This window comes from Lolium perenne, chromosome 7, assembly GCF_019359855.2.
Source record: "Lolium perenne isolate Kyuss_39 chromosome 7, Kyuss_2.0, whole genome shotgun sequence".
Taxonomy (NCBI): Eukaryota; Viridiplantae; Streptophyta; class Magnoliopsida; order Poales; family Poaceae; genus Lolium; species Lolium perenne.
The window spans coordinates 179,380,159-179,451,418 of NC_067250.2; the positions used below are offsets into that span (position 1 = coordinate 179,380,159).

The following is a 71,260-nucleotide window of genomic DNA, read 5'->3' on the forward strand; positions in this document are numbered from 1 at the left end:
CCCGATTTCCAAAAGCTGTTGCAGGTGCATCTGCGAGTATCTCAAACTCCAAGGACAAGGTCCTGTCTAACAACAAGGCGTCAAGCAGTAATCCAAATGCTCCCCGGAATCCAGTGAAAAGGCCGAGTGATAGTAATCAAACAGGTTCAGCTCTTAAGAAGGCCAAGCCTTCAGATGCTTCTGCCTCAGCAACTGTCAAAAAGGAATCCAACGCTGGCACACCCCCCGTTAGAAAACTCACAAAGGGCGAGTCTTCAAATAGCAAGCCATCTGCAGTTGTGAAGAAGAGTCCTTCATCTTTCAAGAACAACAAGAAATTGAAGATGAAAACAAAGAAGAACTCCCAGTTCTCAAAGTCGTCGAGGGTTCCTCCAGGATCTGGTGATGGAAAGAAATGGTCTACTTTGGAGCACAATGGTGTTATTTTCCCACCTCCATACAGTCCTCATGGTGTCAAAATGCTTTACAATGGGCAACCTGTTGAGCTGACTCCAGCAGAAGAGGAGGTGAAGTATATGCCTTTAGCTGTTTATTACTTCGGTTTCATAGCAGTGAGATGTAGTGGTCAAATCATGCTTCTATGTATTTATTGTTCCTTTCTCAATTCTCTCTATTGCAGGTTGCAACCATGTTTGCTGTGATGAAAGACACAGAGTATGCGGGGAAGAAGACATTTATTGATAACTTCTTCGGCGACTGGAGAAAAGTTCTTGGTAAAAACCATATCATCAAGAAATTTGAGCTTTGTGATTTCACCCCGATTTATGAGTGGCACCTTGTGGAGAAGGAGAAAAAGAAACAGATGACTTCAGAGGTAGATTTTAATGACTTGTTATAACTAATCTGTGCATGTCTGAATTTATTCTGCAGACTGAAATTGTTGTTCATACTGTTGTGGTCTCTGAAAGTTGGCTACTTGTTCATTTATGGCTCACTCTTGTGTTCAATCTTAGTAGGTTGGAGTATGCAGATTTATTCTTTCTTCTCCATGTTAAGTGGTTAATCCTGTTGTTTGCTTACAGGAGAAGAAAGCAATAAGGGAAGAGAAATTGAAGCTTGAGGAGAAGTTCATGTGGGCTGTTGTAGACGGTGTTAAAGAGAAGGTCCTATTCCTCTGCTGTGTTTTTTGTTATTAACTTACTGCCTGCTTGAATAATTGACAGTTCTTTCCTTTTTCATTTTTGATCATACATTTGTCTTACATAGGCACTTTCTTATTACTAGCCTGCAATTGATAGGCTGACCATGCTAGTTAATCAACGACATTCTTGCGCCATATGCAATGAAGCTAACTATTTGTATTGAGAATTATGGTTTCCTTGCTGTTCATATTCCTGACTTGTACATGCGTAGCAGTTGTCTTCCGGGCTGAACTGTTTCTTCAATTCAGGTTGGCAATTTCAGAGTAGAACCACCAGGCTTGTTCAGGGGGCGAGGAGAACATCCTAAGGTGCATATGGGAAAATGTCTAATCACATACATTTTACTGTTTTAAGTGGAGGCCCTCATTTCAAGGATTTTTTTATTTCAATGTATCAGATGGGAAAACTGAAGCGACGTATCCGACCAAGTGATATTACAATAAACATTGGAGAAGGAGCTCCAATCCCAAAGTGCCCTATAGAGGGAGAAAGGTAGCAAACAGTTCTCTAGTTATGTTAAACTATATATGTTACAGGGCGGCTAGCATGTATAACACTCATGACTGTCATGTGCTTTGCAGCTGGAAAGAAGTCAAACATGACAATACTGTTACATGGTTGGCCTTTTGGAATGATCCAATCAGCCAAAAAGATTTCAAGTATGTTTTCCTGGCAGCAAGCAGCTCACTAAAGGGACAAAGTGACAAGCAAAAATATGAGAAGTCTCGAAAATTAAAGGTGAGGATGTTCAGTTTGTGTGCCATAGAGATTTTGAGTTGACATGTACAAATAATTGTGTTTCTTCTTCTTGGCTATGACAGGACCACATACAAAAAATTCGTCAAAATTACACAAAGGATTTCAGGAGCAAAGATGTCCCGAAAAAGCAAATTGCAGTGGCGACATATCTTATAGATAAACTAGCCCTTAGGGCTGGCAACGAAAAGGTATTGTCCTACTGGACCTACTGTTTGCAGTGATTCAACATGATGGGCCAATCTTATACCCAATATTCCTTTCAACATACATTCTTAGGCAATTTGTCCTTCTCCATCTGTATTTTGCTTTGACCTTTGTTGACATTTATTACGTGCTACTTCAATCCTTGTCAGGATGACGATGAGGCTGATACTGTTGGTTGTTGTACGCTGAAGGTTGATAATGTTACTTGTGTGCCTCCGAATAAGCTTCAGGTCTTCATCCTTATTGTTCATTCTCAATGGTTACTTGCTATGGTAAAATAATTTTGATGTTATCTGATGTTTGATCACCCTTACAGTTTGACTTTCTTGGTAAAGATTCTATTAGATACTTCAACACTGTAGAGGTTGAATTACCTGTATACAGTGCGATCGAGGAATTCCGTGCTGGTATCTCCCATGATTTCCCCCAACCCATCCATTTATTCTTGAGCTGGAGAAGTCATTCACATGTTTTTTTTCTTATCTGGTTCCTTAGGCAAAAAGCCAGGAGATCCTGTCTTTAACGAGCTTGATACAACTAGGCTAAATACTCATCTGAAAGACTTGATGCCTGGCCTTACTGCAAAAGTGTTCCGTACATATAATGCTTCCATTACCTTGGATGCTATTGTAAGTTAAAGCAAAACTCACTGTTTCTCACCTTGTCTTCATTCTCTGCTATATTTTGCTGAACACAGACTTGGGTTTGATGAAGTGACAATAAGATGATAGAAGCATTTTTTTGTACTGTTTTGTTTGGGCACTTTAATAGTACATGTACCTGGAGCCCAAGGATATTATTATACTATCTTCATTCTTCAATTACAGCAGTTCTATGTTTTTTCATATTTCCATAAGAGTGATTAGTACTTTCATGTTTTATGAGCCGACATGTTATCTTGTACTCCCTACAGCCCTAAATACCTGTCGCAGGTTTTATGAGCCTAGACATATTTTAGCCTACATTTTGCCTGAATCTGCCACAAGTATTTAGGGCCGGAGGTAGTAATATATTTTTTGGCCCAAATAGTTATGTATGTGTACTGGTATTACAGTTGCATAAAGAAACAGAAGATGGTACCCTTCTTGAAAAGATAGCCGTCTATCAACGAGCAAACAAAGAGGTAAAATCTGTTGCTCGTAATGACAAAAATGTTATCATCATTTTTCCTGACTCTCAACACTGCTTCTTGTACTCAGGTTGCTATAATCTGTAACCATCAGCGCGCTGTCTCAAAATCACATGATTCCCAGATGACCAAGTTGAATGAAAAGATTGATGAATTAAAGGTTGGTTGTTGGCTGCAAATGATTAGCTCGAACTGTACTACAGTATTACTATTTCATTGTTCTGAAAACTTTGTCATCATTTGCTTCTTTTCCCCAGGCCCAGATGGATGAGTTGAAAACAGACTTGGTCAAAGCGAAAAAAGGAAAGCCTCTAGGCAATGATAAAGATGGGAAGCCAAAGAGAAACATGCCCTCTGAAGCGTAACATCTCAATCAGATATATCATATTTTTTTAACTTGAACAAAGAGTGGACTAGACAATCTCACAAAATCTACTTGCAGGATTGAGAAGAAAATCACTACGATAGAAAGCAAGATAGAGAAAATGGAGATGGATAAGCAGACAAAAGAGGATTTGAAGACAGTTGCACTTGGGACCTCAAAGATCAATTACCTTGATCCTAGAATTACTGTGGCATGGTGCAAAACCCATGAAGTCCCAATTGAGAAGGTATCGCAGTTGAAGGACTTGTTTCTTCTCTTAGTTATAGAGTTAATTGCCGCTTGATTATATTATATTAATTGTCTGCAACACACACTAGTAGGTGCTTAACAGAACCTGCTTTGCTTGGCTACTTTTGCTGACAGATTTTCAGCAAGACGATTCTAGCAAAATTTGGATGGGCGATGGATGTTGAACCGGAGTTCAGATTCTAAGAGTATTGGCTTCCGGGTTAGCCAGCAGCCCCTAGTATAATGAATCCAGCTTCCAGGCCTTCTCCCGGACACTAACTGCAGCTATTAGGAAAGGAAGAGCTCGGGGTTTGTATTTTTGAAGTCTCCTGGAAAGAAGGAAGCACCTGGATTCTCTTTGTAGGAACCCTTTTTTTTTCATCTTCTTCTCTCTATGTAACTTGCCATCGTCCGATTGCCTTAAGTTGAGTTTGCATTTGGACCGAGGAGTTTTAGCTCGTTGAGAACAGATGGACATTCATTTTATACCGGATTAATCTCAAATATAGATGACTTGTTGAGTGATGGTCACTTTGCGTGTTGCACCATAAGGTTTTGTTTCGCTGTGGAAGCAAAATTGTGTTGTTTGTACTTGAGAACTGGCAGCAGTAAATGAATGGTTATGTTACAAGTGCTTTCTGAGGTGTAAGTTTTGATCGAAAGATGAACTTGTGGTGTGCGCTAGGCAAAGCCCCTTTGTGGTGTGCGCTCTCGTGGAGCTGAGCCAAACGGTTTGTGACATGGACAATTATCAATTTGCTTGCTATATCTCGGATCTAAAACTACAACATGTTTTTTTTTCTGCGAATTTACAAGTACATCAGTTTCTCGTAATATATATATAATCTTTCTGTGTGCTGTAAGTTGACAACAGAGAAGTGATGGTCTGGGATGTACGAATTTCCCTCTTGTGTATTGATTGCACTGTTGCTTTTATACTCCCTTCTCAGCCGTACAATTTTACTTCTTAGATTTTTTTGCAAATGGATTTTTTTACTTAGACACTACCAAAAATTACAAAAACACTTCACAACACTAATAGTACATGAATTTATTATGACAATACATTTCCAGCCCAAACTCAGTTTGTAACTTGAGAGAATAAAGAGAAATCTAGTGTTGATATAGTATCAATTGGGTCGATGAACCCCCGAGTTTTATTTTAAACAGTCTCATAAACGATGTAGCTATTGTTTGAAATCATTAAAGTTCCACAGCAGAGTCCTGCTGCTTCCCTCAAAAAAAGAATGGCCCAAATTCATGGTCTGATTTGAATGCCCTAATGTTTTCAGACATATTGGTAACTTTTGTTCAGAATTTTGTATTCCGAATTTCTATTTTATGTGAAATGATTAATTTATATATATATAATCATAAGGTTTGCTGAATTTCATATTGGTACATAGATTTTTTTTGGAAGAATATATATTTATATTTTTTGAGGGGAAAATGTTATTATGAGTGAAAAGAAGAAGGCTAGAATCGAGTTGGGCCGACACGGCCCAGTTAACCCTCCAGGCTGGAGTGCTCGACTAGGGTTCTCGTCGTCTGCCTCCCAGAAACAATACTCCCACTCAAACTCTCCCCTTCGCCCACATACGGCGGCGGAGCACCCACCGCCGTCCTCCGCCGGAACCTGCGGCTGCCCGACCTCCAACCTGCCGCCAGCACACCCACTGGCACCCGGGCGGGCCTATATCTGCGATCCATCCAGACTTTAGCCGGTTTCTCCCTCCGTTGGTATGGAACCCTAGCTTGCCTGGATGGGGCTGCTGAGCGGATTAGTTTCATTGGTTAATCTGATACTGTTTTGTCTGCGCGTCTTTCAGGATCAAGTGGATTGACAGCGAGGGTTCCCAAAAAAGCCAACATGGTGAGTGATTGTGGCTTCGCAGGGAGGCTCTGCAAGCCAATGTGGGGTAATCTAATGGGTTTTAATTTGTTCTTGTGTGGGCAGCTGTTCTTCTCCTACTTCAAGGAGCTCGTCGGGAAGGAAGTGACAGTGGAGCTCAAGAACGACCTGGCCATCCGTGGCACGCTCCACTCGGTCGATCAGTACCTCAACATCAAGCTCGAGAACACTCGGGTCGTCGACCAGGAGAAGTACCCCCACATGGTACGATCATGTTTATCCTGCTATGCCTGTGCGAAACCAATGCCTGCAAGCTACCTGCTTGCGTCAGTCGATACCTGCTATGTTACATGGTACGGGGATAGGGATACAACGATACAGGAAAACGGCATTTTCTAAACATGGCCTTATGGGGATACGGCGAGTATATGTATAAATGCATAAAAATTCAGCACCAATGCCCGCAAGCTACCTGCTTGCCTCAGTCGATACCTGCTATTTTACATGGGGCGGGGATACAGATACATCGATACAGGAAATCTGCATTTTCTTAACATAGCCTTACGGTAGTATATGTATAAATGCATAAAATTTCAGCACAAATAATCAATACTATAGAAGATGAGAAAATTGACGCCAATGATGTTAAGTAGCACTGTGTTTTCAAGTCCCAGCTCCATGTATGCAGTCCTGGGATTCCTTGCAATTCCCAGGTGACGCCGAGTTTATTAGGTTTGAACCATCGATTAGGCCTTCCAATGGGACGTCAGTCGAGTGGTAACATGCCCATACATATGCCTTGAGTGTCCCAGCCATTATCTGATATGTTTTCTTCTTTTTAATTCAAAAAAGAGATACTTGGTGATACTTTTATCCCATGGGAATCCTTGAGTATCCCTGTTCTGGTGCAGTATCCTGCACAGATTCGGCACAGAAAGTGCTGTATCCCTGCATCATAGGATACCTGTATGGTTCATTTGATTCCATAGATGGAGACCACCCTAATGCCTAGCTACTTCCGTGATTGTTTTTGTGGCATACTTGTTCTAGCATAGGAGATGGGTTGATTGATTTGGGAAAGACAGTGGCAGTGTTTGGTTCCTTTTGTAGACCGTAGACTACCGTAGCTACTTTCTGCTTTCCAGATTCTTTCTGGAGTGGCTGTTTGGAAGGCAGGATAGGGAAAATGTAGGAACAAGAAAAAATAGAGGAATGAGAAAGGAAGCCACGTGGAAACCAGAGAAATTAGAAACATAGGATTTTTTCATAAGTTTGGAACACAGGGAGACAACCTACAGGAAACCAGATGAACGATGTTTGATTAAGGAAACTAGATTAGTTAGAAGAACCATTAATAGGTGTGCCTATGGTACTACTGATATCTTTATTTGTTTATTCCACGTGTTTGCATTTCTTAGTGATAGAGTTGCCTCGGGCTTAGCGGAGGAATGAAAGAAAATGGGGGCGGATTAGATGTTTGGAATCATGTGAAATTCCTGCAAAAGCGAGGAATTGAGTTACTATCATATGAAATTCCTGCCCTTATTCCCGCGTTCCAAACGCTGCAAAGGAAAAGTTTCCTGTTTGAACAGTATTCCTCCACTTTTCCTATGATTTTCCCGTGTTCCAGATAGGCCAAAGGTTAAGTAAAGCCAAAGAGTATGTTCTAGTAAGCAATATAATTATGACTTATACCCATGATGGTTCCTCTGTGTGGCTGTGTGCTTTTAACTTCTTACCAATCTAATATCAACAGTCTGAACTCTAAATGGATGGTATCCATGTCATTTTGAAGGTCCAAAGCTGTAACGACATGGAAGAAATAGTGAGCAACGCATCATGTTGTGCTACCTGATTATGTTGACTCGGCTTAGTCTTAAACGAGTGCCTAGAACATGGACCACCATATTATGTTTTGGATACTTCATATTTTGTTGCATGCAAGTCTTAAACACACGCCTCTAGTGTAAACCTGACGTGTTTAGCTTGTGCTGAGGGCGCCTAAGAAGCTCGTCTCATTTTAGATCATCATGGAGTAATAATTGTGCAAGTTATTTTCACAAGGTTAAAATCCTCTAGTTTTATACATTAAACAAATGTAGTAGATAGGTCTAAGAAGAGTGGCTCACCTGGTTTAGAACATGTCATAACAGGACCTCTTGCCTTAACATGAGATGTTGGTCCGTTAGTCCCAGTGCATGGTACACATGGAAGTGGAACCTTATACTGGAGAATGTAAATACTGCCTGAATGAGTTGTTGTGTAAAGCTTGTGATTGCAAAGCTAATAATGTTGTGCTGACTTGCCCTTTTTCCCATAGAAGCAATGTATATGTGGCATGCCATTTTGGGTTAGTTGTACGGCAAGTAATAATGCACTGGTCTTGTATTGCTGTAGATATGTAGTTTTCCTTTGGGGTAGATAATGTGAACTTATGATATTTTGTGGGGGTATTTCAGAGTGGATACTCTTTAAGTGTTTACATTGGTGCTGCAAGAGTACATAATCATTCCTAAAGTTTGCTTATTATAAGTGGGGTATTCTCAAAGAGAAGCAACACTACTATCATATGCAGTGTTTTGTAGGCCCTGATAGATTGATAATAGGTATGTATCATTAGTAGATATTGCTTGTTAAGTACATGGTATGTTTCCAAAGTAAAGCAAAGCTAATATGGTGCACAGTGTTTTGTTGGCCATGATAGCTGCCTATTGTATGAGAGATATCTGTCCATGTTTGGTTGACAAACCTTGTATGCTACTTCACCCTTCAGTCCTTGGCCAGTCAATTGGTGTCTGGAAAATACTTTTCTGGACAGTACTTGTCAAGTAGAATCATTTATTATGTCCAGGAACTCATTTGAACATGCTCTGACAATTCATCAAATTCCTCTTGGCAGCTATCGGTGCGGAACTGCTTCATCAGAGGATCTGTGGTGCGGTACGTGCTCCTTCCACAGGACGGGGTTGACATCGACATCCTCCATGATGCCACCAGGAGGGAGGCACGGGGCGGCTGATCAAGATTTTATATTTCTGTCGAGAGAGAATTCTAATCTGATGTGTGGAACTGGAACATGTATACATTAACATGGCTTAACTTCCCTCCTGGTACACTTGCAGTGCAGACTATCGAAAAGGTTTCTTGTCATGTTATTATTAGCAAGAAGCAACAATCCAGCAGTGCCATGCCTCCTGTTTTTTTTTTTATGTCATTAGATCAAGCATGGTCCATTTGGTTGTTTGAGATGTTTGGTGTCCACTGGAATGTCAAATTCCCTGCTGTTCTCAATTTAAAATTGTGCCCTGTGATATTTCCCAGCATTTCTTGAGATGTCAAATTTGCTGTCGGTTTCAATGATTGTTCTTGCTATGCTGTTGGGGTGAAAGGCTGCACGTTGGCATGTAACATGTTGCGGACCGGTCAACGATGGACGACTTGCATTATTTGGTTTGGAATCAGGTTGAGTGCGACTTGTACTTAAAGCGACAACACTTGCTAGAATCTGAAACCTAAAGATGGGCAATTTCAAATGGCGCACCTGAAAGAAGCAACAAGGAGTTCACTTTTTAAACTTTTGCAGTTGGTGATCACGACACAACCCTTGTTGCTTGTCTAAGATGATAGTACTACTACTGCTTAGTAATGAATTAGGCTACCGCTAGTGGTCTAAACTAACATTAACGGTGACTTGTACTCTACTTCTGCGGTTGTTGCTCCCAAGCAAAGCACCTAGAGATGCTAACGCCTCGAGAGAAAAGATGAGCCTGATACTGCGTGCCCCGCGATGTTTTAGTGTGGATCCAGAGAATAATACAACACGTTAATCTACTGTCGGGAGATGCGTGTCTTCTCATTAGAAGAAACGCCCCCGCTCGTTTCTCTTAGTCTGTTCGTGCTCGAGCATAGTTTATATCGCGTAGTTTTCAGGTCTCGCGGCAATTTTCAGGTTGGTTATTCTCTTTTGAGGAATATACGGCGGGGAAAAAGCCAATCATGATGAAGAAACCTATGTTAGCAGAACAGACAAAGCCCTGGCCTGAAACCGAACTAAATAATATCCCTGTACAAATGCAAATATGTATGCTCACAGCTCACTGCAAAAGTGTGTGTCAATGCTCTGCCTGAGTTTTCCATGTATAGTCAATCTCTCAGATATGTGACAACCCTACATACAGTAGTGCCTAGGGAGGTGACGGGTCCGGAGGGAACATCTTCTTTTCTAAAACAACGGAGGGAACATCTTCGTGCACGCGGCGATCATATCCTTCCGACGCATGCATTGCTAATGAAATCTGAGATAAGTTGGGGCATATGGTATGCATGACCTTGGTAGTTGCTCCCGTACGTCAACAAGGGACTCTGAGCCTCTGATGGAGTAGCAAGTCCAGTACTGGCCTTGTTTGCTTCTCCCAAAGTCATTAGAGTTCCGTTCAGTAGAGCATCACCATGATTTAGCATGCGCATGCTCAGTGGTGCACATGCGGTTCAGTGTCAGTTGTGTAGGCCAGTGTTCATTTGTGCTTGTTCTTTCTAGTCGCTCAGAGGAAAAAGGAAGAAGAATGGCGCAGGAAGAGAGGAGAAAATGTGTTAAGCGCAACAGGTTATGGGCTTATAGCAACCATAAGCTAAGGGGAAACTAGAAAAATATCCCGAGCGCTTGCAGCGAAAATCTTTTCTAAAAACTTTACCGTGTAAATGAAAGGGTATAAGTTATATGGAATATTTTTTGAAACCAGAGGTATAAACTTTGCCGCAATCTATTAATTAAGAAGGATAGGATTTTCGAGTTGATTTACGAAAAAAACAGGCGAAAAAACAATACAAAAGGACCACTCACAAAGCAAGAAAACCCCAACCCACCTAGACAACCCGGCGAACTCTTCCAAACACACAACAACTGCAACAACGTAAACGGAGCCGTCGATGAGAATACATTAATAAATGTGCATACAAAAATATGCCAAATTCAATTGGTCACATTAGTCGAGAGGCTAAATTTAACTAATGTGAAATTGTTGTGTATTTGATGACTTAAAGTTGGTGACATTGACAATTATATGGTCAATGAGAAATACATGACGTTGATAGGTTGTATGTAAAGATATACTATCATTAATAAATACTTGTGGGTATGCGATGAAGAATTGGTTGGCTAAAATAATGGATGATGTGGATAGTTACATGTCAAATAGTCTGTATAGATAAATGTTAGTATATCGATACGGAGCTGGACGATTGAAATGCAAGTGTCTCTCTCAAACAAGCGCCCAGTGTGCAGTGTGCTCACTATGCTGCTCGACACAGGTGGGCCCGAGCCTACTCAATTTCTTCTCCACCGGATCGATAGTAATATTCGTACCGTCCTTTAATTAATAAATCATACTATTAAGCAATGTGGTACCGTATGACCAGGTCCAATCCAAGTAATAATAAAAGTAACCCCGACCAGCTGACTGTCCTCTCACATTTGAGCATTTTGGCAATTATGTGTATTTTTCTGAAAGATAATTTTGTGTATTAGCTACAAAGTCCACTAGACTATTTCGAGTGTAGACACCGCCTGTCCCTTCACTTGCTACGGATAAAATACTCACACTGACATGTGGGCTCTGCACTCTTTGTTCCATACTGTTGCAATGGAAAACACTGATAATTGTTTGCACCCACGTAAGCCTTGTCCGTCGATCACGGGGGCCTGGGTAGACACGCACACGTGACATGCCACCCCTTGACCAAATATACTCCTGTTTGGAAAGTGATTGGTACCTTTCGTTGCTTCCCAAGGTTTTTTTCTTTCTCGGATGACAAAACAATATAATTTTATAAGTGTTCTGATGTTCGTGTTGTTTTCGCCAAAGTCTGTGCAATGTATGTTTAATTTCATAGAAACTACATAATACAAAAAAAAAAAACAATGTTATACGAGGAATTTATGGGCGTTATCCGCACGCACAAGCACAAATTATTTTTGAACATAAAAAATTAGAAAATAACAATGTTGAAGTAGGTGTCGAATATGTGTGCGAGTCGTGTACAATTAAACTTATAATTAATGAAAGGTTACGTGTTAAAGTTAAACTCTGTAACCTGGCGTAATATATAAAAGCACCAAGAGTAGTTAAAATAGATGAGATGCGACACAGATTAGACACGAGGTCTAGTTCTTGAGGACGGCCGACGCCCGTGGCAGGAGGCGCTGGACCAGCGTGACGTTGTAGATCAAAAGTGTGTTTCACCGTCGTGGCTTGTCGTCGATGGTACTATGGTAGCATTTGGGGAGGAGCGCATGTAAAGCATGCCCTGCAGATATAGGCGTTGATCACCGAATTGCATTACCAAATCTTGGTGTCGTGTTGTGATTGCTTGTGTCCTCGATGGATCGATTTGGCATCTCCGAGGTCAATAGACACATTAAACTATGCAATGTTTTTATGCTTGTAGATTTTAATGCAAAATATGTGTTACATTTGAGCAAATTGCATATAAAACATAGAATCAAAATAACTTTTGCACCTGACCCTACCTTTTGGGGTAATATGTTGCAGCAAGCTCAAAATGACATTTAGGGCCCTTAACTTAACTGCGTATCTAACTTATGGGTCCAGATTTTTATATTGTATACTTAAATTATACAACATTTTTAAATGATATGCCATAATTATACGCAAAAATATTGTGGTATACCATTTTAAAAATGGGCAGCATAATGGTAGAAACATTATGCACAAGTGTACCATTTTTCTACCCCTATGTTGCCTATTATATATAAATATGGTATACTATATTTAAAAATTGTTGTATAACACAGTACAAAAATCTGGGCTCACATGTCAAATACAGGTCTTAAGCATAGTTTTAAAAACCGGAAAAAACCGGAACCAGGGCCTCGGCCGGTCTGTTAGGCACACAGGACCGCTCGCGCAATCGACCCGGTGAAAACCAGTCGAACCGCGGCTTAACCGGCGGTTTCTGGTGAAAAACCGGCCTGTAGATCGCCGGTCCGACCGTGAAAGTAGTACTTCGCGAGAAAAATAAGATGCGGGAGGCAGGAATCGAACTGGCGACCTCCAGCGTACTACCAACAGACCAGTTGACCTGTAGTTGCTTGACGTACAAAGGTGACAAGTTTAATTTATACACTAAGAAGATGATAGGCATTTGTTGTTTGTAGTGTTCCGCTCAAAGACATACATGCATGTTAGCTACTTTCCCGGATTGCTGTTTCACAGCTTTTGCTTAATGCAAAAATGAAATACATGCGTGTGTTAAGTACTTCTGTTTTGGACATGGCAAGAGTTGGCGACTACTTTGTGAATTGATAAGCTAAATTGTAAGTTTAAAATATTTTTCCATACATAATTATTTATTTATTGCAGCATTTATAAATAAAAATATACTACTATATATCTTAAAAAACCAGACAGTGAACCGGTAAACCAGTGGTTCGACAGGTAAAAACACAAACCGACACCTTCACCGGTTCGGTCACCGGTCCGGTTTTTAAAACTATGGTCTTAAGAGCCTTCAAACATCTATTTGGGCTCACTGCAATATAATGCACCTAAACTTGGGATTCGCTGCAAAAAGTATTTTTATTATGTGTTATGTATAACTACGTTACCAAACATTGGTGTTTTGTGCAATTTTCTTGTTAGATTTGAATCGTCTTTTTCACAATTTTAGTGTTCATTGAGAAAAGCCGTGAGCTCAGAAGCACTTAGTTTTCTCGGGGCTTGAGTTGAATGGTACACCAAGACCCATTATTTAAAATAACGAGTGCTAGTACATTTTAACTATGCATCGAGGCCCACTAAATCTAGTCATAGCACGTGAACCACTCCTGATCCCTATGACATCCTGTGCATGCTCCCCCTGCATCTCGTGCAATTAGCAGGATTTATGTCCTTGTTGTCACCCACACTACCACCTCTGCTCTCTTTTACTATTTTCTCTTTTATATGTGTCTCGTGATACCTTCCTCAAAATACATATTGATTGTACCGACATCTTCAATAGAGTTCTGATCTAAAGTGCACTCTCTTTTTTTTTTTTTTTTTTTTTGGACAGCAAAAGATTTTATTCATTTAAGAGCATTTTACAGACAACAGCGTGTACGGTAGCACGCAAGATACATCAACAAGGATGGTTTTGCCTGGGCATTGTCCTGCTCCTGAACTTAAGCAACGAATCACTAGAGATGTGGACTGAATTTTCATAGCTAGTCTTGCTTGGTGGTGAGCTTTCACATTTCTGCTTCTATGGATGTGAGCAACCCTGTTACGTTGGAAGGCAGGGCATGATTGGATCTGTGCCATCAAAGGCCTGACCTCCCAATGGCTTGGAGCAGCAAAAATGTCTGTACTTGCTACCGCTGAAGCAAGTACTGAACAATCTGTGTAGAAGTGGGTATCCTGGATGTGCAGTAGGCCTGCTAGTTTGGCTGCGAGATGCATAGCATGTGCCTCCGCCTGAAGTGGAGAAAAAGCTTGGGGAGCCAGGGCTGAGACCTGCACTTGCTGACAATGTTGATTAGCCTGCATGTAGATAATGACACCAATTCCAGCCTTTTCAGTTGCCGAGCTCCAAGAAGCATCACAGAAAATGGCATTCCCTGCAAAAAGATCAGAGTCCTTCTCCAAAGGATAAGGAGAGGGAGTCTGTAGGTGCTTGTCCGGTTGTGCTAGTTGATGATCCCCCTTGGAAGTTGTTTTTTTCCAAATTGGTTCCCTGAATGATGGCATTGGCTGCTGGATACACTTGAGTAGGCCTGCTTAACTCCCTGTCAAATAACATATTGTTTCTGGCTTTCCAGAGACACCAAAGGTAAGTATATAAACTGGATAGATTAATATGAGGATGCCCAGAGGTAAGCATTTTTTGAATAATGTCAGGAATAGACATGCAATCTGCAACTAGAGGTTCAGTTTTAATGTACCAAGGATGAGAGAACCAAGCAGCCTTTGAGAAGGGACAAAGAAAGAACAAATGCATTTCATCTTCAGCAGCCCCACACCTTGAGCAATTTTCTTGAATATGCTTTGAGAATTTGCTAGCTCGCTTACCTGTAGGTAGTGCTTTTCTGAGAAGCCTCCATGCAAAGGTTTGTACCCTCGGTGCCTGCCAAACCTGATTTAGGAGTTGAATAATCTGTTGGGGTACATCTTTTGGGCGCTGCCTCGATGGAAGTTTGAGATTGTTGAAGCAATGTTTGTATGCACTTTTTGGCGAGTGATTTCCTGCAGGGGTTAGTTTCCAAACCAAAGTATCTTGGCCATCAATACTAATAATTGGTGTTTGTATGATAGCATTGGCAGTGTCAGGAGTGAAAATAGAGTTAATCAGATCTATATTCCAAGCTTTGCGATTTGGCATCCAAAAATCTTTAACTACAGCAGGGTAAGTGAATGGGTGTTGTTGGATGATAAGATGATCATAAATGGTTTCCCACCCCGAAAACCAAGGAGAACTCCATATTGAGCTGCTACCATCAACAATTTGGCAAGTAGAAGCAGAGATTAAGAGAGGTTTTACCTTCAGAATGGCAGCCCAAAAAGCTGACTTTGGTTTATTTTGCTTTGCCCTCCAAATGGATGTGTCGTGGTGATATTTCGCCTTGAGTATCTGTGCTAGTTGGGTGTGAGGTTCTTTTGCCAATCGCCACGCCGATGATAGGATTAGTCCTTGATTGATAGCCTGCAAGTTTCTAATACCAAGACCACCAATTTTCTTATCAATGCATACATCAGCCCATGCCCTAAGGCACAAACTCTTAGTGGTTTGATCATCTTTAACACCTGTCCACCAGAAATGCCTTATGATTGCAGTGAGTTTTGTAAGGAATTTCTTTGAAAAGAGAATGTTGGACATATAGTAAACAGGTATGGATGAGAAAACTGATTTAATAAGAGTTAGTCTAGCCGCATGAGACAGTCTGTTGGCTTTGCAAGTACTAAGTTTAGATCTGAATTTATCATAAACAAAAGCATAAGCTGCAGATCTATCTTTTGAAGGTAGAATGAGAGGATGGCCAAGGTGGACAAAGCTACTATCAATATCAGGAACTGGAAATATTTGCTTAGTGTGATTTTTCACCTGAATGTCAACGTTTTTACTAAATAAAATGCCAGACTTGTTCCAATTTGGGATCTGTCCCGAGTGATGGCAAAACTGATCCAAGATATTAAAAATAGTAGTAGCTTCATGTATATTAGCTTTGCCACAAAGTAGCAAGTCATCAGCAAATATCAAAGAGTGAATAGGCGGGCAGTTTGGTCCAAGAGAAATACCTGTCAGATGGTTGGTCTGTAGAGCATCCTGAAGTGCCAGTGAGAGCTCGTTAATTGCAAGGACAAAAAGGTACGGGGACAGGGGACAGCCTTGCCTTATCCCTCTGCTGCTCTTAAAACTTGCATAAGATTGCCCATTTATGATAACAGAAAAAGTAGGTGTAGAAATGCAAGCATGGATAAGTTTAATGAAATGGCCATTAAGCCCTTTACGTTCTAGGGCATCGACAATGAAGTGCCACTCTAATCTATCAAAAGCTTTGGCTAGATCAATCTTTATCATGAAAGCATGGCCATCCCAAGAGGTAAGTGAGAAGGAGTGGGCAATTTCTTGAGCAGCAATAATATTATAACTAATGCGCCTGCCTTCAATGAAAGCTTGTTGAGAGGGATGAACATAGTTAGGTAAGTGTTGCTTCAATCTATTGGCTAAGGATTTTGCAATGATTTTGTAAATAACATTACACAAGCTTATAGGTCTAAAATCGGAAGGCATATTACAAATAAGCTTATCGATCTAAAGTGCACTCTCATGTTAGTTTTTATATATCAAACACTTGTATTTCACGAAGACAACTTCTCATTACTAGTTCCGTAAAATCAATAAGAGGAAGAATATTGTGTAAAGTGCATACACCACATTCCACTGACCCACACCCAACAATGTCAAAGTATTTTTCTTTTTAAAACTCGGACATGTATTTCTAAGTGTTTAGACCTTAGAAGAACAATTGAGGTTTTACCTGGTAAGAAACCTATGCGCTAAAAATATATTTCCTGCCACATATTTATTAAATAACAAGCGTATTTTAGCTTCCTAACCAGGTATAAACGTATAACCTTTTGCTATATTATGCAACATTGTAGCATAGATACACATACGAACACACTCACTTGATGTTTATTACAAACTAGAATTGAGAAAGCCACCATGGATGCCTCACTACCCACCGCCTCAAGCTGAAAAGTCAGTACTCCCTCCGTCCACAAATAAGTGTACTTCTAGCTTTTGTACTAAGTCAAACATTTTAAATTTTGACCAACCGTGAAAAAAAAGGTAGAAACATATATAATAAGATTTTGGTATAATTTGAAACTACATTTTAAAACGAATCTCGGGATAATAAATTAGTGTCATAAATGCTACTATTTTTCCTTATATATTTGGTCAAAGTTTAAAGAGTTTGACTAAACACAAAACCTAGATGTACACTTATTTGTGGACGGAGGGAGTATGCTTTAACGTGACACACATGGTGTCAAACCTGGGTATGATCCCTAATGATATTGCAGTACAACCACCGTCCTAACTATCCAACCACAAATTGGCCATCTTGAATCCATTTCTAACTTGATTTATCGTGTCATGTGTCTTTGATGGGATCTCTAGTTGCCTGCTATACCAGTTGTTTGTGTGCCAAAATTAATCTATTCTATAAGAAACAACTTAAGTAAAAGAATTGTGAAAAAGAGACACACCATCTAAGCTAGGAGGAATAACCATGTTATTGTAACATGTCAAAAGCTATCTCTGGCTTACAAATTCGCTAAAGTCAAAATACAAAATACATTGTTCAAAAAGGGAAAAACACTCATAGGTGCATAGTTTTGTAATTATTTGATATAAAACTTAATAAAGGGCAGCGAGGGTTTCCCCTGCAGTAGAAAAGCTTCAAAAAAAAGTATGGTGAATCATTGACATTTGTGTGCCATGTGAACTGAAGTCAAACTTAAAGCACATTGCAATACTTTTTAACCCATTGTTCCTACTTCTTATATGTAGAGAACTTGAAGATGTATAGTTCATTACTTTTATCCTTGATTTTAATTGAAAGATCACGGGAACTTGAAAGTATAGAATTAATGTTTCTTACAAATTATTAAGACTTATTTGAGGATTTTCCGAGTAAAAACATTTTCTAACCTAGGCACCATGTTTCTTATGTTTGTCAACTAGTTTATCATGCATATTTGGTCTGCAAGATCAGTAGTTGCTTCATAAGTGCAAGCAAAAGCAGGCTTGCCCGATGATTTCATCGAGGTCACACATGTCTTGGCTCTATGTAGAAACCATCCAACTTTGCGATATTTGCAGCCGTTACAAATTTTAGAGTTACTACTCTTATGTAAGCAAGCTTTCTTTTGCATGCATTTAATGTTGTTTTAATATGTGTAGATGGCTTTTTGTTGCACGAAGAAACATTTCTTTCGCTCTGTGTCAGGAAAAATCTTACGTGGCGAGGCACAGATAGGAAGGTCTTCATATTTTTTTCCTTCTGTTTTGCAGATTAATATAGGTTAGAACCTAGAGGAAGCTAATAGTTGGATTTTTTTTCAGTATTTTTCTAGAGAGACAACTTCTTTTATCAACTACAGTAGTCTTGCTACTGCGAATTTTAATTGATTTTTGATTTTGGGGTAGAGAGGCAATTATAAGAAAGAAGAAATAAAATGTCAAAGTAAGTGACCTGGCATATGGTTTTTTCTACCCATCTGAGATTAAGACATGTTAGGATCTGGAGGATGCGAGATTTGGATTGTTGTTGTTGTTGTTGCATTTTGTAGAGAGAGAAGAAGGGAAATGAAGAAAGTAAAGTAAAATGCGAAACAAAGTAATTAAGGAAGTGTAAGAGGAAGATGAGAGCACCCATGGAGAGGAGTGACCCACACATAAATAGCATCCAACCGCTCCTAAATAAAGCGCCGCGGTCGCGTCGCGCCCCCCTTCTCTCCCCTCGCCGTCGTCGAGCCGTCGACGACGATGACGCAGAGCAGCCACCACATCCACCACCACGCGCTCTGCTGCCTCTCCGCCGCGCCGCCGCAGCCGGACGCGCCGCCCACGCCGGCGCCGGAGCCCGCCGCGGCCACCGCTACGGCGGCGCCGGGGTCGGGGTCGGTGGCGGTGGCGGGGGTGCTGCACAAGTGGACCAACTACGGCCGCGGGTGGCGGGAGCGCTGGTTCTCGCTCCGCGACGGCGTCCTCTCCTACTCCAAGATTCGGAGCGACGCGGGGGCCGCCGGCGGCGCGGCGGAGGGAGGGATCGCGGAAGACGGGGAGGTCAGGCTGATCGGCGGCGCGTCCGCGAGGATCGCCGGGGACCGCCGCCCGGAGAAGCCCGCCGGCGTCGTCTGCCTCAAGGTCGGTGTCTTCTCTTCTCTCGCCCGCCGTCGCCTTCTGGTGCCCGCGTGCACCCACCTCGTGGTGGGGCGGGTGGCAGATTCCGTTTCTTTCCATGCCGAGATTTCTCCCCACACATTTCTGATCGATCGTTTCAGTCCCCTTCTCTTACTCGATGTGATTTTCCCTGAAATTTGTCCGCGCTGATCCCCCTCGATCTAGTGCTTCGTTCGAGAGATTGCATTGCGTCGACGGATCAAAATTTCAGATTCCGCGAGGTTTATATTTATTAATCCGCATCGGTGAACGCGCGTTCTTCTTGTTTATGATGAAATGGCTGGTTGGTGGGAGAGCGCGTCCGTCGCATTGCTGGATCGAAGTGACGTGATATTCCTTGTCATCTTGCCGGCGGTGCATCGTCGTACCAAAACTATTCATTCCGATGCCCTTTTTCTTTGGAAGTGCCATTTGTTTCATTTCTTCCAATGTTTTTCTCGTCGGTGCTTAAAAAAGTGGTCTGGGATATCAAAAATGCTTCAGTTCATTGTGTTTCTATAGGCAAGTCCGTGAACTGATTTGTGGGTTCTTCATGATTTTTGATTGACATTTCTAGTTTCAAATAAATGTTTATTAGGAACAGGTTTAATTAAATTAATCAAGCACCTTTTTTCTGTGGTCCAGTGCCACACGCAAACCCCTGTCCAAAATTAGCTCTATCTAGCTTGACCAGAAATGAACAAAAAGGCTTTGCTATTTTATTCTCCCTGACATCTAATCTCCCCCACAAAAGAAGAGACCACACCTTTCTCTATCATCATCCAGTCAAACACATCTTGGTACATTCCATAGATTTGGTCAAATTTCCAAGGTCTCTTGCAATTTCGGACAAAGATCGATGAGGTTTATCCGCTAGTCTCTGTCTCGTTACCGTGCACGTTTTTCATGGCATTGTTGGTCCAGCAGTGTCATGATTATTTGTTAACAAGGTGTTGAGGTTGAACAATCTGAGGGATTTCTTTTCTTGACGTGGTTACAGAATATGCTTAGGGAACTTCGTTTTGAATTTTGCATTATTGATTCCTACTGCTCCTGAGGTTGCTTTTCCACGAGCGTTTAACTAGCTGCTGCACCCGCAAGTACTAGCACCACCGGGTCTTTTCAGTACAATTGGGAACGGGTCCCAGGAATTAAAGGATGTACAGTTGAATCGAGTGGTCACATATACTAGAGAGGAAGACGGGGGACCTGTGTGCTACTTGGATTGAATCAGGTCACGCAGGGGGGCCTCGTGGATCTTCAACAACTGCATAGGTCGCCCGCTTGGTTGAAGCTAGGTTCTTCCATTTTCTTGATTCCCCTTCTTCCCCCTCGCCCCATCTCCGGTTGGCCTGTGAGGTGCTCTTTTTTGCTTGCCTTTACCCTTTATTTAATTGAAGCTGGACGTATCTGGGATATTTTCTTGTCTCTGTTTTTTGTCTATTCCTTTGTTTGCCTATTGTTTGTTAACTGAATAAACATGGAAGCGCTCATCTATGGGTCCGATAGATTCTAGTCTTGGCATATGTTCTGTTTTCTTGCCTAGAGTTGCACATCAGGAGGTTATCTTCATATCCATCTGCAAGGTTCCCCTGTAAAGCATAATGGCGCTAATCTGTTCTTAAATTTCTAGGTATCAGCATTTCGGGAGAGCAAATCCGACGACAGGAGATTCTACATATTTTCTCCCACAAAGACACTTCACCTGAAGACAGATTCGAAAGATGACCGTGTCGCTTGGATCGAGGCCCTGATCCTGGCGAGGAGTGTGTATTCACTCAGATCATTCAGTGGAAGAATAAGTTTTGTGCAGAGTGATGTTTCGGTTTCAACCGCAAGGCTTCGGAATCGGATGCGCCAGGAAGGTTTAAACGAGAGCCTTATACGGGACTGCGAACAGATTATGCTTTCGGAGTTTTCAAGCTACCGAAAGCAACTGAAACTACGCTATGAGGATCATCTAAGCTTGTTTGGATCCAGTAGACACCATTTTGAGGTAACGACAAGCACGTATATTCATTAGTGCTGCACATTTTATTTGGGTTGTTGAAAAATTCCAGGCGAAATGCTTATACAATATTTAGATAGATAGTAGAACTACATCATATGCTTATTGCTCATAAGTTTCTGCTTATCAGTAGAGCTTATATAGGACCTATTATTTAAGTTTGCAAAGGTTACTCTCCTTGAAAGGTTACTCTGCTCTTTTTTCCTGCAGGAATTTTACATAGTGTATTACACGCGTATTTGTGCAGGAAGGTAAAGATGGAAATATAATACAGGGGGCGTTGTCAAGAAATGAATTTCCTAGTTCTCGACGTGGGAATTTTAGTGGTATGATTTCATACACATACTAAGTAAATCACTGCCCTATGTTTGCTGCATGCATCTACTTTACTCTAGCTCCATGCTTTTACTTAACTGGTGTTGGCGTCCTTCTTTTCACTGATGCTTTATAATCTCTCTCATTAAGTTGTCTGGGTAATTTAGTAGCACCGTCTTATATTTCCTAAAGAAAGGAAAAAAAAAACGCTTGCCCGTTTACTAGCCGAGGGTCTATAATTTGCATTCCTGAGTTGTCTCTTGCTGTTGTATTAGCTTTTTTAATGTTATTACAATGGTCTTTCTCTTGGCCAGAATATAGCACAACAGAATCTGATGACTTTGAGAAGCAAGATGGTGGTGACTTGACTTGTGAAGAAGAGTCTACATTCTTTGATGCTGCAGACTACTTCACTGAATCAAACAGCAGATCTTCAGCAATGTCAAGTTCTACAGATTGTGGTGTACACAGTGGTACTAACATAGATAACTCAGGTTGCCTGGAAATTGAGAATGTCCAAATGCAAGATTCTGACAACATGCTACCTCAAATCAAACGACGGAGTAAATTACCAGAACCTACTGAGAAAGAGAAAGGAATCAGCCTTTGGTCCATTATTAAAGATAGTGTCGGCAAGGATTTGACAAGAGTGTGCCTTCCAGTTTACTTTAATGAACCACTGTCATCCCTCCAGAAATGCTTTGAAGATTTAGAATATTCCTACCTTTTGGATCAGGCATATGAACATGGAAAAGTGGTACAGATCACTTCTCTGTTTTTTTTTCATCTCTAGGATGTTCGCTGCTTATTGATTAGATTCTTCAGATCAGTAAATACTAAATAGTCATCAGTTACTTCTGCTGTTTGTGACCACATCAGAGTTTAATCTCATTGTCTTAATGTGTTCGTGAAGAAGACTAAAACAATAGGTGTTGACTGTTGAGGTTGATTGAACTCTTTCACAAAAAATGAACTCCAAGATACAGTGTGAGTCTTGCCTAAGTGGTATAGTCTGCTAACAAATGGAACAGTTTATCTGCTAAAAAAGAATTGTGTATATTTGTCTGTGCACAATACTATATTGTTTTGCCTGCTAGTTTTCTTCTTATATGAAAATATCCCCTGTTGAATTTGTTTAGTGTTAAAACAAGTTTTACTCACATGTCTGTTGAATGAAATTTAGGGAAACAGCCTCATGAGAATTCTGAAAGTAGCTGCTTTTGCGGTCTCTGGCTATGCTTCTTCTGTCGCGAGACCTTGCAAACCGTTCAATCCGTTGTTAGGAGAGACCTATGAAGCTGATTTTCCTGATAGAAGGATCCGCTTTTTTGCTGAGAAGGTCAGTTGCTATTACTTCTTCTGCTTCCTTATGCGAAAAAACAGTGTGTGAGTATTAGGAGAAAAGCATAGGCAAGAGTTCTTTATGAAGAAAAGGAAGCTGTTTCTTTTTACTTCATGTCTATTTTGGAAAGCTATTGAATTATTTTATGTCCAAAACGATGCAATTTCTGCTATATAATATATTATGCACCTTTGGTTAACTTGGAACTGAACATTGATATCTTCATAGTGTGGAACTGTACTTGTGAGGCTTTTAATTGCAACATGTTGATGTTCATCATTTACATGGATAGGTTAGTCATCATCCCATGCTGATTGCCTGCCACTCTGAAGGCAAGGGTTGGAAGTTCTGGGGCGACAGCAATGTAAAATCCAAGTTCTGGGGGCAGTCAATTCAAGTTGATCCAGTTGGCGTTTTGACACTGGAATTTGATGATGGTGAAATTTTCCAATGGAGTAAGGTGTGTGGCATCATAAGATGGGACACATTCCCAAATTAGAACTATTTGTTCTTCAGACTGAATTCTGTCTGCCTTTCCAGGTGACAACAACTATCAATAACCTCATTCTTGGGAAGCTGTACTGCAATCATCATGGAACCATGCACATAAAAGGGAATCGACAGTATTCATGTAAACTCAAGTTCAAAGAGCCATCGCTGCTTGACCGCAATCCTCGCCTGGTATGTTTTGCTTAGCATCCTTTTCTTCTTTCTAGTTTATCTCTATACATAAAAAAAAAAGCCTGAGACGTGGGTAGAAACATGTTTTCCCCCTGGTTAACCTTCTGAGTGTCTGTCCAATCTTTGTTACTCGTTACTTGGTCTAGTAGCATATTATACTTGGACTACTAAGCATACTCATGGATAGTTAATGCATAATTTTCATGGATTATATGAGAAAAGTACGTTCTGTATCTAATGCAAACTGCTATTTCAATGCAAGGTTGCAAACCCCTGCCCTAAACTGCCGTACCAATGTGGATATAATTATTATAACTGGTGAAACGTGTGTGTAGATTTGATGAAACTTGTTCATTATTGTGCTGATTGAGTGGCTTGTAACAGGGTGCTTGCATATGAAAGTAGTGATATTCATGACCTTAAGTTTCATCAAGTTGTTTTCTCATCTTGTTTGTACTACGATTAACATGCCTTTTAACCTCAGTGCTATCATGAGCAGTTTACCCCATGTGAATTTGTGAATGCAAACAATGTTTCTGCTGGATCTCTATTCATTCCATGCATACACCTTCATTTCCACAGGTACAAGGCTTCGTAGAGGACAATGATGGAAAGAAGGCTTCCTTTTTAATAGGAAAATGGGACGAAAATATGTACTATAGTAATTTAGATACTTCCAAGATCAGGAGTGCTGATCAATTGCAAGGTGCCTCCCTACTTTGGGAAAAGAGCAAACCTTCTCCCAACCCAACTCGGTACAATCTATCTTCTTTTGCGATCACATTGAATGAGTTGACCCCAGAGCTTCAGGTATTGGTGTGGTTGTTAATCTCTCCGTATAAATGCTCCATATTCTGTAACTTTCTATCAAGACCTAAATGATCATACTTGTTTGACCATGGTAAAGGAGAAACTTCCTCCTACTGATTCACGGCTGAGGCCAGACCAGCGGCATTTGGAGAATGGTGAATATGAAAAGGCAAACACAGAAAAGTTGAGGTTGGAACGGCGGCAAAGAATGGTATGATCTCTTGCTCTCTCTTGCTTGCTGTCTGTCTGAAAAAGTTGGTACTGTTTATAAATCACCTGCCTTGCAGTTTCATTATATCTATTTCATCGCAGTCGACTAAACTTCAAGACAATGGCTGGAAGCCTCGATGGTTCGAGCAGGACGCTGAAGATGGGACATACCATTACAAAGGTGGGTACTGGGAAGCAAGGGACCAAGGACGCTGGGATGGATGCCTCAACATATTCGGGGAGTTCTCAGAAACATGAACGGCCAGCTCTTGCAGCAACAATCGGTTCGGTTCAGATGCAAACGGCTCCGCCAGCATTGCGCCCCCAAAGCATCTTACAGGAGAGGAATGCAATGCAAGAGTATAGAGGCATTGAAGAAGAAGGCCTTGCCGTCTTGAATGGTAGATATCGATGGATGGCTACGGCTGCCGGCACATTAGTTCCTGAATAATAATGTACTCCCTCTAGCCTAAATAGTTGCGCAGATTTAGGCAAAATGTAGGCTAAAATGTGTCTAGGTTCATTAAACCTGTGACAAGCATTTAGGGCCGGAGGGAGTAGCTATTCTTTCGTTCGTTTGTGTTGGATGCTTGCTCTTGAGTAGCTTTCCTTTTCGTATCTGGATGTTTCATAGTGTAGCCGAGCAAGCATCATTTGTAGAAAGAAAATAGAGGTCAAATTTACAAAAAATTACCAAGTTATCAAATATAATGGCATAAAGTCAACAAATAAAATCCCTTTTGTTGCTTTGGCGAAATGTTTGTTACATACTTTGTTCATAAGCAATACTAGTTAATTGATAATATGAAAATACTACATCCTCTGTCCATAAAAGGATGTTGAAGATTTATCTAAATTTTGATGTATCTATATAATAAAGAGTGTCTAGATATATCTAAATTTAGATAATCTTGTGACAACCTTTTATGAGCAGAGGTAGTATTATATACTTGAAAAAAATAGTGCTACTTAAATAAAAGAGAAAAGGAATCATCATTTCCCTATACAATATTTATATTTTATACTGTACAACATATTAGCACATACACCAATAATCATTATTCTTTTTTTTTTCTCTTGAACACACGCCTAAGCGGGTAGAGAACAATGTGTAGCAAGGCTACAAGGTAAAAACATGAGAGAAAAAGGGAAAAAATATTCTTTTGTAAACATCGAGTGTAAGTGTAACTTAGATAGAGTATAATGTAGACGCGAGCACACAGTGCTTACGGTAAAAGTTGCTTACCGCGGGAGCTATGTTTTGGCGCCCTGACAGGAGCCTGTAATAAAATCGCTCATAAAAAAAATATTTTTCAGATAATAATTGAAATAACTTCACTTGCAATTATTTTTATATTCTGCGTTTTTCGTGGCAGGTGTGGAAATTCTTGAGAGCTTTTTTAAAAAACCATGCAGGATAACTGCATATAATATAGTAACACGAAAGCCGTTTATTTCTTATTTGTATGGGCCACATGTAGGAGGCTGCATTCAGCTTTACCGTAATAATTTCGTTTGCCCAATCATTTTCTTTTAGCTATTTTACTGTTTGACTAGCTGAACTTTTTTTACAACAGAATATCCATAAATTTTGGCAGAATTTCCCAACAATGCAAAACAACGGGAGTAGCCTAAATTTTACTCCCTCCCCGTTCACAAATAATGATGAATTGGACACTGGCTTGGCCTTCAAACCCTATGACTTTGAGAGATAATTTGTATTGTTGTAGATGTACAGTAGCCAACAAAAATATAATGTTTTGTAAATAATTTTCACAAAGAAGACGTGCACATGGGGTTTTTTTAGTTCTCGCTCTAAATCTTTTGAATGAAGGTATGTCCAAAACATCACTTGTTTGTGAACTGGTGGGAATTTTAAGTAGTATTTGTGCAATTAGAAATCCCATTTAGGACATGATCGTTTCAGAGGAATCACTCAAAATCGGTTGCATGTTTTGCTTTATACTAGACTTATGCTTATGAAGGATGTGTTGGTGAATGTTGATGGACCAACCCATTCTACTCCCATACCAACAGGGTAGCTAAGATTGCAATAGTTAATTATCGAGCTGAGACAACCAACAAACAAAGATTGCAATAGTCAATTCAGCTTCCGGGTCCTCGAAACAAACACCTTTTGTTCACATTCTTGATTAATTATGGCTTTGAGGTGAGATTTCTGAAATATTTATGAAGCACAAATCCATTCTCATGTTAATATAATCAAAACACACACACAGCTTACCGTGTGAGAATCATCAAGACAACCGCATGAATCCCTATTTCTTGACATGCCAAAAGTAATAATAGGCAGCTTCACTGCTCCTGCTCATATTTTAACCACTTCCCAATCAAGTTAAGTAATTGCTGTTATATATTCACATATCATGGCAGCGCATCTTTCAAGCTCCTGGCATACACTTCCAGCCTCTTTAGCCCTTCTTCTGGAGTAGCCGCTTCACCCAGCTGCTTCACCATTGCACTGCCAATTATCACTCCATCTGCACCCCACTCTGAAATCTGTGCTCATTTATAATTGATACACAAAAACTTCGTTAATTATCTTGACAACTCTTGGTATACGAAACACTAATATATGGCTAATCTTCCTATCTATCAGTAACAGCTAGGTTGTTTACCTGCTTAACATGGTCAGGGGTTGATATTCCAAAGCCAACAGCCACTGCCTTGTCAGTGACCTGCAAGCAATATCAGAACCATATTAGGTATAGGCCATCAGCTGTAATCACCATTTAGTTGAGAAAATCTGCAAACCTCCTTAATCTCCTTAAGAAGACTCTCGACACGTGGGTTCACGTTTGCGCGGGGGCCTGTAACTCCATCGACACTTACCTGCATAATGCGGTTAATTATGATATTAGAATATAATTTTCATGTCCGGGTAACAAAATATCATGTATGGTTTACTGTAAAAAAAGAAACTATTATGTAAGGTTCTTATGTGTGTGTGCATCCATTTAATTAGAGGTCACTGTACAAGGTAAACAAAGCCTCCTGAAGCTTTAGTGATCTCCTTCATCCTCTCTGCCGGTGTAGACGGTGTTGTAAGCAGCACCTGCAATGATTAATCCAATCTTCAATATAATAGTTGGCGCTACTAAGCTTGACTTTTTTCAGTAAAATACTGTAATTATTGGTTGAAATAAGGGTACCAGCTCTAGGTCGTTCTTAATGGCTTCATCTCTGAAAGCACATGTCTCGGTGTAAGGAAGATCAGGCACTATAAGACCTGGATGCATGGAACATTAGTTTAGCATTTAGAGTAGTCCTAGCAGCAGCAGCTAGCACTAGCAGCACTACTAGGAAATAGGCTTCCACTGGCGCACCGGTGGGAACAGGCCGGTGGTATCGCCTTACCACCGGCGCACCTCCTGGTACACACCGGCAGTAACTCGACTTATCGCCGGCGCATGTCCTGGTTCGCCGGCACTAAGGCGATTAGTGCACCGGTGGTATGTTTTTCAAAAAAAAAGACGAAACTATATCTAGATCTCGTCGTGATGTGTTCTTCACGTTCTTCACGTGGCCAGAGAGGGTTGAGGAGGTGGGTCACCGGATGGGAGGTCGCCGGTGAGCTTGAGGAGGTGGTCGCCGGAAGGAGGTCTTGACGAGGTTGGTGGTCACTGGAGGGAGTTTCCCGGTGAGGTTGAGGAGGTGATCACCGGAGGAAGCTTGCCGGCTTGAGGTGGTCACCGGGTTGAGGAAGTGCGGGTTGAGGAGGAGGAGGAGGAGGAGGAGGAGGAGGAGGAGGAGGGGGAGGGGGAGGAGGAGGAGAAGGGAAAGAAGAGGAGGAGGAGGAGGAGGAGGAGGAGGAGGAGGAGGAGGAGGAGGATGAGGGAAAGAGGAGGAGGAGGGAAAGAGAAGGAGGAGGAGGAGAGAAAGTGAGAAAGAAGAAGAGGCCGATGGGATGGTTTTCATATATAGCACCGGTTACCGCCGGCGCACCAATATGGTGGTACGTCGGGAGTATTTTTTGTTTTTTCATCAAAATCTAAAAGCTGAAAAAACTCATGTTTCTATTTTGAATTTGACGAATCCAAAGTCTAAACGACCATAGGTGGTTGAAATCGGATAGAAAATTTCGTGTAGATATATTTTGATATGAAAAAGTTTTTCATCGGGGTCGTATGCAACCAGAAATCTCATTTTACCGAAACATGACATCATTTGCATAACATATCTAAATTCATGTTTTTAAACTTTCGCTAAAACTAGATGACATAACACATGAACATCTCGAAAGATTTTATTTTTTAAATTTTTTTATCATTTCCTTCTATTTTTTCGAAAAATTGAAAAGACGATCAGGGAGGAGGGGTGTGTGTGGAGGGAAAAATCTATGCCCGCCTCACCACCGACGCACCGCCAATGCTAATGCGCTGATGATACTTGTACTACCAACGGCACACCAACATGGTTGTGCACCGACGGTAAGGCGGCCTCTGATTTTTGGGCTGGCCCAGACTTGGCCGACCCTTATCTCCAGCGGACATATTGCTCGTTGGGCCGGTAGTATTTGAGTACCACCGACGCCCCATAAAGTAAATGCGTCGGTGGCAAATACCACGGGCGTGCCATATATGTTGCAAATACCACTGCCTATAGCCTATTTCCTATTTCCTAGTAGTGCATGGTGTAGTACTAGTACTAGTACATATCATGCTCAGTGAGACTGTGACAGCATTTTTTTTGAATTGCTGTAATTTAAATAGGTGAGTAACTCTAGCTGCTGAAACGTGTGTGGGTTCGATTAGCAAGTTTAGCAGTGATATGTAATCAGCAATTTAATTACCTTTTACGCCGGCTTCCTTGACCGCAGCGGCGAAGCTCGCCGTCCCTCGCTCCGCAATGGGTCTGAAGTAGGAGAAGATCACCACGGGACAGGACAGCTCCGGCGTCACCTCCTTCAGCATGGTCATGATGGCGTCTGCGGTGGCGCCGGCGGCCAGCGCGCGCGCCGCGGAGGCCTGGATGACGGGCCCGTCAGCGGAGGGGTCCGAGAACGGCATGCCGAGCTCGACGACGTCGGCGCCCACGGCGTCGAGGAGCCTCAGCGCAGCCGCCGTCGTCGCGAGATCGGGGTCGCCGGCGGTGATGTACGGGATGAACGCCGTCTGCATGCACGTACGCGCGTGGGCCAACGGTAGAAACCTCGGCATGATCCCTCCATCGATATATTATCGCCGCGTATGTACTGTACTGTACGTGCGTACGTAACGTACCTTGCCCTTCGCCATGACATTAGACATGGCCTGCGACACGGACAGGCCGCGCTCGGCGGCGGCGGCCGGCACGGGCGCGGGCGCTGGTGCATCAGCGAGCGACGCGGCTGGGGTCGCGGTTGCTGGATTTCCAGACATTGGATCAGTTTCGTGGAGAGAAATGATGCAGGGCTTATCCTCTTCTCTCAACCGGTGGCCTGCAGTAAGTGAAGGCCACCGCGATGTAAATTTCAGTTGATATGTTGGGCCGGCTAGCGCCAGCTTGAAAGTATCACAGAGCCTGGCCCGTTAGGATTCGGCAGATACACTCGCTGGCTCTAAAGAGGAGAATCTCTTTAACTTCATTTACCTCATCTCTCTTAATTAAGATACAAGGTTCAAAAAGTCTGACTTTAAATTAACAAAGCCCTCAACCGGTTAGGAGTACAGATTACAACCACGAACACCATTGCTGGGTACCAGCTTAAGATTACAGCTCAAAAGAAAGAAACAAACATGGCACACGGAAGCAAAGCTAAGTACAAGACTAAAGCATGCCGCTTGAACCACGGAATCGTTGAGCATCGTCTTCTGCTGACTAGGAGGAAGCACCGAGACTTCAAACAAAGGTTGTCGGACACAGCCAGATCCCAACGCAACACACCTTGTACCAACTCCAACACCCAAGCATCTGACTGGCCGAGGAAAAACAAGAACTTCGTAGGAAAATCAGAATGCGGGAGGGACATTTAAGACGACGCCTCCAAGGAGGAAGAACGGCATCCGCAGATGTCATCGCCGCCACAAGTCCAGGTCCTTGCATAGCTTTCCCTTGCGTCCACTCCACCAACATGTAGACACCACATGAGCAAGGCAGGCACCAACTGAAGACGAACTTGACAGGGGAGAAAACACTGTTGGAGCCCAAGGCCAAGCAACAACCCCGACAACCCACCATGGGCTCGAGGTTGGCCACACAAACAGGGCAATCCACCGTCTATAAGGCGCCAAGACTGTTGCAAAGAAGAGCACCGCCAGCCGGGGGCCCGAGGAGGAAACCGATACCGCAATGAAGTCGAGCGCTTCTCATGAGGGCAGGGCAAGGGGAAAAGGAGCGGCCAAATTTAGCACGGGGCTTAACAGACCGAAGGGAGGAACTTGGATGTGGCACCCTGAGGAGGAAAATGGCGCGAAAGGGTGTCATCGTCGCTGGCAGAGATGAATCTTGCCTAGCTTTCGCTAAAGTCCAACCAGACGAGAGGGCCAACAACACCATGGGATGACGGGAAGAGTCATGGCAGAAGCCTACGGGGTAGGCAAGGAAGGGTTGCGGCCGAAAACACACGAAAGCTTGGGTAGCAACGAGTGAGCAGGGGAGGAGCCGCGAGCCACTGCTCTGGTGGCGTCACGGACCTCACCCTGAGGCTGCGATACATAGCCCCTAACAACACCTCTCCACACTAGTAGAAGAAGACTAACCCTGCTAGGACCACCCACACAGCGACGGTCCATCCCACTATCAGAGACACCACCTTCGCGAATAAACAACAGGAGCACAGCTATCCAGGAGAAGTGGTGACACAGTCCAAACCGCGCCGCCGGTGGCACGAAACCTACCATGCCACCCTCTGCTAGATCCCGGATCCACCAGCGAGCCACAAAACTGATGAGGACATCCCTACTACACTACTACCTCCGTCATTGCAAGATGAAGACGAAGTTGTTGTGAAGCACAAGTCCAATGAAGTCAGGATTGGACCAGTGACAAGAGCTCGTGCGAAGATACTCAAACAACAGGTGAATTTGTTCCTAAGTGATAATTTGATCGATGAGAACTTTATACTGCCTAAGTCCTTTTACTTATGTATGAAGAGGGAGCAAGCATCGCCCGAGGAGGAGAGGAGCAGTTGGACAAGAAGCTGGACGTGAAGCTAGACATGGAGCTGGCCATGAAGCTGGACATGAAGACATCCCATGGAAGCGCGAGGGAGGAGAGGGAGGCATGCGCGAGGGGAGAAGAAGAAGTCCAGGCCGGCGCCAGGTCCGGTCAGACCGGCCGGCGCGCCCAGTCCCAGGCCCGGTCCGACCGGGCGCCACACCGGATCAGCCCGGCGCAGACCGGACACCACGCTTGAGCTAGTCGGGCACTATCCAGTAAGCCTGGACGCCTAGCCCGGTTTCCACCCGGTGCCAGGTCTAGTTTCGACCGGCCTGCCCCGGTCCCAGGCCCGTTCGACCGGCCGTATGACCGGCCGACTCCGAGTCTGTCTCGACCAGATCCGATCTGGGTCGGTTTTCTATGTGTATTTTTGACTCCTGGTCATCCTGAACCCCTATATAAGTGCCTAGGATGCCCCCAAATTAGGTTTAGACCACGTTTAAGATAAACCCTAGTTCATAGTTGTTTGCTACGCAAAACTAATGATACAACACTGTCCAATTCGTTTCGATCTGGAGTTTTATGCTACTGAAAATTTGTGTGACCTATTATTCCATTGGGGATTAGAAGATTGCAATTTACCGCTTCGTGGTCGGCGGCTACGTGCGCAAGTGTGTGGAGTTGCGAATATCTTGCAGGGTTGAGAGTTGTTGCATTGGCGACAGGAATCAATCGAGAGACTTCGTCGGCGTCATACAAGTTATCATCCACTTATCATCGTATTCATCCGATGTGTTCATCACCATCCACCTCGCTTACTGAGAAGATCGGGCAACCCCTTATCAAAAACCCTAGAGCCTGCCTCGACCAGATCCCGATCTGAGCTCCCGCCACCATGACAGGGAGCTCGAGCTACCGGGGTAGCCAACCTGGGAGGAAGGGAGGGAGCAATGCAGAATAGGAGGGAAGGCTCACCAAGCAGCGACCTCGACGGCGGCAGGTGGGCCAAGCGCAGCAACGACCTCCATGCATGGCACCGCGCGAGCGCCCTAGGCTGAACTCCCCGCCGTCCCCCTCACTGACAACGAGCGGCCTTTGTCGGGGCGTCCTCCGGGGGCGACGAGGCAGGGGAGAGAGGAAGGGGAGTGGCGGCGGAGGGGGGCTAGGGTTCACCCCCTCAGTCATCTCTCTTAATTAACACAACTAGATGATCTAGACAAGTCTTGGACAGCGAACACTCTCATCTCACTAAGTCACATGAGCAACTTCAAATTAGGCTCACTAAATATTATGTGCCTAGATCCTCTACTTCTACTTGTGATCATGCAAATATATTGAGAAACCTGCTAGCTGAATGATGAGTTTGCCAAGTCCTCTTTTCCCCAAAGTAATAAATCTTTGGGTGACCTTCTGAAAGAGCAAAGTCTAAAACCCGTGTTTTGTGTGTTTGATGACAACACTTGAATAATCTCACCGTGTGCAAAGAGTGTCTTTGATAGATTTGCAAGTACACAGTGACCTCGCTGGACACGTCAAGATCGGAGGACTGAAGCGTAGCTTATAGGTTTTCTTGTTTTGTGTGTGTATCGCTGATACGTCTCCGACGTATCGATAATTTCTTATGTTCCATGCCACATTATTGATGATATCTACATGTTTTATGCATACTTTATGTCATTATTATGCGTTTTCCGGAACTAACCTATTGACGAGATGCCGAAGGGCCAGTTGTTGTTTTCTGCTGTTTTTGGTTTCAGAAATCCTAGTAAGGAAATATTCTCGGAATTGGACGAAATCAACGCCCAGGGTCCTATTTTTGCACGAACTTCCAGAAGTTCGAAGGAGAGACGAAGTGGGGCCACGAGGTGGCCAGACACTAGGGCGGCGCGGCCTGGGCCTTGGCCGCACCGGCCTGTTGTGTGGGGCCCTCGTGTGCCCCCCTGACCTGCCCTTCCGCCTACTTAAAGTCTCCGTCGCGAAAACCCTACCACGTTCGATGAAACCACAGAAAACCTTCCAGAGCCGCCGCCATCGCGAAGACAAGATCTGGGGGACATGAGTCTCTGTTCCGGCACGCCGCCGGGACGGGGAAGTGCCCCCGGAAGGCTTCTCCATCGACACCACCGCCATCTTCATCAACGCTGCTGTCTCCCATGAGGAGGGAGTAGTTCTCCATCGAGGCTCGGGGCTGTACCGGTAGCTATGTGGTTCATCTCTCTCCTATGTACTTCAATACAATAATCTCATGAGCTGCCTTACATGATTGAGATTCATATGATGATGCTTGTAATCTAGATGTCATTATGCTAGTCAAGTGGATTTTACTTATGTGATCTCCGGAGACTCCTTGTCCCACGTGTGTAAAGGTGACAGTGTGTGCACCGTGTGGGTCTCTTAGGCTATATTTCACAGAATACTTATTCGTTGTTATGAATGGCATAGTGAAGTGCTTATTTATATCTCTTTATGATTGCAATGTGTTTTGTATCACAATTTATCTGTGTGCTACTCTAGTGATGTTATTAAAGTAGTTTATTCCTCCTGCACGGTGTAATGGTGACAGTGTGTGCATCGTGTAGTACTTGGCGTAGGCTATGATTGTGATCTCTTGTAGATTATGAAGTTAACTATTGCTATGATAGTATTGATGTGATCTATTCCTCCTTTCGTAGTGTGAAGGTGACAGTGTGCATGCTATGTTAGTACTTGGTTTGGTTATGTTGATCTGTCATGCACTCTAAGGTTATTTAAATATGAACATTGAATATTGTGGAGCTTGTTAACTCCGGCATTGAGGGTTCGTGTAATCGTACACAGTTAGTGGTGTTCATCATCCAACAAGAGGGTGTAGAGTCTAGCATCTATCTATTTATTCTGTTATGTGATCAATGTTGAGAGTGTCCACTAGTGAAAGTATGATCCCTAGGCCTTGTTCCTAAATACTGCTATCGCTGCTTGTTTACTGTTCTACTGCATCTTTACTTCCTGCAATATTACTACCATCAACTGCACGCCAGCAAGCACTTTTCTGGCGCCGTTACTACTGCTCATACTTATTCATACCACCTGTATTTTACTATCTCTTCGCCGAACTAGTGCACCTATTAGGTGTGTTGGGGACACAAGAGACTTCTTGCTTTGTGGTTGCAGGGTTGCTTGAGTGGGATATCTTTGACCTCTTCCTCCCTGAGTTCGATAAACCTTGGGTGATCCACTTAAGGGAAACTTGCTGCTGTTCTACAAACCTCTGCTCTTGGAGGCCCAACACTGTCTACAAGAATAGAAGCACCCGTAGACATCAAGCACTTTTCTGGCGCCGTTGCCGGGGAGGAAAGGTAAAAGGCACTCATACTCCGGTCCCAGGTACTAAGTACTTTTCTGTTACCGTGGTGTGTTTGCTCGAAGCTATTTCCTTTAGATCCTGCAATTGCATCTTTTTGTTTCTTGTTTACACTAGTTTGGCATAATGGACAACAATGAGCTTCTTATTCTATTTCTTGATTTAAGACATGGATGGTTTGATGCGAAAATTAAAAAACCTATGGAACATATTAGTATGAACGCTTTGAACACCATTGTTGCTAATGATATGGAAAATTCTAAGCTTGGGGAAGCTGGCTTTGATGAGCATGATATTTTTAGTCCCCCAAGCATTTAGGAGAAAATTTACTTTGATGATACTTTGCCTCCTATTTATGATGATTATAATGATATTGGTCTTTTAGTACCGCCTGTTATGGAGGATAAATTTGATTATGATTACAATATGCCTCCTATATTTGATGATGAGAATAATAATGATAGCTACTTTGTTGAATTTGCTCCCACTACAACTAATAAAATTGATTATGCCTATGTGGAGAGTAATAATTTTATGCATGAGACTCATGATAAGAATGCTTTATGTGATAGTTATATTGTTGAGTTTGTTCATGATGCCTCTGAAAGTTATTATGAGAGAGGAAAATATGGTTGTAGAAATTTTCATGTTACTAAAACATCTCTCTATGTGCTGAAATTTTTGAAGCTACACTTGTTCTATCTTCCTATGCTTGTTACTTTTTTCTTCATGAACTTGTTTATTTACAAAACTCCTATGCATAGGAAGCATGTTAGACTTAAATTTGTTTTGAATTTGCCTTTTGATGCTCTCTTTTGCTTCAACTCTTATTTCTTGCGAGTGCATCATTAAAATTGCTGAGCCCATCTTAATGGCTATAAAGAAAGAACTTCTTGGGAGATAACCCATGTGTTTATTTTGCTACAGTACTTTTGTTTTATATTTGAGTCTTGGAAGTTGTTACTACTGTAGCAACCTCTCCTTATCTTAGTTTTGTTGCATTGTTGTGCCAAGTAAAGTCTTTGATAGTAAGGTTCATACTAGATTTGGATTACTGCGCAGAAACAGATTTCTCTCTGTCACGAATCTGGGCCTAATTCTCTGTAGGTAACTCTGGAAATTATGCCAATTTACGTGAGTGATCCTCAGATATGTACGCAACGTTCATTCAATTTGGGCATTTTCATCTGAGCAAGTCTGGTGCCACTTTAAAATTCGTCTTTACGGACTGTTCTGTTTTGACAGATTCTGCCTTTTATTTCGCATTGCCTCTTTTGCTGTGTTGGATGGATTTCTTTGTTCCATTGACCTCCAGAAGCTTTGTGCAATGTCCAGAAGTGTTAAGAATGATTGTTTTATCTCTGAACATGTGAATTTTTGATTATGCACTGATACGTCTCCGACGTATCGATAATTTCTTATGTTCCATGCCACATTATTGATGTTATCTACATGTTTTATGCACACTTTATGTCATATTCGTGCATTTTCTGGAACTAACCTATTAACAAGATGCCGAAGTGCCAGTTCCTGTTTTCTGCTGTTTTTGGTTTCAGAAATCCTAGTAACGAAATATTCTCGGAATCGGACGAAATCAACGCCAAAGATCTTAGAATCCCCGGAAGCATCCAGAACACACCAGAGAGGCCAGAGGGGGGCCACAGGCCCACCAAACCACACCCTGGCGCGGCCTAGGGGGGCCCGCGCCCCCCTATGGTGTGGCCACCCCAGAAGCCCTCCTGTGCCGCCTCTTCGCCTATTTAAAGCCTCTGTCGCGAAAACCCTGATACGATCGACGAAAACCACAGAAACCTTCCAGAGCCGCCGCCATCGCGAGGCCAAGATCTGGGGGACAGGAGTCTCTGTTCCGGCACCCTGCCGGAGCGGGGAAGTGCCCCCGGAAGGCTTCTTCATCGACACCGCTGCCATCTCCACCGCCATCTTCATCACCGCTGCTGCTCCCATGAGGAGGGAGTAGTTCTCCATCGAGGCTCGGGGCTGTACCGGTAGCTATGTGGTTCATCTCTCTCCTATGTACCTCAATACAATAATCTCATGAGCTGCTTTACATGATTGAGATTCATATGAGTTTGTATCACAATTTATCTATGTGCTACTCTAGCAAAGTTATTAAAGTAGTTCTATTCCTCCTGCACGTGTGTAAAGGTGACAGTGTGTGCACCGTGTTAGTACTTGGTTTATGCTATGATCATGATCTCTTGTAGATTGCAAAGTTAACTATTGCTATGATAATATTGATGTGATCTATTCCTCCTACATATGCATGAAGGTGACAGTGTGCATGCTATGTTAGTACTTGGTTTAGTTGTATTGATCTATCTTACACTATAAGGTTACTTAAATATGAACATTGGATTGTGGAGCTTGTTAACTCCGGCATTGAGGGTTCGTGTAATCCTACGCAATCTGTTCATCATCCAACAAGAGTGTAGAGTATGCATTTATCTATTCTGTTATGTGATCAATGTTGAGAGTGTCCACTAGTGAAAGTGTAATCCCTAGGCCTTGTTCCTAAATACTGCTGCGTTACTACTGCTTGTTTACTGTTTTACTGTGTTATTACTGCTGCAATACTACCACCATCAACTACACGCCAGCAAGCTATTTTCTTGCACCGTTGCTACTTCTCATATATATTCATACCACCTGTATTTCACTATCTCTTCGCCGAACTAGTGCACCTATTAGGTGTGTTGGGGACACAAGAGACTTCTTGCTTTGTGGTTGCAGGGTTGCATGAGAGGGATATCTTTGACCTCTTCCTCCCTGAGTTCGATAAACCTTGGGTGATCCACTTAAGGGAAAACTTGCTGCTGTTCTACAAACCTCTGCTCTTGGAGGCCCAACACTGTCTACAGGAAAAGGAGGGGGAAGTAGACATCATGCACTAACCCTCTAATGAGTTTGTTTTAAGTTTGGTGTGGAGGAAGTTTTCAAGGGTCAAGAGAGGAGGATGCTATACTATGATCAAGAAGAGTGAAGAGTCTAAGCTTGGGGATGCCCCAGTGGTTCATCCCTGCATATTTCAAGAAGACTCAAGCATCTAAGCTTGGGGATGCCCAAGGCATCCCCTTCTTCATCGACAAAATTATCAGGTTCCTTCTCTTGAAACTATATTTTTATTCGGTCACATCTTATGTACTTTACTTGGAGCGTCTGTGTGTTTTTGTTTGTTTGAATAAATGCTTGTGTGGGAGAGAGACACGCTCCGCTGGTTCATATGAACACATGTGTTCTTAGCTTTTAATGTTCATGGCGAAGGTTGAAACTGCTTCGTTAATTGTTATATGGTTGGAAACGGAAAATGCTACATGTAGTAATTGGTAAAATGTCTTGGATAATGTGATACTTGGCAATTGTTGTGCTCATGTTTAAGCTCTTGCATCATATACTTTGCACCTATTAATGAAGAAATACATAGAGCTTGCTAAAATTTGGTTTGCATAATTGGTCTCTCTAAAGTCTAGATAATTTCTAGTATTGAGTTTTGAAGAACAAGGAAGACGGTGTAGAGTCTTATAATGTTTACAATATGTCTTTTATGTGAGTTTTGCTGCACCGGTTCATCCTTGTGTTTGTTTCAAATAACCTTGCTAGCCTAAACCTTGTATCGAGAGGGAATACTTCTCATGCATCCAAAATCCTTGAGCCAACCACTATGCCATTTGTGTCCACCATACCTACCTACTACATGGTATTTCTCCGCCATTCCAAAGTAAATTGCTTGAGTGCTACCTTTAAATTTCCATCATTCGCCTTTGCAATATATAGCTCATGGGACAAAATAGCCTTAAAAACTATTGTGGTATTGAATATGTACTTATGCACTTTATCTCTTATTAAGTTGCTTGTTGTGCGATAACCATGCTCCTGGGGACGCCATCAACTCTTTGTTGAATATCATGTGAGTTGCTATGCATGTTCGTCTTGTCTGAAGTAAGGGCGGTTTTCACAATCAAATGGTTTGAGTATGCATACTGTTAGAGAAGAACATTGGGCCGCTAACTAAAGCCATGAATCATGGTGGAAGTTTCAGTTTGGACATAAAACCTCAATCTCTTATGAGAATATTAACTGTTGAATGCTTAAGCATTAAAAGAGGAGTCCATTATCTGTTGTCTATGTTGTCCCGGTATGGGTGTCTAAGTTGAAGAATGATCAAAAGCGAGAAATCCAATGCGAACTTTCTCCTTAGACCCTTGTACAGGCGGCATAGAGGTACCCCTTTGTGACACTTGGTTGAAACATATGTCATGCAATGATAATCCGTGTTAATCCAAGCTAATTAGGACAAGGTGCGGGCACTATTAGTACACTATGCATGAGGCTTGCAACTTGTAAGATATAATTTACATGATACATATGCTTTATTACTACCGTTGACAAAATTATTTCATGTTTTCAAAATAAAAGCTCTAGCACAAATATAGCAATCGATGCTTTCCTCTTTGAAGGACCTTTCTTTTACTTTTATGTTGAGTCAGTTCACCTATTTCTCTCCACCTCAAGAAGCAAACACTTGTGTGAACTGTGCATTGATTCCTACATACTTGCATATTGCACTTGTTATATTACTCTATGTTGACAATTATCCATGAGATATACATGTTATAAGTTGAAAGCAACCGCTGAAACTTAATCTTCCTTTGTGTTGCTTCAATACCTTTACTTTGATTTATTGCTTTATGAGTTAACTATTATGCAAGACTTATTGATGCTTGTCTTGAAAGTACTATTCATGAAAAGTCTTTGCTTTATGATTCAGTTGTTTACTCATATCATTACCATTGTTTTGATCGCTGCATTCATTACATATGCTTACAATAGTATGATCAAGGTTATGATGGCATGTCACTCCAGAAATTATCTTTGTTATCGTTTACCTGCTCGGGACGAGCAGGAACTAAGCTTGGGGATGCTGATACGTCTCCGACGTATCGATAATTTCTTATGTTCCATGCCACATTATTGATGATATCTACATGTTTTATGCATACTTTATATCATTATTATGCGTTTTCCGGAACTAACCTATTGACGAGATACCGAAGGGCCGGTTGCTGTTTTCTGCTGTTTTTGGTTTCAGAAATCCTAGTAAGGAAATATTCTCGGAATTGGACGAAATCAACGCCCAGGGTCCTATTTTTGCACGATGCTTCCAGAAGTCCGAAGGAGAGACGAAGTGGGGCCACGAGGTGGCCAGACACTAGGGCGGCGCGGCCTGGGCCTTGGCCGCGCCGGCCTGGCCCCCTGACCTGCCCTTCCACCTACTTAAAGTCTCCGTCGCGAAAACCCTACCACGTTCGACGAAACCATAGAAAACCTTCCATAGTCACCGCCATCGCGAAGCCAAGATCTGGGGGACAGGAGTCTCTGTTCCGGCACGCCGCCGGGACGGGGAAGTGCCCCGGGAAGGCTTCTCCATCGACACCACCGCCATCTTCATCAACGCTGCTGTCTCCCATGAGGAGGGAGTAGTTCTCCATCGAGGCTCGGGGCTGTACCGGTAGCTATGTGGTTCATCTCTCTCCTATGTACTTCAATACAATAATCTCATGAGCTGCCTTACATGATTGAGATTCATATGATGATGCTTGTAATCTAGATGTCATTATGCTAGTCAAGTGGATTTTACTTATGTGATCTCCGGAGACTCCTTGTCCCACGTGTGTAAAGGTGACAGTGTGTGCACCGTGTGGGTCTCTTAGGCTATATTTCACAGAATACTTATTCGCTGTTATGAATGGCATAGTGAAGTGCTTATTTATATCTCTTTATGATTGCAATGTGTTTTGTATCACAATTTATCTGTGTGCTACTCTAGTGATGTTATTAAAGTAGTTTATTCCTCCTGCACGGTGTAATGGTGACAGTGTGTGCATCGTGTAGTACTTGGCGTAGGCTATGATTGTGATCTCTTGTAGATTATGAAGTTAACTATTGCTATGATAGTATTGATGTGATCTATTCCTCCTTTCGTAGTGCGAAGGTGACAGTGCGCATGCTATGTTAGTACTTGGTTTGGTTATGTTGATCTGTCATGCACTCTAAGGTTATTTAAATATGAACATTGAATATTGTGGAGCTTGTTAACTCCGGCATTGAGGGTTCGTGTAATCCTACACAGTTAGTGGTGTTCATCATCCAACAAGAGGGTGTAGAGTCTATCATCTATCTATTTATTCTGTTATGTGATCAATGTTGAGAGTGTCCACTAGTGAAAGTATGATCCCTAGGCCTTGTTCCTAAATACTGCTATCGCTGCTTGTTTACTGTTCTACTGCATCTTTACTTCCTGCAATATTACTACCATCAACTGCACGCCAGCAAGCACTTTTCTGGCGCTGTTACTACTGCCCATACTTATTCATACCACCTGTATTTCACTATCTCTTCGCCGAACTAGTGCACCTATTAGGTGTGTTGGGGACACAAGAGACTTCTTGCTTTGTGGTTGCAGGGTTGCTTGAGAGGGATATCTTTGACCTCTTCCTCCCTGAGTTCGATAAACCTTGGGTGATCCACTTAAGGGAAACTTGCTGCTGTTCTACAAACCTCTGCTCTTGGAGGCCCAACACTGTCTACAAGAATAGAAGCACCCGTAGACATCAATCGCGAGGTGACATGGTCAGAGAGGAAAAGAGGAGAAAGCAGTTTTTGTCAGGCCGGTACTACCGGTACCAGTAGCGGTAGTACCGCTACCCCTACTGGTACCGCCCATCGGTACCGCTCTGGAGACTTGCCTGAGAAAATGACCCACAGAACAAGGTACAGTACCCTTCCGGTACCTTGAGCGGTAGTACCGCCTCAATACCGCTTGAGTACCGTAACTTAAGTTACGGCAGTACCGCTGTGGTACCGCTTGGTATCCAGTAAGCTCTGGAGGCCATTGCGGTACCGCAAGCGGTAGTACCGCTATGTGTCCACGTGGATAAGTTCTGTGGGGATTTCAAATCTAGAGCGGTAGTACCGCTTACCAAAGCGGTAGTACCGCTTAGGCAAAAATTGCGGGTAACGGTTGGATTTCGGGGGGCCTATTTAAAGGGCCCTTCTTCCCCAACTCATTTTTATCTCTTCTCTCTCTCTCCTCCATTGTTGCTGAGCTTAATCTTTGAGGATCTCCCCAACCATCCAACCAATCTTGCTCAAATTTTGAAGAGTGGTGGAGGAGGCCCCGATCTATAGTTCTACCAAGAGAGATTTCACCAATTCGTGTTAGTCCTTAGTGGATCTTGGAGTTAGGGTTCCTATGGTGGGATCTTGGAGGAAGTGCACCTATGGAGGCTAGCTTGGAGTTGTGCTAGCCCAATAGGTTGTTGGGAGCCTCCTAGTGTTGTGGAGCTCATCCCAACCTTGTGAAGGAACCACCGCCTCGACCGGTGCCTTAGTGGAGAAGGGGGAGCCCCTCTGTGGAGTTCTCTCGAGGAAGAAGGTGAGGCCTTCCTTCGTTGTGTTGCCGCCTAGCCTCTTGTGTGAGGCTAGCACCTCCTCAACACAGACGTACTCCCTTTTGTGGGAGGAACCGCGGGAAACAAACCTCGCCTCGTCTCCGCGCCATCCGGTTGTCCCGCTCCTTACTCCTACTATCATGCTTGGTTCCTTTACTTGTTGCACTTGTCTAGGATCATACTAGGAACATCTCCATCACTAAAGTATTCACCTTTACCTTCCGCTTGCTAAAAACTGAAAAAGACTTAAAATTTGTGTAGCGTCCATTCACCCCCCACCCCTTGTCCGCTATGATCCGTTCAATTGGTATCAGAGCGAGGTTTTCTTGCTCGGGCTTTACCGCCTAAGAAATGGCCGGACAAGAGAAGGTTGTGAATGGGTCCCCTTCCCTTGAGCCACCCGCTCCATCATCTACCATCGATAGCACAACGGCTACGTTGGATGACCTCAAGAAATTGGAGTCATCCATCGTTAGCCAAATGAAGGCAATGATGATGGAGTTGGTTGCTCAATGCCAACCCCTACCGAAAATCCTAATGCAAGTGTCGCGGATCCTCCACCAAAAGCTAGTCTATTTCCTCTTCTTGATTTTGTCGCGCAATCGACAAAAGATCCACAAAAGGAAGGGCTTGGGGAGACCGGCACTTCAACAAAGGGGAAGGATGAGACACCGATTGCGGAACGTCTAGGGGATAATCATGCGGTGCCACCACCAACTGATTACACCATAAACGTTCCAATACCGATGCCACCTATCTTGTCGCATGGTTCACTGATACGTCCAATTTGCATCACTATTTTATATCATAATTTGCTGTTATTCATTGATATATTTCATATTTGGATACAATACTTATGTTATTTCATCTATTTTGCATGTTTCATCATTATTGGAGGATCAAGCACCGGAGCCAGGATTCTGCTGGAAAAAGCACCGTCAGAACGCAATATTTCGGAAGATCAACTGTGGAAGGAAATTATACCAAAAATCCTATTTTTCAAGATGACGAAGGAAGCCAGAAGGAGGAGCCAGCTGGACCCAAGGTGGGCCCAGACCATAGGGCGGCGCGGCCCATGGCCTGGCCGCGCCACCTTGTGGTGTGGGGGCCCCACAGCCCCTTTGGCCTCCTTTTCTTCGCGAAACCCTTCGTCCCGAAAACCTAAGCCACAGAGGGTACCTCACGAAGAGTTACAGCCGCCTCTGCGGGGCGGAGAACACCAGAGAGAAAAGAGCTCTCCGGCGGGCAGGAATCCGCCGGGGAAATTCCCTCTAGGAGGGGGAAATCGACGCCATCGTCACCGTCATCGAGCTGGACATCATCTCCATCACCATCATCATCATCTCCACCATCATCACCGCTGTCTCCACCGCTGGACACCGTCACCGCTGTAGCAATTTGGGTTTGATCTTGATTGTTTGATAGGGGAAACTCTCCCGGTATCGATTTCTACTTGTTGTTGATGCTATTGATTGAAACCATTGAACCAAGTTTATGTTCAGATTGTTATTCATCATCATATCACCTCTGATCATGTTCCATATGATGTCTCGTGAGTAGTTCGTTTAGTTCTTGAGGACATGGGTGAAGTCTAAATGTTAGTAGTGAACTATGGTTGAGTAATATTCAATGGTATGATATTTAAGTTGTGGTGTTATTCTTCTAGTGGTGTCATGTGAACGTCGACTACATGACACTTCACCATTTATGGGCCTAGGGGAATGCATCTTGTATTCGTTTGCCAATTGCGGGGTTGCCGGAGTGACAGAAACCTAAACCCCCGTTGGTATATCGATGCAGGAGGGATAGCAGGATCTCAGAGTTTAAGGCTGTGGTTAGATTTATCTTAATTACTTTCTTGTAGTTGCGGATGCTTGCAAGGGGTATAATCACAAGTATGTATTAGTCCTAGGAAGGGCGGTACATTAGCATAGGTTCACCCACACAACACTTATCATAACAATGAAGATTATTTAGCCGTATGTAGCGAAAGCACTAGACTAAAATCCCGTGTGTCCTCGAGAACGTTTGGTCATTATAAGTAAACAACCCGGCTTGTCCTTTGCGCTAAAAAGGATTGGGCCACTCACTGCAATTGTTACTCTCGCACTTTACTTACTCGTACTTTATTCAACTGTTACATCAAAACTCCCTGAATACTTGTCTGTGAGCATTTACAGGGAATCCTTCATCGAAACTGCTTGTCAACACCTTCTGCTCCTCGTTGGGATCGACATTCTTACTTATCGAAAATACTACGATACACCCCCTATACTTGTGGGTCATCAAGACTATTTCCTGGCGCCGTTGCCGGGGAGTGAAGCGCTATTGGTAAGTGGAATTGGTAAGGAAAACCTTTACTGTTTGTGCTGATTTTATTTCTGCCTGCTGCTATAAGTCATTATGGAGAGATCTTCTCTTCAATTTCTATTTGGGAAATCTACTACTACTGCAACGGTAGTGGATGAGGCGCCAGGTGAGGAAGTGATACCATATAAAATACCTATGAAAATTATTGAACGTGTTATGGATAACCGCTATGAAGGGGATGGAACTGTCCACCCTGGGGATCATTTATTGTTCTTACATGAATTATGCGGCTTATTCAAGTGTGCAGGTATTGCTATGGATGAAGTGAGGAAGAAACTATTCTCTTTATCGCTGTCTGGTAAGGCGGCGCATTGGTATAAATTCTTTGGATAATGGGGATTCTCTTGAATGGAATGATATTGTGCCCGGTTTTATTCTAAGTTCTATCCTCCAAGTGAAATTCACAAGGATCGGAATCGCATATATAATTTTTGGCCTCATGATGGAGAGAGTATTGCCCAAGCTTGGGGAGATTGAAGTCTTTAATGCTCAAATGCCCCATTCATGAGCTTCCTGGTAATGTTATTATTGATAATTTCTATGCAAGACTTTCTTTTCAAGACAAGACCTTGCACGGATACTTCTTGTTACCTGGATCATTTACACGCAACAAAGAAGAGTTTAAAAGGGACCTTCTTGATCGGATCCAAGAAAATACCGAAGGTTGGGAGAACGACAAGGATAGAGAATCAGGTATAATTTATGATTATAAATGCATTGAAGCTTTTATGGATACCGATAAATTTCGTAATATGAGTGCTACATATGGTCTTGATTCTCAAGTTGCTGCAAATCTTTATAAAGCTTTTGCCTCTCATTATGAATTGCCAAAGAAGAATTTTGATAAGTATCATGAACCTTATAAAGATAAAATTGATTCATCTATTAATAAATGCGTTGTAGTTGAAAGCTGATCATGTTATTCCTGAAGCTTATATTGAAAAAACTCCTTTCTCTCGCTAAAATGAAGGAGTACTCTGTTATAAATAGTGCGGTTCATAAAAGTGAAAAGAAACCTGTAGAACCTGAAGAACAAATAAAAGTTGAACCTTGTTGCAATAGTTAAAGATCTTGTGACTGAAAATGTGGAGGATGGTCATATTATTTTCTGTGAAGATGCTTCTAATATTGTTTCACATCCTAATAAACCCAAACAAGTTAGTGTTCCTATGCTATCTGTTAGAATTGGTGATCATTGCTATTATGGATTATGTGATATTGGTGCAAGCGTTAGTGCTATTCCTTATGAGCTTTACACGGAGATTATGCACGAAATTGATTCTTGTGAACTTGAAGATATTGATGTGGTTATTCAGCTGGCTAATAGAGAAACTATTTCTCCAATTGGTATTGTTCGAGATGTGGAAGTTCTATGTGGTAAGATTAAATATCCTGCTGACTTTTTGGTACTTGGTTCTGCTGCTAGTGATTATTGTCCTATTATTTTTGGTAGACCTTTTCTAAATACTTGTGGAGCTATTATAGATTGCAAGAAAGAGAAAATTTTGACTAAATTTGCTGGTGAATCTTATGAGTTTAACTTCTCTAAATTTACCAAAACTCCTTATAAAGCTGATTTGCCTAGTGATGATTTTAAAATGGAGCAATGTGCATCTATTGTTCTTGTTCCTAACAATCCTTTGCAGCAACATTTGGAGGATAGCGAGAGTGAAGTTTTTAGGAAAGAAAGAGATGAGCTTGAGGAAATTTTTCTTCGCCAACCTATTCTTAAGCATGATTTACCGGTGGAAGATCTGGGTACAACACCGCCACCAAAGGAAGATCCTATTTTTGATTTAAAGCCTTTGCCTGATAATCTTAAATATGCTCATATTGATGATAAGAAAATATATCCTGTTATTATTAGTTCTAAGCTTACAGAGTTTGAAGAAGAAAGGTTATTGGAAATATTGAAGAAACACCGAGGAGCTATTGGCTACACTCTTGATGATTTGAAGGGGATTTCTCCTTCTATTTGCCAACATGCTATTAATATGGAAGATGATGCGAAGCCTGTTGTTGAACCTCAGCGTCGTCTAATTCCGAAGATGAAGGAAGTGGTAAGGAATGAGGTATTAAGACTTCTTGAAGCTGGTATTATATATCCTATTGCTGATAGTAGATGGGTTAGTCCTGTGCATTGCGTTCCAAAGAAAGGAGGAATGACTGTTGTGCCTAATGATAATGATGAGCTCATCCCTCAAAGAGTAGTTGTAGGGTATAGAATGTGCATTGATTTTCGAAAAGTTAATAAAGTTACTAAGAAAGATCATTACCCTTTACCATTTATTGATCAAATGCTAGAAAGATTGTCTAAAAATACTCATTTTTGCTTTCTTGATGGTTATTCTGGATTTTCACAAATTGCTGTTAAAACTAAAGATCAAGAGAAAACCACTTTTACTTGTCCCTATGGAACTTATGCTTATAGACGTATGCCTTTTGGTTTATGTAATGCTCCTGCTACTTTTCAAAGATGCATGTCTGCTATTTTTCATGGTTTTTGCGAGAGTATTGTGGAAGTATTCATGGATGATTTTTCCGTCTATGGGAATTCTTTTGATAGTTGCTTGCGAAACCTTGATAAAGTTTTGCAGAGATGTGAAGAAACTAACCTTGTTCTTAATTGGGAGAAATGCCACTTTATGGTTAATGAAGGAATTGTATTGGGACATAAAATTTCCGAGAGAGGTATTGAAGTTGATAGAGCTAAAGTTGAAGCAATTGAGAAGATGCCCTATCCGAGGGATGTTAAAGGTATTCGTAGTGTTCTTGGTCATGCTGGGTTTTATAGGAGATTTATTAAAGATTTCTCCAAGATTTCAAAGCCTCTTACTAATCTTCTTCAAAAAGTCGTACCTTTTGTTTTTGATGACGATTGTAAGGAAGCTTTTGAAACTCTTAAGAAAGCCTTAACAACTGCTCCTATAGTTGAACCTCCTGATTGGAATTTGCCTTTGAAATTATGTGTGATGCTAGTGATTTTGCTGTAGGCGCTGTTCTTGGACAGCGAGTAGATAAAAAACTGAACGTTATTCATTATGCTAGTAAAACTCTTGATGCTGCTCAAAGAAATTATGCTACAACTGAAAAAGAATTATTAGCTGTAGTCTTTGCTTGTGATAAATTTAGATCTTATATTGTTGATTCAAAAGTTACGATTCATACTGATCATGCTACAATTAGATACCTTATGACAAAGAAAGATGCTAAGCCGGGGCTTATTAGATGGGTACTTCTTTTGCAAGAATTTGATTTACATATTGTAGATAGGAAAGGTGCTGATAATCCTGTTGCTGATAACTTGTCTAGATTGGAAAATATTGCTTATGATCCTGTTCCTGTTAATGATAGTTTTCCAAATGAACAATTGGCTGTAATAAAGGTGAGCTCGCGAGACAGTCCTTAGTATGCTGATTATGCTAACTTTATTGTTTCCAAGTACTTGCCTCCAACCTTTTCAGCTCAGCAAAGGAGGAAATTCTTTTATGACTTGAGGCATTATTTCTGGGATGACCCACACTTATATAAAGAAGGAGTGGATGGTATTATGCGAAGATGTGTTCCCGAATATGAACAACAAGAGATATTGAGTAAATGTCATGGTAGTGCTTATGGAGGACATCACGCCGGAGAAAGAACCGCGCAAAAGGTTCTACAATCAGGTTTTTATTGGCCAACTCTCTTCAAGGATGCGGGAAAGTTTATTTTATCTTGTGATGAATGCCAAAGGGTTGGTAATATCTCCAGACGTAATGAAATGCCTATGAATTATACTCTTGTTATTGAACCGTTTGATTGTTGGGGATTTGACTTCATGGGACCTTTTCCGTCTTCAGAAGGTAACACTCATATACTTGTTGCTGTTGATTATGTTACTAAATGGGTGGAAGCCATACCTACAAAAAGTTATGATGGTGAGACCTCTTTAAGAATGCTTCTAGACATTATTTTTCCTAGATTTGAAGTGCCTAGATATATTATGACTGATGGAGGTTCTCATTTTATTCATGGAGGTTTTAGAAAAACTCTTGCTAGGTATGGTATTAATCATAGAATTGCTTCCGCTTATCATCCTCAAACAAGTGGTCAAGTAGAATTATCAAATAGAGAGATTAAATCTATTTTGGGAAAGACTGTTAATAAAACTAGAAAGAATTGGGCTAGTAAATTGAAGGATGCACTATGGGCTTATAGAAATGCTTATAAAAATCCCATGGGAATGTCACCTTATAAAATGGTTTATGGGAAAGCTTGTCATTTACCTTTAGAACTAGAACACAAAGCTTATTGGGCAGTTAGAGAATTAAATAAAGATCCTAAACTTGCCGGTGATAAGAGGTTGTTGCAGTTAAGTTCTCTAGATGAATGGAGAAGTGAAGCTTATGAAAATGCTAAACTCTTTAAAGAGAAAGTTAAAAAATGGCATGATAGAAGGATTATTAAAAGAGAATTTAATGTTGGGGATAAAGTCCTATTGTATCGGTCCCGTCTCAGACTCTTTGCAGGGAAATTACTCTCGAAATGGGAAGGACCATATGTTGTCGAGGAGGTGTATCGTTCAGGAGCAATCAAAATTAGCTCTCTCCAAGGCAATGCCACGCAAGTGGTGAATGGACAAAGACTCAAGTATTATATCTTAGGTGATTCCTATAATGTTGATGTTGATATTATTCAAGTGGAAACACCGGAGGCTTTCATCAAAGGGCAAATTGACAGGCCGCCAGAACTCGACTTTGAATAGGTAACAGTACTGGTAATGAAAAGTACGCAATTTACTTTCCGAACAATATTTTCGCTGTTTTTGGAAAATATGAAAAATTATGAGTTCGAAACGGAGTGGAAAGGACGCACGAGGGCGTGCCACCATAGGCCGGCGCGGCCTGACCTGGGCCCGCGCCGACCTATGGTCTGGCCGCCTCGTCGCCCCTTTCCGACTCTGGTTCGACCTGGTACTTTCCGTTTGTCGTGAAAATTTTTGCTATATAATCCCCCGGACCCCTGGAGGTCCGTATATCGTTTTCTCGACGTGTTTTGTTTCAAGCTGTTTCTGCCAGGATCTGTTTTCGGTTTAGAAGCACCATGGCCTCCAACAACAAGGGCAAGGGGCTTTCAGAGGAAGAAGTGAAGAGGGTTCCATCAAGACAAGAGCAGCAAGCCGTTGGGAGCAAGCAAATCTTGGTGGGATCTGTTGACACTCGACGTTCTTTTTCTCAAAACTTGCAGGGACCTTTACCACCCGCTCTTAGCCTCGACTCCTTCCCTGTGTTGGAAGAAGCTCTACGAACTACCGATGAGTTTTGTGATCAATATCGGGCTCTAAGAAGAGAAGTGGAGATACTCCAGGAGGAGAATTGCCGTCTCCGAAGAATGCTGGAATACCACTCGATTCACATCACAAGGTCATCATCGCCAACTTCAAATAACAATGAATCTCTTCGAGTCTTAGTGCAGAATTGCTAAGCTGAGAAACTGAAGCTGAAGGAGATCTGTAAGAAGCGCGGGAGGAGTTCATCACCATCATCGCCAAAGGAGTAATTCATCATCGGTATTGGCATCCCCTTGGTTTGTTCCAAGCTTGGGGGAGTGCCGCGGTATCACATCATCACTATCTTTTACTTTTTATTGTCAAGTAGTGTCATATCATGAGTAGGGAAGTTATCATATAAGATGGGTTGCAGTTTGGAAGTATCTCTCCTTTAGTTGGTTGTCTATGTATCCCTTGGTGTGAGTTATCGTTATAGAATATTAATGAGAAGTCTTATCATTTACATTTTGCACATCTTATTTTAGTTTGCAATCTCTATTATATGATTTATCTTGTCATTAGTATTGGTATCACTTTGGGAGCATTGAATAAATCTATTTGGTTTTGGCAAACTTAGCATTGGTCAATAGCAACAACACTTTGAGGTTTAAGTAGAAAAGAGAAATACATGTAGTTGTTTCATTGTCTTTCTTTCTTGTTAGCTCATAGCTTACCATTTTGAAGTTAAAATTGTTTGTGCTTACAAGGAAGATGCATGATTGTTTCTATCACATGTATATTTGTTTGTTTCCCTCGACTCTTATGCTTGCTAATTAACCTTGCTAGCCAAAAACTTGTACTGAGAGGGAATACTTCTCGTGCGTCCAAACCTTAGCCCAAACCTATGCCATTTGTGTCCACCATATCTACCTACTACATGGTAATTTCTGCCATTCCAAGTAAATACTTCATGTGCTACCTTTAAACAATTCAAAACTTAGCAATCCTTATTTGTGTCAATGTTTTATAGCTCATGAGGAAGTATGTGGTGTTTTATCTTTCAATCTTGTTGGGCAACTTTCACCAATGGACTAGTGGCTTCATCCGCTTATCCAATAATTTTGCAAAAAGAGCTGGCAATGGGATTCCCAGTCCCAAATTAATTAAACTAAATAGACACTCCTCCATGGTACGTGATTGATGGAAGGCACCCGAAGGATTCGGTTAGCCATGGCTTGTGTAAGCAAAGGTTGGGGGGAGTGTCATCATCATAATAAAACTAAAATAAAAAGGCACTCCTTCATGGTATGAGATTGTTGGCAGGCACCCGAGGACTCGGTTAGCCATGGTTTGTGAAAGAAAGGTTGGAAGGAGTGCCACATAAAATGAAAATAATATGGGAGCCGCTCTTTGAAGGTTTGTCTGGCAAGAGGTTAGAGTACCCGCTACCAGTCGTTGACAACAACAAACACCTCTCAAAATGTTACTTTTATTCTCTTTATATGATTTCAAAACTGAAAAAGCTCTAGCACATGATTTAATCCCTGCTTCCCTCTGCGAAGGGCCTGTCTTTTACTTTATGTTGAGTCAGTAAACCTATTTCCCTCCATCTCAAGCAAGCATTTGAGTAGTTGTGATCAAACCATTATATTGTGATTTGCTTCATCATGTCTTTTATTCTTCTTTGTTTAGTACAAGTTTTATCTGAATGAATATAACTTTGCAAGTTATCAATGATTACAAGGAGACTATTATGATTGAGTATGCAAGTTGTGCCATATAAACTTTAACATGAGAGCGCTGCTCAATGAGATAAATATAATCTGTTAATTGTTCTCTGACCAAGAACGAAGTTTGCCATCACCAACTATGATTTCTTATGCACCTTTATTTGTGATTACTTTATACTTGTTTCAAGTTGAATTATATGAGGAAGTTGTTTACTATAATGTCTTGTGTGAATGAATATGATGCTTCTTGTCCGTATTTTATTTATCGACTCTTCACTCCATAAACATGTGGTCCTGTTTACCGAGTTCAGTTTCGCTTGGGGACAAGCGAAGTCTAAGCTTAGGGGGAGTTGATACGTCCAATTTGCATCACTATTTTATATCATAATTTGCTGTTATTCATTGATATATTTCATATTTGGATACAATACTTATGTTATTTCATCTATTTTGCATGTTTCATCATTATTGGAGGATCAAGCACCGGAGCCAGGATTCTGCTGGAAAAAGCACCGTCAGAACGCAATATTTCGGAAGATCAACTGTGGAAGGAAATTATACCAAAAATCCTATTTTTCAAGATGACGAAGGAAGCCAGAAGGAGGAGCCAGCTGGACCCAAGGTGGGCCCAGACCATAGGGCGGCGCGGCCAATGGCCTGGCCGCGCCACCTTGTGGTGTGGGGGCCCCACAACCCCTTTGGCCTCCTTTTCTTCGCGAAACCCTTCGTCCCGAAAACCTAAGCCACAGAGGGTACCTCACGAAGAGTTACAGCCGCCTCTGCGGGGCGGAGAACACCAGAGAGGAAAGAGCTCTCCGGCGGGCAGGAATCCGCCGGGGAAATTCCCTCCAGGAGGGGGAAATCGATGCCATCGTCACCGTCATTGAGCTGGACATCATCTCCATCACCATCATCATCATCTCCACCATCATCACCGCCGTCTCCACCGCTGGACACCGTCACCGCCGTAGCAATTTGGGTTTGATCTTGATTGTTTGATAGGGGAAACTCTCCCGGTATCGATTTCTACTTGTTGTTGATGCTATTGAGTGAAACCATTGAACCAAGTTTATGTTCAGATTGTTATTCATCATCATATCACCTCTGATCATGTTCCATATGATGTCTCATGAGTAGTTCATTTAGTTCTTGAGGACATGGGTGAAGTCTAAATGTTAGTAGTGAACTATGGTTGAGTAATATTCAATGGTATGATATTTAAGTTGTGGTGTTATTCTTCTAGTGGTGTCATGTGAACGTCGACTACACGACACTTCACCATTTATGGGCCTAGGGGAATGCATCTTGTATTCGTTTGCCAATTGCGGGGTTGCCGGAGTGACAGAAACCTAAACCCCCGTTGGTATATCGATGCAGGAGGGATAGCAGGATCTCAGAGTTTAAGGTTGTGGTTAGATTTATCTTAATTACTTTCTTGTAGTTGCGGATGCTTGCAAGGGGTATAATCACAAGTATGTATTAGTCCTAGGAAGGGCGGTACATTAGCATAGGCTCACCCACACAACACTTATCATAACAATGAAGATTATTTAGCCGTATGTAGCGAAAGCACTAGACTAAAATCCCGTGTGTCCTCGAGAACGTTTGGTCATTATAAGTAAACAACCCGGCTTGTCCTTTGCGCTAAAAAGGATTGGGCCACTCACTGCAATTGTTACTCTCGCACTTTACTTACTCGTACTTTATTCAACTGTTACATCAAAACTCCCTGAATACTTGTCTGTGAGCATTTACAGGGAATCCTTCATCGAAACTGCTTGTCAACACCTTCTGCTCCTCGTTGGGATCGACATTCTTACTTATCGAAAATACTACGATACACCCCCTATACTTGTGGGTCATCATTCACCACCTTTACTTGAATCAAATAGCTTTGAGAATTGGCAATTCTTGATGAAATCTCATGTGCGCAGTGCTTCTACCGAGCTTTGGCGCATCATCGAGGAAGGCTATTCACCACGAGACCCAAAGAACTTGACAAGAAGAGAAGTGGTAGATGACCAACTCAACGCCACCGCCATCAACATGATTCACATGGCCGTCACACCCAAGGACCGTGCTCATATCCGTTCACTCAAGACCGCCAAAGAAGCATGGGACAAGCTCGACATGCTCTTCCTCGGAAATGAGAGTATCTAAAGGCTGAAGTTTCATTCTCAATGGATACACCGATGCAGATTGGGCGGGAGACAAGGATGATAGGAAATCAACCTCCGGGGCTTGCCAATTCCTTGGTAGGTCCTTGGTGTGTTGGTCTTCTAAGAAGCAAAATTGTATCTCTCTCTCCACCGTCGAAGTCGAATATGTTGCCGCCGCAAGTGGATGCACTCAATTGTTATGGATGAGGCAAACTTTAAAGGAATACGGTGTCACTTGTGACAAAGTGCCTCTTTTATGTGACAATGAAAGTGCCATCAAGATTGCTTATAATCCGGTGCAACATTCAAGAACGAAGCATATTGAGATTCGGAATCATTTTATTAGGGATCATGTTGCCCGTGGTGATATTGAGCTATGCTATGTTCCGACCAAAGATCAACTTGCCAATATATTCACGAAGCCTCTTGATGAAGCAAGGTTTTGCTATTTGAGGAATGAGCTAAATATCATTGATTCAAGGAGTATAGCTTGACCATCTTGCAAACACACCTTTGTCTCAAAACTTTATTTGGTTTATATGTGGGCATGGAAATAGGGGGAGTGCGGTTTAAACTATTGAGCTATCCCTCCCCCCATGATGCCGACATTAAGAAATCATTCTCTTTATATCATATGTTGATATGTGAGCTTCAATGATGAGTAGTGGTTTTGGGCCCAAGATATATCTTCGCGGTGCCATGCCATAACACTCATATATGGTGGCCTAGGCCACCACACTCTTCTTTGTGAAGAGTTGAGGTTATTTCAATCTTCAATGTTTTTATTTGACACCTACTTGTTCTTATGGGAAATCACTCTAGTTGGCCTTATTTGCTCATATCTTGCAAACTTGAGTGATCATGTACCATTAACAGTTCGATCGTTCTAAACCCAAGCCTACACTCATCTATAAGCCATTTCCATCTTGCTCCTATGTCATATTTTGGTAAAAAAAACTTGGAGTTTGAGGAGATTCGGTCGGATAATCTCGGTTGTCCCATCTTATTGGTCAATTTGCATCTTATATGTGACGTGATATCTTACTGCATCACATATGGGGGCTTAAGAAAATAACCAACAAAAGATAGGCTGGATTTTCGGTATTCTGAAATTTTCCATAAAACCGGATAATCCGGTCCCAGGACACCCCGGAAAATACGGCCCGACCGGATTATCCGCCCGAACATAGGGCCCGAATATCCGGCCTGGGCAGGATGCGGGGATTTGAGGAGGGGCCGTGGGAAGGGCGGTTGCCAAAGCAACCAGTCTCCCCCACGCGCCCTCTCTCTCCTCCACATCCGCTGGAGCTCCTCCTCGCCGGAGTCGCCCCGTCCGCTCCCTCTCGGAGTTTTTGGGTGGATCGGGTGCTCCTCCTCCCTAGCTTTCATCCCCTCCAAGCGGCTCCTCCAACGGAAGAGGGTATGACTCACAATCCCTAACCCTAGGTGTTGTGATTTATATGTGCTATTTTGTTGATGGGAATGTTGTCTAGTTCTTCCAAATCATGTGTAGTATACTCCATTTGCATGCTATGAGGCAGATCTGGTTCTAGACAAATTTTTGCTTGAGATTTCTGCAGATTCGCAGGGCCGGATTATCCGGCCCCCGCGATGGCCAGATTATCCGGCCCGGCCAGAATTTCCGCCCCTCGGGGACCCCGGATTATCCGGCCTGGAGCTATGTTGCTGCTGCAGTTTTGATTCAATCTATCATGTCTAAACTTTTACCGACTCATAGTATGTTTCTAGAGTACACTACTGTATCAACACATGACTTATGAGCATTATCTTCTCCTTGCTTTCCATCTTTGTCTATCACAGGTAGTGGTACTCGGAGGCGCTCTAGGACTCAAAGGTCGAGTGATGAGTTTGCACAGAATGCTCCTCGGAAGTCCGCCACTCTGAGGCGGAAAGGCAAGGCAACTAGGGAGAACTTGTTGCGGTCAAAACCCACCGGCGGGCAGCGACGGGCAACACAGTAGAGCCGGGAACAACCTAGGGCTGCGGCTGGCCCAGGTCCCTCCGAGCGACGGCCCGCAAAGCCTCTGGTACACACGTCCGATGCTGATGCAAGGGCGTGCCACCTGACCTATACCTGGTCAGGAAGGTGATGGAGATGCCTCGCTTAGTTTCCTGCATGGCATACACGTAAACATTAAATACGAGCCTCGATCGGCTCTCAGGTTATCCTGTGAATCGGCTCAAGGAGCCGATCCACCCATGATTCGTACGAGGTGCACGAATATATGGTGGTCCTGCTTGATCAAGATAAAGCTAAAACGATCTACGACGATTTAGGGTTTTCACCGCATAATCGGACCATCCTACTCACGATTGGGCCTCGCGGCCACGCACGGTGATCGTAAGCCGATCCTAGATAGGGCCTAAAAACCAACACGAGGTTGTTCCCCGGAACATCCTGTCTAGGACTAGCAAACGACACCCTACGTGCCGCTGGATCCTCCAACCCTTTGTAAGGCCTAACTATTGCAGATATTAAACTAATCCTTGAAGAACAAGGAGCAACCGTAACGGATCGGATCTACTAAATAAAGATCAAGCAGGGTGCCGCCCCCACACCTAATATAGGTGTGAGGGCGGCTAGATATGCAAGGGTTGCACTACGATAGCATATGATACGAAGAACAATGCTAACCCTAACACATCTATGATAACTACGTTGCTCGCCATCAAAAAGGCTTCAGTACGAGCAACGCATGAACAACATGAAGCTTATGCTGCCTAGATCGCAAGATGCGATCTAGGCAGCATGATGCTTACCGGTAGAAACCCTCGAGACGAAGGAGTTGGCGATGCGCCGAGATTGATTTGTTGGTTGAACGTTGGTTGTTGTTTATGCCATAAACCCTAGATACATATTTATAGTCCAGGGGACTTTCTAACGTGGGAATAATCCCCACCGTGCACGAGGCCAACTCTAACTTCTAATCTAAGATGCAATCTACTATAACCAAAGATACACGGGCAATCTAGCCCAAATTCTTCGTGCAAGGCCGCTTCAGAGATCTTCCACGTGTAATCTTCCAAGCCCATCTCCCTTACGGCCCACCTCCTGATTTGGCCAAAATCTGGTGATAACACATGCCCCCTGGTTTTGGCAATGACAATTTCAAAACCACTCTGTTTTTCCTTCGAAGGGTCATGTCGTGGCAGAGCAGACCTGTCGCAGTATTCTTCATCATGATGACCTGCCTTCTCAACTTCTCTGCGCGATTTGACAATTTTGGCTCCATCCCCTCGGAAACTGCTTGAGCAATAAATTTCCACTAGGCTCCTTATTATTTAACCGTGCCGATTGATTAGCCCACTTCATCCCCTTCCTCTGTTCTAGCTATCGGCACCAAAAAACCCTCTTCCCCTGTAGCGATGTCTTCCTCTTCCTCTGTCTCCTCCGGCCTCTCCCTCCAATCCTTCTCTTCGAGCGAGCCGGAGTGGAACTCCGATCACGCGCCAAAGGGCGACCTGCCTCTGACCGATGGGGAAGAGGACCTCAAGTTCCTCATCGATGGGGAGCTGATAAGCGAAAGTGAAGACGACCTCCATCCCTGGGCGAAACCCACCTCCCCCGACGGGAAGGGGAAAGGAGTAGAGGAAGAGGAAGAAAAAGAGGAGGGCGGCCCCTCTTCCCCCGCTAAGCTTCTGCCGGCCAAGCGATTCCGCGCTTGGGCGGACAGCGAAGACGATGATGATGACGAGGAGGAAGAGGAGGAGGATGAATCCTCCTCCTCCATCGGGTATCCGCCGACCAAGCGCTTCCGCTCCTGGGCGGACAACGAGGATGATGATGATGACGAGGAAGACGAAGCTCCGGCCAAGGGCTGGGGTAGCAGCGACGAGGAGCTTCCTGGGAGCAGTGCCGACGACATCGACGATGGCGACGATGAGGACAGCGACGACTAGTAGAGTAGGACTAGTAGTAGCAGTGCACTAGGCACCAGATCCCTCTTTTGAGAGCCATCGGCTCTTTCTTGTAAAGCCGCTCCTTTGAATTAATGAAAATGGTTCTTTCAATTCATCTTTCAATTAATCCAATTTCACTCCTTCCGCTTGTCATACCAAGACCGATAGCAACGTATCGGATTCCTTTTCCTTTGGACGCCCGTGAAGCCGGACTCAAATGTCGATTAGACCGCCAGTCAAGCACTTCTCAAATTCAGGCTGCGATTTGATATCTGACCATAATTTTTCGCAATCCCTTAGCCGATGACTACTCATCGGCTATTTTGAGAATCCAGTCCCTTTCCTTTTCTTGCAGCAACAGGACGGTCCAAAACCTGTAAAGCCGACGGCCTCCTTTTCTGGTTCCTCTCCGTAGCTTTAGCAGTTTTCTTTTGCAACACCTGAACTGCTTTCAGAGAAGATCACGATGCAGGGTCAGTCGATGCGACTCCAATCGGCTCCCAAAACAGAACATCTACCAAGTTAGCTGCCCCCCGAGCCTTAATCAAGGCGAGAATACCGGCGAGGATGCACAGGTCATTGATCAGCTTTCTTCCACTGAACGCAATTGTTGTAAATGAAACACCAAACTGAAAACCATCTTGGCGAAAATGTGAACCTTGAGCACATAGCCGGTAGGTCTTGGTCTTGTGTAATTTGTACTAGAGTCGATGGCTGCGCATCGGCTTCGCTTCTTAATTCTAAAGTCGATGCCCTTGCATCGGCTGTATGTTATGAATTTTTTTTTTTACTGGCCGATTTTTCCTAATCGGCCCATAATGTTTCACTGCACACATGTTTACACATGTTTATCTACACATGTTCATCTGACTATATGCCCCCCGAGCCGAATCTGCCAGGTGACTGTAGATATCGGCTTTGTGGTTAGCCAGGGCACTATACTTGCATGTCGGCTCCGCGAGGATTCGTGTTGACTTTCATCCGCCGACGTGACCGCTGCCCAGTAGATCGATGTTGAACACAAGCAGAACATGTGGTGAAGATAATTTTGGCCGATTGCTGGAATCGGCCTCCATATCGATTGAAGCGCCGGATCGAAGGTTCTGTAATGCCCCTTCATAATTTTTGGGGCCGATCACAAGGATCAGCCTCGCCCCGTTTGCTCATCGGTTTGTTCTTGCTACTCGGTCAGGCTGGTGGATAAAACCAGCCCAACCTCTGACTTTATCATGTTGATGCGCTTGCTGTCGTCCACCTTGAGTGCATCGTGTAATCGTGGAGTACTAAGCTCCGTCGGAAGGACGAGCACCATGTTTGTACCAACCGATGTTTCATCGTTGGCTTTCCTTTGCTTGGGACGCCACTCCATTTTCCGTGGACGACCCTCTTCGTCCAGGGTTCGCTGAACTTTCACAGCCAGATCAGGTCGTGCCTTCCTTAGCGTATGCAAGTATAACCTTTCGGCTTCCTCCAGGCCGCGCAATCGCTGAACCCTGCGCTTTTGGGAACGGCTGAGTCCATCAGGGCACCACCTTGGACGGTGGTACCTGTCTTCTTCTTCTTCTTGTCCCTCGTCTTCTGAATCCTCGAGATCTTCCCATCGAGGGGACTCAGCGCGTTTGCTTTGTGGCGGGAGAGGCCCTAAGCGCTTGAACACGGACACGTTGGCTGCCTCCTTCTTCTCCTGGTTGCATTCTGGGCAATTGCCGATTGTGGGCAATCGGCTCATTCCTGAATCCCAGCAGTGTCTGAAGAAGGGGCAGTCCCAGTGCCTGTCGTTGTCGTCTTGCTCCCTTGATTTACCTTTGGCACGGCGCTCGTGCTCCTCCTCATCGCGATCATGCCGACGATATCTTCTGGCTTCTCTAGCCAGACGATCTCTTTCATCATCATCGCTGGATCGTCGGCGTTGGTCATACTGACTCACATACTTGTTGAGGAGGTGATCAGAGAGGGGTCGCTGATATCTTATGTTCTTCACTTCTCCCTCTGTGACGTAGCGCTTGCCATCATGACGGAGCCGATCGCGTGGATCGGCCTCCTCTGTGTCCTTGCTACGAGAGCAGCTGCCCTCGTCTCCATCTTTGCCAGAGTGGTGCCCAGGTCCTACCATGTGGATGCTGAACGAGGATCCTGGCTGGCAACCTTCAGGGTAAGTGCATCCCACCATGTTAACGGCGGGGAAGGGTTGGGTGTCGACCTTCATGGCGTACTGGTTGAAAATCAGACGTCCTTTTTCTATCGCCATTTGGATCTGCTGACGCCACACCCTGCAGTCGTTGGTGGCATGGGAGAGCGAGTTATGCCATTTGCAGTATGGCTTTCCGTTCAGCTCTTGTACCGTGGGGAATTTGAGACCTTCGGGAATCGTCAACTGCTTCTCCTTGAGCAGGAGGTCGAAGATTTGCTCAGTTTTGGTCACATCAAAATCAAACCCCCTGGGCGGGCCTGGTGGCTTTACCCATTTGCAGGACACGGGGTTTGCCCCCCGAGTCCATTCAGCCACTGCTACCTCTTGATCTCCCGCAGAAACTTCGTCTTCCTCTGCCTCGACCAGGACTACTGCACGCTTGAATTTGTCCTGGTACAGGTCCGGGTGGCGCTGTTCATATGCCGACAGTTTCTGAACCATGTGCGCCAGTGAGGGATAGTCTGCTTGGGAGGCCATGTCCTTGAGCGGTGTTGCGAGGCCCGCCACTGCCAACTCGACTGCTTCCTTTTCAGTCACACGAACCGAATAACATCGGTTCCTAAGATTCCTGAAGCGCTGGATGTATTCTGTCACAGTTTCTCCACGCTTCTGACGTATTTGTGCTAGATCGGCAAGGCCAGACTCGGAAGCCTCTGAGTGATACTACATATGGAACTGTTCTTCCAACTGCTTCCAAGTCCGGATCGAATCTGGTGGCAACGAGGTGTACCACCCGAAAGCCGATCCCGTGAGGGACTGTGAGAAGAACCTCACGTGTAGTGAATCCGACACTGAGGCCGTTCCTAGCTGTGCCAAATATCGGCCCACATGCTCGATGGAGCTGGAACCATCTGATCCACTGAATTTGGAGAAATCAGGGAGCCGATATTTAGGTGGTAGCGGGATCAACTCGTAGTCGTCAGGGTACGGCTTGGAATAGCCGATTGCCCTCCTTTTCGGCACCATGCCGAACTGGTCTCTCAGTATGGTGCTGATCTGATCCGCTGTGCTGGCTGCAGGAGTTGTACTCTGAAGATTCGCCGGGGTGGCGTACTTAGCCAGCCATGTTTGCTTTTCCAGCTCTGAGCCAACTGCAGGAGCTGAGCTCTGGAGGTTCGTCGGGGTGGCGTACTTAGTTAGCCACGTCTGCTTCTCAAGATCTGTCGGCGACGTCCCTCCTGTTTTCCCGTAAGTCCCTGATGTTGTGGCCTGGTTTGTGAGCGCCCAGTTACCGCAATCTGGCACATACGTGCACGTGTACCCGTGAGGGATCTCCTTAGGCGCCTCATGCAAGAACTGGCAGTCACTAGGGTCACCACCGATCTTGTAGACGACGAATGCCGGGGAAGTCGGCACTTCTGGTGCTGCCAGCGCAAATGGCAGCGGTGGACGGGACTGGAGTGGCAACTCTCCTTGATGTGTCCCGAGAGCTGGTCCTGACGGCGAGTACTGGTGCCTCATGATCTCCTGGATCACGCGAAGAGCGACACGCTCCAACGTGTTTACCAGGTTCTCAGAGTGGCGGTGTAGCGAGTGAGCCACTAAGTAGTTGATCTCCTGCCGCAGGGACCTGGTGCGTTCTTCCGACGGGGCAGAGAGGTCTATCCCATCGAGTGCACCATTAGGCGAGAACCCCTTCCACCTGATGCCATGTGAACAGGTTCTGTGGAAAGAGCCGATGAGATCGGCTTCGAGGATAGCTTTGACCTCGTCATACTTCTTCTTGAGCTCGTCGGTCAGATCCTCGTACGTGACTGGAGTGCCGTCCGCCATCTCAGATGTAGATGGCGAGGTGGTTGATGTCGAAGCTTGTCCCACCGGGCGTGCCAGAATGTGTTGCGGTCAAAACCCACCGGCGGGCAGCGACGGGCAACACAGTAGAGCCGGGAACAACCTAGGGCTGCGGCTGGCCCAGGTCCCTCCGAGCGACGGCCCGCAAAGCCTCTGGTACACACGTCCGATGCTGATGCAAGGGCGTGCCACCTGACCTATACCTGGTCAGGAAGGTGATGGAGATGCCTCGCTTAGTTTCCTGCATGGCATACACATAAACATTAAATACGAGCCTCGATCGGCTCTCAGGTTATCCTGTGAATCGGCTCAAGGAGCCGATCCACCCATGATTCGTACGAGGTGCACGAATATATGGTGGTCCTGCTTGATCAAGATAAAGCTAAAACGATCTATGATGATTTAGGGTTTTCACCGCATAATCGGACCATCCTACTCACGATTGGGCCTCGCGGCCACGCACGGTGATCGTAAGCCGATCCTAGATAGGGCCTAAAAACCAACACGAGGTTGATCCCCGGAACATCCTGTCTAGGACTAGCAAACGACACCCTACGTGCCGCTGGATCCTCCAACCCTTTGTAAGGCCTAACTATTGCAGATATTAAACTAATCCTTGAAGAACAAGGAGCAACCGTAACGGATCGGATCTACTAAATAAAGATCAAGCGGGGTGCCGCCCCCACACCTAAGATAGGTGTGAGGGCGGCTAGATATGCAAGGGTTGCACTACGATAGCATATGATATGAAGAACAATGCTAACCCTAACACATCTATGATAACTACGTTGCTCGCCATCAAAAAGGCTTCAGTACGAGCAACGCATGAACAACATGAAGCTTATGCTGCCTAGATCGCAAGATGCGATCTAGGCAGCATGATGCTTACCGGTAGAAACCCTCGAGACGAAGGAGTTGGCGATGCGCCGAGATTGATTTGTTGGTTGAACGTTGGTTGTTGTTTATTCCATAAACCCTAGATATATATTTATAGTCCAGGGGACTTTCTAACGTGGGAATAATCCCCACCGTGCACGAGGCCAACTCTAACTTCTAATCTAAGATGCAATCTACTATAACCAAAGATACACGGGCAATCTAGCCCAAATTCTTCGTGCAAGGCCGCTTCAGAGATCTTCCACGTGTAATCTTCCAAGCCCATCTCCCTTACGGCCCACCTCCTGATTTGGCCAAAATCTGGTGATAACAGAACTACACGTCTATGGATAGTATCTCTTATGCTGCTATCCGACAGAAGAACTAGTATGAAGACACTGAGAGGGATGTTGAAATTGAGGACAAGCTCTTCTGGTGCATGGAGCAGAGTTACATATTCAAGGATATCTATGAACCTATGAAGAAGGTGAGACCTATGCAAGCAATTGATGTGGAGCTTCTGGCGGTGAACGATCACTTTGAGGATGCCATTTGGGTCACCGGAAGGATGGGTTTGCAGGAGCTTATGAAGGTACAGTGTGACTACAGTCCTGATTTGATCAATCAGTTCTTTGCTACTCTGGCATTCAAGAAGGATGAAGAGTGCACTATGCAGTGGATGACTGGCTCCTCTTCATGTGAGGCAACTTTACACCGATTTGCTTTGGTTCTTGGTCTTCCCGAGGCAGGTGGTCACCGCCTCCATGGCCCTCAGAAGATTGATAAGAATGTGCTCTATAATCTATATGACGAGTCTGGAGCTATTGGGACTACCAGGGGGCTTCTACCTATCTATGGTTAGCTGCTCCGCTTCTTTAGAGCCACCATTGCTCCAAGTGGCGGGAACAATGATTCTCTCCGTGGACCTCTAGTGGACCTTATGTATCATGCCTATGACTGTGCTCAGGATGGTGATGAGGAGTCAAATTTCACTCTTGATATCATGGACTATATCTTTCATGAGATTCATGATGCCATGGTTTCCCGGACCACTATGCCTTATGCTCCAACATTCAGCTTCTCATCAACAACACTGCTGCACTTACCGAAGACTTGAGTCGATTCCCTACAGAGAGTCACACTTTCATGAAAGCCTACAAGAAGAAGCCTGTTCACCGTGCTCCACCTGCTTCTGGCTCCTTTATGGGGGATGCCCCTCTAGTGGCTTTGCACCCGGTCGCCCTGTTGCTACCCCTGTGATTCAGAAGCATGTGAGGAAGCTCAGTTGGTTTCAACGCAATGTTCTATGCATGAACATTGAAATTCACAAGGAAAACTTTGAGGCCAGCTGTCAGCGCTCAGAGATTCAACATACTCAGGCGGTCATTCTTCACAGGCTTAGTGGTGAGCAAGGACCCCCGCCCCAGCCTCCAGCTCACCCCACCTACAGTGGGTGGCACTTGATACGTCTCAAACGTATCTATAATTTCTTATGTTCCATGCTACTTTTATGATGATACTCACATGTTTTATACACATTATATGTCATCATTATGCATTTTTAGGCACTAACCTATTGACGAGATGCCGAAGAGCCAGTTGTTGTTTTCTGCTGTTTTTGGTTTCAGAAATCCTACAAAGGAAACATTCTCGGAATTGGACGAAATCAACGCCCAGGGGCTTATTTTTCCACGAAGCTTCCAGAAGACCGAGGGAGAAACGAAGTGGGGCCACGGGGCGCCGCCACACTAGGGCGGCGCGGCCTAAGGGGGGCCCGCGCGGCCCTAGCGTGTGGGGCCCCCGTGACTCCTCCGACTCCGCCCTTCCGCCTACTTAAAGCCTTCGTCGTGAAACCCTCTGTACCGAGAGCCACGATACGGGAAACCTTCCAGAGACGCCGCCGCCGCCAATCCCATCTCGGGGGATTCAGGAGATCGCCTCCGGCACCCTGCCGGAGAGGGGAATCATCTCCCGGAGGGCTCTTCATCGCCATGATCGCCTCCGGATCGATGTGTGAGTAGTTCACCCCTGGACTATGGGTCCATAGCAGTAGCTAGATGGTTGTCTTCTCCTCATTGTGCTATCATGTTAGATCTTGTGAGCTGCCTATCATGATCAAGATCATCTATTTGTAATGCTACATGTTGTGTTCGTTGGGATCCGATGAATATTGAATACTATGTCAAGTTGATTATCAATCTATCATATATGTTGTTTTATGTTCTTGCATGCTCTCCGTTGCTAGTAGAGGCTCTGGCCAAGTTGATACTTGTAACTCCAAGAGGGATTATTTATGCTCGATAGTGGGTTCATGCCTCCATTGAATCTGGGACAGTGACAGAAAGTTCTAAGGTTGTGGATGAGCTGTTGCCACTAGGGATAAAACATCGATGCTTTGTCTAAGGATATTTGTGTTGATTACATTACGCACCATACTTAATGCAATTGTCTGTTGCTTGCAACTTAATACCGGAAGGGGTTCGGATGATAACCTGAAAGTGGACTATTTAGGCATAGATGCATGCTGGATAGCGGTCTATGTACTTTGTCGTAATGCCCTGATTAAATCTCATAGTACTCATCATGATATATGTATGTGCATTGTTATGCCTTCTTTATTTGTCAATTGCCCAACTGTAATTTGTTCACCCAACATGCTATTTATCTTATGGGAGAGACACCACTAGTGAACTGTGGACCCCGGTCCATTCTTTACATCTGAAATACGATCTACTGCAATTGTTCTTTACTGTTCTTCGCAAACAAACATCATCTTCCACACTATACATCTAATCCTTTGTTACAGCAAGCCGGTGAGATTGACAACCTCACTTTTACGTTGGGGCAAAGTACTTTGATTGTGTTGTGCAGGTTCCACGTTGGCGCCGGAATCCCTGGTGTTGCGCCGCACTACACTTCGCCGCCATCAACCTTCAACGTGCTTCTTGGCTCCTACTGGTTCGATAAACCTTGGTTTCTTACTGAGGGAAAACTTTCTACTGTACGCATCACACCTTCCTCTTGGGGTTCCCAACGGACGTGTGTTAACTGCACGCATCAAGCTCTTTTTCTGGCGCCGTTGCCGGGGAGATCAAGACACGCTGCAAGGGGAGTCTCCACTTCCAGTCTCTGTACTTTGTTTTTGTCTTGCTTTACTTTACTTTATTTACTGCTTTGTTTGCTCTTATATCAAAAACACAAAAAAAAATAGTTGCTAGCTTTACTTTATTTACTGTCTTGATCTCCATATTAAAAACACACAAAAAATTAGTTACTTGTTTTACTTTACTTAATTTAGTTTGCTTACTTTACTTTATTACTGTTAAAATGAATACTCCTAAGAACACTAAGTTGTGTGATTTCACTAGTTAGGCTTAATGGAAAACAACAAAAATATTAGAGATATTTATAGTATTTATCTTGAATTAGGACATGATGTGTTTGAAGAGAGAATTAAAAAAACCATGGAACTTTATATGCATGCTAATGGGAATGTTATTAGTATGAATGCTTTGAACACCATTGTTGCTAATGCTATGGAAAATTCTAAGCTTGGGGAAGCTGGTTTTGATGAGCATGATATTTTTAGTCCCCCAAGCATGGAGGAGAAAATTTACTTTGATGATACTTTACCTCCTATATATGATGATTATGGTGATGAGAATAATAATGATAGCTATCTTATTGAATTTGCTCCCACTACAATTAATAGTAATGACTATGCTTATGTGGAGAGTAATAATTTTATGAATGTTTCATGTGATAGTTATATTGTTGAGTTTTTTCATGATGCTACTGAAAATCTTTATGAGAGAGGTGATACGTCTCCAACGTACCTATAATTTCCGATGTTCCATGTTTGTTTTATGACAATACTTACATGTTTTGCTTGCACTTTATAATGTTTTTATGCATTTTCCGGAACTAACCTATTAACGAGATGTCGAAGGGCCAGTTGCTGTTTTCTGTTGTTTTTGGTTCCAGAAAGGTTGTTCGGGAAATATTCTCGGAATTCGACGAAATGAAGACCCAACATCTTATTTTTCCCGGAACCTTCCAGAAATTCAGAGGGGGACCAGAGGGGTGCCCTGGGGGCCCCACACGTGGTGGCGGCGCGGCCCAGGGGGCGTGCCCCACTAGTGTGAGGAGGCCCCGTGGCCCCTCCGACTCCGACTCTTCGCCTATTTAAGCCTTCGTGACCTAAAACATCGATACCGATTGACGAAACTCCAGAAAGACTCCAGGGACGCCGCCGCCATCACGAAACTCCAATTCGGGGGACAGAAGTCTCTGTTCCGGCACCTTGCCGGGACGGGGAATTGCCCCCGGAGTCATCTCCATCGCCACCACCGCCATCTCCATCGCCATCGCTGTCTCCCATGATGAGGAGGGAGTAGTTCTCCCCCGGGGCTGAGGGCTCTACCGGTAGCTATGTGGTTAATCTCTGTCTCATGTACCCCAATACAATGTTCTCATGAATTGCCTTGCATAATTGAGATCCATATGATGAGCTTTGTATCACTATTAATCTATGTGCTACTCTAGTGATGTTATTAAAGTAGTCTATTCCTCCTTCATGATGTAAAGGTGACGGTGTGTGCATCATGTAGTTCTTGGCGTAGGTTATGATTGTAATCTCTTGTAGATTATGGAGTTAATTATTACTATGATAGTATTGATGTGATCTATTCCCCCTTTCATAGCTATTGGTGACAGTGTGTATGCTATGTTAGTTCTCGGTTTAAATTGCAATGATCTATTATGCTCTAAAGGTTACTTAAATATGAACACCGAATGTTGTGGCGCTTGTTAACTCCGGCTTGAGGGAGCTCTTGTAGCCCTACACAATGAATGGTGTTTGTTATCAAACAAGAGTATGTGTAGCACAAGTGAGGAGAAGTTATTTATTTATTATGTGATCAATGTTGAGAGTGTCCACTAGTGAAAGTAGGATCCCTAGGCCTTGTTTCCAATACTGCAAACACCGCTTACTTACTGTTCTGTTGCATGTTTACTCGCTGCCATATTTTATTCAGATTGCTATTACCACTCATATACATCCATACTACTTGTATTTCACTATCTCTTCGCCGAACTAGTGCACCTATACATCTGACAAGTGTATTAGGTGTGTTGGGGACACAAGAGACTTCTTTTATCGTGATTATTGCAGGGTTGCTCGAGAGGGATATCTTTGACCTCTTCCTCCCTGAGTTCGATAAATCTTGGGTGATCCACTTAAGGGAAACTTGCTGCTGTTCTACAAACCTCTGCTCTTGGAGGCCCAACACTGTCTACAAGAATAGAAGCACCCATAGACATCAAGCACTTTTCTGGCGTCGTTGCCGGGGAGGTAAGGTAAAAGGTATTCACATCCTCCGACTACTAAGCTATTCCCTAGCACTGTTGCCGGTGTGTGAGTGCTCGAAGCTATTTCCTTTAGATCCTGCAATTGCATCTTTTTGTTTCTTGTTTTATTTTCACTAGTTAGGCATAATGGAAAACAACAAAAAATTTGGTGAGCTTTTTAATCTTTTCCTGAGTTAGAATTGTTTGATGCGAAAATTAAAAAACCTATTGAACCTTATTTGCATGCTAGTAGCAATGTTATTAGTATGAACACAATTACTGCTAATGCTATGGAAAAGTCTAAGCTTGGGGAAGCTAGTTTTCATGATCTTTTTAGCTTCCCATCTTTAGGGGAGAAAATTTGCTCTGATAATACTTTATCTCCCATATGCGATAACTCTAATGATGCTTGTGATATTTTAAATCCACTTACTGAAAGTATTCCATATAAAATACCTATGAAAATTATTGAACGTGTTATGGATAACCGCTATGAAGGGGATGGAACTGTCCATCCTGGAGATCATTTACTGTTTTTGCATGAATTATGCGGGTTATTCAAGTGTGCAGGTATCTCTATGGATGAAGTGAAGAGGAAATTATTCTCTATGTCGTTGTCTGGTAAAGCGGCGCATTGGTACAAACTGCTGAAGGATGGGCATTCTCTTGATTGGAAGGATATTGTGCCTCTATTTTACTCTAAATTCTATCCTCCAAGTGAAATTCACGAAGACCGAAACCGCATATATAATTTCTAGCCTCATGATGGAGAGAGTATTGCTCAAGCATGGGAGAGATTGAAGTCTTTAATGCTCAAATGCCCCAATCATGAGCTTCCTGGTAATATCATCATTGATAATTTCTATGCAAGACTTTCTTTTCAAGATAAAACCTTGCTGGATACTGCTTGTTCTGGATCATTCACGCGCAATAAAGAAGAGTTTAAATGGGACCTTCTTAATCGGATTCAGGAGAACGCTGAAGATTGGGAGAACGACAAAGGTAAAGAGTCAGGTATCAAATATGATTATGAATGCATTGAAACTTTTATGGATACTGATACAATTTGAAATATGAGTGCTACTTATGGTCTTGACTCTCAAGTTGTTGCAAATCTTTATAAAGCTTTTGCCTCTCATTTTGAATTGCCTAGGAAGAATTTTGATAAGTATCATGAACCTTTCAAAGACACTTGCATGGAAAATGAAATTGTTGTTAATGATTGCAATAAACATGCTCAAACTTCTGAGAATGCTATTTCTTATAAGCATGTTAATTTTTGTGGAATGCATAGACCCTGTGGAATTAATCAAATCAAAGATGAATATTGTATCCACCATATGAATGAAAAAACTAGAAAGTGGTCTAGGGCTCTAGATGATCTTGGTAAAAAAGTTTGTGCCCTCTATCCTTTTATTTGTGAACTTTGCCGTAGAGCGGGACATTTTAATTTTCAATGCTCCTCCAATGATAATTCGAACCCCATGAGTGCTGCAAATTTGTATTGTGATGATGAAATTACTCCTAATCAGCATGATGAACTTACTTTATTTTTGTGGTGTGAAGAGTTATCAAGAAAAATCTCTTTGTTACATATGAGTGATCTTGATATTGATGATGTCCTGCATGGGTGTTTTTCTTATTGCATTGATAATTGCCATACAAATACTTACATACAAAACATTTTAGAAGATGACACCTTGCCAAAATATGATAGGACCGCTGTGTGTTTTGAACTTATTAATGAAAAGGAGGAATCCTCCCAAGTTTCTTCTATTGTTTCTGGAAATAAATCAGGTTATGTGGAGAAGCCTCCCTTCAGGCCTCTCCCTCCTGAAGAAGGGAACGAGGAGAAGGAAAAGAAGAAGAAGAAGAAGAAGAAGAAGAAGAAGAGGGGGAATAAAAAGAAAGAGGTAACGGCATATCCCCGCGTGTATGAGATAACGATAGGTAACCGCAAGTATGTTGCTCCTGATGATTATTATGATAATGAATCTGAGTACAATGATCTTCCTATGCCCTTTACCTACATTAGTGATCATGATTTTAAAGAGCACACTACTTTTGATATTGTAAATCTCTGGGAAACTAATTCTGAAAATGATAATGTTAATAATTGCCATAGTATCAGTACTATCCATGCTTCCTCCCATAATGATATAGAAAGCTCTAAGCTTGGGGATGAGGTGTTTGAAAATCCTTTTGCTACTGATCATTATATGTTTGATACATCTCCTTCTAGTAACAATGATGGTATGGTCACAGATGAACATACTGTGAAAGATAACTATTCTATTTCTTATGATGACACTGTGCCTCTAATCTTTGATGATTATTATAAAGAATGCTATGATATAGGTTATAACTAGCCTTATGAAACTTGTCATAGTTATGATTGGATTGCCAAAAACCATTCCCTTAGTATGCAACTTGTTTACCATGTTCAAATTCTTGATAATGATCCTGCTCCAATTACTATTAATGAGAAGAGTTTTTCTTATGCCAAAAATAATGATACTTTTATGCACATGAACCATGATAAGAATGTTTTAAGTGATGGATATATTGTGGATTTCATCAATGATGCTACTGAAAGTTATTATGAGAGAAGGAAACATGGTTATATGCATCTTAATAATATTAAGTTTCCCCTCTTTATGTTGAGAATTTTGAAGTTGCGCTTGTATTGCCTTCTTATGCTTGTCACTTTGTTCTTCATGAATTTATTTGTGTACAAGATCCCTTTTCATAGGAAGTGGGTTAGACTTAAATGTATTTTGAATTTGCTTTTTGATGCTCTCTTTTGCTTCAACTCTCATCCTTATGTGAGCATCATTAAAATTACTGAGCCCATCTTAATGGCTAAAAAGAAAGCACTTCTTGGGAGATAACTCATGTTTTTATTTTGCTACAGTACTTTTGTTTTATATTTGAGTCTTGGAAGTTGTTACTACTGTAGCAACCTCTCCTTATCTTTATTTTATTGCATTGTTGTGACAAGTAAAGTCTTTGATAGTAATGTTGATACTAGATTTGGATTACTGCGCAGAAACAGATTTCTTGCTGTCACGAATTTGGGCAGGGTTCTCTGTAGGTAACTCAGAAAAATCTGCCAATTTACGTGCGTGATCCTCAGATATGTACGCAACTTTCATTCAATTTGAGCATTTTCATCTGAGCAAGTCCAGTGCCTCTAAAAAAATC

The 71,260-nt window shown here is 43.1% G+C and overlaps 4 protein-coding genes across 7 annotated transcripts in view; 3 read left to right on the forward strand and 1 right to left on the reverse strand.

Moving 5' to 3' along the window:
- The window catches only part of LOC127314831 (DNA topoisomerase 1 beta), a 5,918-nt gene extending 1,540 nt beyond the window's left edge, over positions 1–4,378 (forward strand). Inside the window, exons 2-16 of the mRNA XM_051345358.2 lie at positions 1–506; positions 620–814; positions 1,023–1,103; positions 1,391–1,450; positions 1,540–1,634; positions 1,724–1,880; positions 1,964–2,089; positions 2,255–2,335; positions 2,422–2,512; positions 2,601–2,734; positions 3,160–3,228; positions 3,305–3,394; positions 3,492–3,595; positions 3,677–3,845; positions 3,983–4,378. The exon at positions 1–506 is cut by the window's left edge and continues 848 nt beyond it. Coding sequence (XP_051201318.1) covers positions 1–506; positions 620–814; positions 1,023–1,103; positions 1,391–1,450; positions 1,540–1,634; positions 1,724–1,880; positions 1,964–2,089; positions 2,255–2,335; positions 2,422–2,512; positions 2,601–2,734; positions 3,160–3,228; positions 3,305–3,394; positions 3,492–3,595; positions 3,677–3,845; positions 3,983–4,051 — 2,027 coding nt within the window. The 3' untranslated portion in view covers positions 4,052–4,378. The remainder of the gene's footprint in view (positions 507–619; positions 815–1,022; positions 1,104–1,390; positions 1,451–1,539; positions 1,635–1,723; positions 1,881–1,963; positions 2,090–2,254; positions 2,336–2,421; positions 2,513–2,600; positions 2,735–3,159; positions 3,229–3,304; positions 3,395–3,491; positions 3,596–3,676; positions 3,846–3,982) is intronic.
- A 1,011-nt stretch (positions 4,379–5,389) lies between these two features.
- LOC127314832 (sm-like protein LSM2) lies at positions 5,390–8,849 on the forward strand. Its single transcript, XM_051345359.2, has 4 exons — positions 5,390–5,587; positions 5,677–5,720; positions 5,805–5,963; positions 8,599–8,849. Exons 2-4 carry the CDS (start codon positions 5,718–5,720, stop codon positions 8,716–8,718), a joined length of 282 nt encoding a protein of 93 aa, XP_051201319.1. The 5' UTR covers positions 5,390–5,587; positions 5,677–5,717; the 3' UTR covers positions 8,719–8,849.
- Positions 8,850–18,664: 9,815 nt separating this feature from the next.
- On the forward strand, positions 18,665–25,144 carry LOC127314833 (oxysterol-binding protein-related protein 2A). 4 transcript variants are annotated; one of them, XM_051345360.2, is made up of 10 exons: positions 18,665–19,130; positions 20,779–21,141; positions 21,401–21,479; positions 21,783–22,225; positions 22,652–22,807; positions 23,103–23,270; positions 23,351–23,491; positions 24,074–24,301; positions 24,399–24,512; positions 24,614–25,144. In XM_051345360.2, exons 1-10 carry the CDS (start codon positions 18,750–18,752, stop codon positions 24,767–24,769), a joined length of 2,229 nt encoding a protein of 742 aa, XP_051201320.1. In that variant the 5' UTR covers positions 18,665–18,749; the 3' UTR covers positions 24,770–25,144. The 4 variants fall into 4 exon arrangements, with proteins under 4 accessions (XP_051201320.1, XP_051201323.1, XP_051201322.1 ...); XM_051345363.2 differs by lacking the exon at positions 18,665–19,130 and adding an exon at positions 19,900–20,009; XM_051345362.2 differs by lacking the exon at positions 18,665–19,130 and adding an exon at positions 20,167–20,504.
- Positions 25,145–26,698: 1,554 nt separating this feature from the next.
- LOC127314834 (indole-3-glycerol phosphate lyase, chloroplastic) lies at positions 26,699–29,957 on the reverse strand. Its single transcript, XM_051345364.2, has 7 exons — positions 29,755–29,957; positions 29,325–29,646; positions 27,685–27,761; positions 27,510–27,587; positions 27,287–27,364; positions 27,151–27,210; positions 26,699–27,031 (listed from the first exon to the last, which is right to left on the reverse strand). The coding sequence occupies exons 1-7, from the start codon at positions 29,890–29,892 to the stop codon at positions 26,897–26,899; spliced, it is 888 nt and encodes a 295-aa protein (XP_051201324.1). The 5' UTR covers positions 29,893–29,957; the 3' UTR covers positions 26,699–26,896.
- Positions 29,958–71,260: the final 41,303 nt, after the last annotated feature.

Bases quoted from the DNA above. Each gene is read 5' to 3' on its own strand.
- LOC127314833 (XM_051345360.2), top strand. From the start codon at position 18,750: ATGACGCAGAGCAGCCACCACATCCACCACCACGCGCTCTGCTGCCTC. The intron at 22,226-22,651 runs GTACAGATCACT...AATGAAATTTAG, and splicing joins CATATGAACATGGAAAAGTG to GGAAACAGCCTCATGAGAAT. The intron at 23,271-23,350 runs GTGTGTGGCATC...CTGCCTTTCCAG, and splicing joins AAATTTTCCAATGGAGTAAG to GTGACAACAACTATCAATAA.
- LOC127314832 (XM_051345359.2), top strand. The intron at 5,964-8,598 runs GTACGATCATGT...TCCTCTTGGCAG, and splicing joins AGGAGAAGTACCCCCACATG to CTATCGGTGCGGAACTGCTT.
- LOC127314834 (XM_051345364.2), bottom strand. From the start codon at position 29,892: ATGTCTGGAAATCCAGCAACCGCGACCCCAGCCGCGTCGCTCGCTGAT. The intron at 27,588-27,684 runs GTACCCTTATTT...TAATCATTGCAG, and splicing joins TTAAGAACGACCTAGAGCTG to GTGCTGCTTACAACACCGTC. The intron at 27,211-27,286 runs GTTTGCAGATTT...TATTGCTTGCAG, and splicing joins TTCTTAAGGAGATTAAGGAG to GTCACTGACAAGGCAGTGGC.